The 72,089-nt window shown below is 34.8% G+C and overlaps 3 protein-coding genes across 3 annotated transcripts in view; 2 read left to right on the plus strand and 1 right to left on the minus strand.

Moving 5' to 3' along the window:
• LOC108781093 (protein artichoke) overlaps positions 1 to 4,077 on the plus strand; it is a 7,466-nt gene extending 3,389 nt beyond the window's left edge. The window contains exons 2-4 of the mRNA XM_018548974.1: positions 1 to 778; positions 2,157 to 2,494; positions 3,514 to 4,077. The exon at positions 1 to 778 is cut by the window's left edge and continues 2,315 nt beyond it. Of these exons, the coding sequence (XP_018404476.1) occupies positions 1 to 778; positions 2,157 to 2,494; positions 3,514 to 4,074 (1,677 nt within the window). The 3' untranslated portion in view covers positions 4,075 to 4,077. The remainder of the gene's footprint in view (positions 779 to 2,156; positions 2,495 to 3,513) is intronic.
• Positions 4,078 to 33,236: 29,159 nt separating this feature from the next.
• On the minus strand, positions 33,237 to 59,219 carry LOC108781059 (uncharacterized). Its single transcript, XM_018548929.1, has 6 exons — positions 59,076 to 59,219; positions 54,751 to 54,882; positions 39,177 to 39,279; positions 38,911 to 39,094; positions 34,837 to 34,918; positions 33,237 to 33,383 (listed from the first exon to the last, which is right to left on the minus strand). The coding sequence occupies exons 1-6, from the start codon at positions 59,217 to 59,219 to the stop codon at positions 33,237 to 33,239; spliced, it is 792 nt and encodes a 263-aa protein (XP_018404431.1).
• An 11,686-nt stretch (positions 59,220 to 70,905) lies between these two features.
• LOC108781109 (uncharacterized) overlaps positions 70,906 to 72,089 on the plus strand; it is a 2,026-nt gene continuing 842 nt past the window's right edge. The window contains exons 1-3 of the mRNA XM_018548995.1: positions 70,906 to 71,141; positions 71,559 to 71,747; positions 71,939 to 72,077. Coding sequence (XP_018404497.1) covers positions 71,018 to 71,141; positions 71,559 to 71,747; positions 71,939 to 72,077 — 452 coding nt within the window. The 5' untranslated portion in view covers positions 70,906 to 71,017. The remainder of the gene's footprint in view (positions 71,142 to 71,558; positions 71,748 to 71,938; positions 72,078 to 72,089) is intronic.

Below are 72,089 nucleotides of genomic sequence, written 5' to 3' on the forward strand. Positions count from 1 at the left end.
GGTTTCGCTTCCGTCAATTTCTCCCGCCTGATATCCGTGGATCTGAGTCACAATCACTTAATGGCTCTTCCGGCGAACTTCTTCGCTCGCTCGAATATGCTGCGGAAGATCGAGCTCGCAGGTAATAAGTTTCGGCAAATACCTGCCGTTGCACTCTCAGCGCAAAATATACCCGGTCTAACCTGGCTAAACGTCACAGCTAATCCCCTCCAGAGAATACACGAGATTAGCTCGGAGGCAAAGTATCCTGCTCTTCAGGAAATTCACATTTCCGGGACAAACTTAACAATAGTTACTAGCCAAGATTTCGAAGCGTTTCCGGCGTTGATGCATCTCTTCATGGGTAACAATATGATAGCCAGGGTATCACCTAGTGCATTTCGCAGCCTCTTAAATTTACTCACGTTGGATCTTAGTATCAACGAGTTGGAGTTATTACCGCAAGAAAGATTGAAGGGATTGGAACACCTCAGACTGCTGAATCTCACGCACAATCGTTTAAAAGAGCTCGAGGACTTCCCGCCTGACCTTAAAGCTTTGCAGGTGCTCGATCTCTCGTATAATCAGATAAGCGGAGTGGGAAAGGGCACGTTCCAACATTTGGAGAATTTAGCTGAACTACACCTCTACGGCAATTGGATATCGTCGATCTCCCCAGATGCGTTCAAGCCACTGAAGAAGCTCAGGATTTTAGATCTAAGTAGAAACTACTTAGCAAATTTACCACTGAATGCCTTTCGACCACTTGAAACGCAAATACGAAGTTTACGTGCCGAGGGTAAGTACGACTTTTTATTATATTCATATGTGTTTTGATTTCATTATACTGCGTTTATGTGAGAGTTTATCCGGTATACGATTTATATGAAATTACAAAGGTAATTATACAAAAAAAAACACGTGACATTTATATCTTTATTACAATCTATTAAAATTTTTGTAAGATAACTGTGCTTATCTTTCCAAGTCTTATTTATTTAAAAGACAGATTAAAATAAGAGATCAATTGAACGAACAAAATAAAGGTGAAAAAAATATAATTTATTAACGTAAAATCTTAAAATAGTAATATACGTACTAACAAAACACATGGAAATATTCCCCTTCGATTTTAATAAATTTTTAATATGTTGTCCAGGCCGAAATAAGGAGCGTATTTTTTTTATATGTGCCTATAGTATGTACTTTTAGAGGATGAAATACCTCTATAACGAGAATCGATTATTTTGGAGCGAATATCGACATTAAAAAATAAAAAAAATTTTTTTAAACAAAAATTTGAGTGATTTTGAGAATACTTTATTATAATAATAAAAAACTTTTCAATTTTTTTATTTTTTATAAATAAAAATATTTTTATTTAAAAGAATTTTTTCCATCTCTCTTATAGTTTTGTCAATTATTCGCTTTCAACAAAACTACTCGATTTAGTATTGTATTTCATTTTCTAAAAGTATAGGCACTTACAAAAAAATTTATATCTCTAAAAGCTCATCAAAATAAAAAGAGTACACTTCTCTGTGTTTTCTTAGAATCGCATCCTGTAGTAATTACCTGTATAAAGTATTTGTACGTTTTGAAAATTATTCAGTCATTTATTGCGAAAATTAACGCATGAAAAAAATTCTCTTACATTTGACGATATTACTTCCATGTATAATATAAGCACACGTGACGCCATTCACACGGATCGTATCGCGTTATGTTCGACAATAGCAATCTCAGCTGGTGAGATGATTGGTCGCATGCAAAACTCACTACCAGTATATCTTCGCATGCGAGCAAATTCGACTTACAGTCGAAAATAGCCCCGCCGGGTAGTTACACTCGGAACTCCTCGACGTCGAGTGAACGATATGAACACAGAACACACAATCGCGAGTAACGTTACAAAACATCATGTGCTATTCAACCGCGGGGAACGGCTATAGAGTCACGGTAATTCAGGTTGCCGTAAACGTTGTAGTGCTTACGGCAAATTCAAATACTCCGAGATTTCGTAATTCGCCAAGATCTTCGTGATGATCATAACGTCCTAGCGCGATAAAAGTTAAAACTTTTCAAAGACCGCACCGAAACGAAAGCCCGATAGACCTATAAAACGTCGAGATCAGACTCTTTTTATAAGATAATCACGGACATTAAAATCCGCGCAGAGAATCCACTGCACTGCGACTGCGAGTCCCAGGAGCTTTGGGAATGGCTCCGCGACCACCAGAAGCTGGTCGGCGGAGGAATGAGCCGGAACCGCGGGGGTGGACTAAGAATGAACGATGTGAACGCCGGTCTGTTGAGATGCGAACAACCGCCGGAGCTGCGCGGGCTAGTCTTCCTGGATCTGGATCCCCACGCTTTCTGCACTGCGCCCCTGATCCTGAAATTGGCTATCCAGGACATTCAGCCCTTCTCCGTTCTGGTATCATGGCAGAGCAGGAATCACTCCGGCCTACGCGGTTACCAGGTGGCCTATCACGCCCTGGATAATATCGACGAGGTACCGAAAAACAGGCACTCTCATTGTGTATAGCGCACATGGCGATGTCGTCGCTAAAAATCGAGCACGGGTACAACACGAAGCATAAATTGAACGGGTGGAGCGGATAAAATGTAAAGTGTAAACGGCGTTTGATTCAATCGATATAGCTGAGTACCTCGATGTCTATCCCCCTTCCCCCCTCTTTTCCCCTCTATCTCTCCCTCTCTCTCTCGACGAAGCTGTAGCTCATCCTTTGCAAAAACGTGCCGTCACATCCGACACTGTCCTCGCTGATCGATCGATGCGAGCGCGCAAAAAAGCGACGCGGCGTTTCGCCCGGATTAAGTATTTTCAGCACTCCGAAAAAAAATCGAATTTATCCATTTTTAGTAATTACAAGATAATAGCGGTATGCTCATCGCTATGTACTCATTATTTCGCAAGCGAGAATTTTGCGTCGCAATGTTCTAGCGAGGAAAAAAAAGATATTCTTTATAATATAAACAGTCTATATATGTGTGTGTGTATATATATATATAAATTTGCATCTTATTTGATTTGTATTTATATACTTATATATATGTACATATATATATGGTATATATACACACACAGACATACACATATAGATGTATATCTGTACAATAAAGAATGTCCATTTTAAATATAAAATATAAATTTAGAAATATATATATATATATATGTTTGTATACATATATTTCTTTACTTATTTGGTTTCACATAGTGGTCTATGTTTATTGAAAAGCATTAAAATTTCCTATAAAAAATATATTTTATAAAATATTATTGGACATCAAAGATTCAGCCTCTCGACCGGTTCTTCACTTATTTGATTTATTAATGCTTCTTTTCTTAGTTAATAAAAAAAAATAATAAGAAACTACAAAACATTTCAAATATATATTTATAAAAATTGAAGTTTTTATAGAAAAAAACACTATAATATGTCACTTTTTTTAAAATTTATTCAAAGTCCTCGAAAACGTGAACGTCACTTTTATCGCTCTAAATTCCAGGTACGTGCCAAAATACTCGAGCCAAACGCACGCTCGGTAAAACTGTCGAAACTGTCGCCGAATACCCGCTACTTGATCTGTGTATTCGGTCTTGGTAATTGGATGACGTCACGGATAGAGGATGGCCCGATGGAGCAGCTCAATTTCACACAGGTCGAGATTCTTGCGTCTACACCGAGCTCGCAGATGACGGATTCCTCGACCAGCCGTTGCACCGAGGTAAAGACATTGGACGCGCCAGACGCAATAATTAGCAGTGATGGCTCGGCCATGGGTGACGTTGGTAGTGTCAGCAACTTCTTAACGAGACGGTTAGGCCTGATAGTAGGCTGTTGCATGGGCTTCATCGTTTTCCTCCTACTGGTGTCTGTCTTGGGTTACCTCAAGGTGAAGAAGCAACGAGAGGCAGTCAAGAGGGAACAACAGCCGATACCGCCGGAGTACATATCGTATAGACACTTCAGTATACAGAGCGGCGAAGCCGGTCACACCACTACCAGGCAGATCAGCCAGGATGGTCAGCACACGAACTTCATCAACAACACCACGCTGAATGTATGAGAAAAGCCGCGGAACTCCCGACTCGTGGAGGTTTCGAACGTGTAAGCAAAGCTCGAGCAATCCGAGCATGTTAACCGGTTCGAAGGCCTCTCCGAACGCGGAAGTTTCGAGTTCACGCATCAGAGAGCCTCAAAAGGAACAATACTGAATTTTCGGCACAACCGCCGAACTGTCTTATAAACTGATAAATTGTCGCAATTAGCAGTGCCGTGCGCTCAAGTGATAAGCGCTGAAAGTGCTATAATTGACTCGACGAAGAGCGTCGAGAAGTATCAGATTCACTACCAAAGAACTGGCTATGCCAGATCTCTGCGTAAACGGCAACGAAGAGTTCAAGCGAGTGAGTATGCATATGCGTGAGTGAATGCACGAGCAAATAGAAATCTATTAAAGTAACAGAGCATTTTATAAGGGATTTTCTACGAGTCTGAATTCGGTTCCAAGTAGTTTTAATTACTTCACGTGGCATCGCGTATCGAAAGAGCGCAATCGAGCGGATGATACGTCTCGTAAGAGTTGTACAGAACAGGAAATTGATTTCGATAATGTACAAGCGATGTGACCTACACGTGCAGTTCTCGTATAGTATCTTAAAAAAATCTTATAAGTTTTGAACAAAATATAACGCCTCAATCTTTACAATAAAGAACATTTTTAAAAATGTACGTCAAATTTTCGACCAAACCGCTATCAGATTTTGCTTTAGGTCTTTTGAATTAAGATCTTTGAAGTGTTAAATGTGAAGCATTTTAAATCAACACGCGCGGTCTGACAGACAAAAATCGCGTCATATATGTATGTACATGCATACATAGAACATAAAATATATCGACATCAGGCAGATACATAAAGTTATCCTGAACATAATGAGTGACACATTTTATCCGTAAGAAATCGATTGAATTTGCGGACGGCGAATGGTGCTTTAGAGGAGAGGAGGAGGATACAGTTTTTTTTCTTTACAATACAAAGCTTAAAGCACGGTTCCAAAACACAAACAATAGAAACAGGGAATGACAGATTTCGATCTACCAAAAATTGTGTATACTAGAATGCACTATTTGTATCATTCCTTGTTCCTATTGCCTGTGCTTTTCAATTTGTCTCAGGCTTAACATTCAATCTTCTTCAAGAAATACATATTTGAAATTTTGAGGAGTGTATGAAGCACGATCTGGAAAGTCGCGTGTGCTTCCTGACGGCTATAAATGGACCTTTGTTTTCGTCTAACATACGACGCACATTTGCTGAACGATTTATGACTAAACACTGCGTTATTACGTACCGCCCCCCAGGGCCGCCACACGCGGGATGAGATCGGACGGGTGTGAAGTGGCTATTGTGTTTTCTTAATGGCTCGGCAAACCGCGTGGTTTAGAACGTCATACGCGCGCCGATCTCGCAAAATGGCGCGCCATTTTGCGGTGAACGCCCGCGGTACAACGGTACCATCAATTTCCGATTGGACCGCGCGCAGATCATCAGAGCGACGGGACGGAGGGGAAAAATTGCTCATCCCTGCGAACGATCGATTACGCGGATTCCAGATCCTTTGGCGATGAGAAGGTAACAATGATAAAAAAAAAAAAAAGGGTGTAAATTTAAAAGAAGCTATAGTCCAGATAGCAAGTCAAAGTCATTTTGACGATATTTTAACGTCATAAATGTTATGTAACGTCAAAAATGGCAACAATAACGTCTGGCTTGCTACTTGGCATCCTACGTCCGATTAGCGTTCCAGCGCGAGTTTGTAAGTATGTATAAGATGCGACAGCATTCGATAGTTGGATGCTTTCCGTTTAGTGACTGAAATTAACACAATCATTCTACCTTTCTTGTCATTTAGCGAGTAACAAGAAAGACAGAACGATACACTTGTATCACCAAATGGAAAGTATCAAATAAATTCCTTGCAGCGAACATCAAGATAATTACATGAGTAAATTTTTTTATTGTACCTATTTGCCGCACGCGAATAAATTCTTCCAACTCGAAAATAAACAATGTACTCTGTTTATTAGTCAAGAAATATGATATTCTGCTAACGTCTATAGAAGATTAATAAAGACGCGCAGATAGGTCAGATATTAAAATTATACACGAATCTGTTTTAAGTTTTCTATCCCTTCTAGGTCAAATATTTGTGTCAACTATCGGAGAATCGGCAATTAAGGTTCTGAGGATCGTGTTTAGAATCTATAAATATACGTGAAAAACGATTGTATATAGGTACACACGTATCGGGCAATTATGTATTCAGTGGCTAAGGATATCGATATCACCGAAGGTTATTATTATATTGTAAAAATTCTGATGATCTCTTAAATAGCGAAACAATAGTAGTTGAATTAGCATCCGTGCGTCGATCCTTCCCCGATTTTCAGAAGGCCAACGAGGCCGGATCCATCAGAACTGTTATCGCCGTATCGATACGCGATGGACCGATGTAACGCATTTTCCATTAGGAATGAATGACGCGCGCGCGGATGGTGCGTTTTTTCGGGATTCAATTTAGATCGACAGATTGACTCGCTCGATATCGCCAATAACCAGGATATAAACTGCGTCGAACATTAAAGCCGCAAATGCAACGAAATGTCGCGTTTAATGCACAGGAATTTTTAATATCGACGCGAGTCCCGCACATTTGCGTTTCGACGGGACGACGGAATGATTACCGAGGCGATATACGATATCCAGCGAGCTTGTTATGAAAAATCATTATAAAAATGCAGCGCTGCGAGAAACGTAGCTGCTCGACAGACGCGTTCGACGGTATAGTTCGTTATCACATTACCGGATCGTTTCGGGATCGACGGGAAGGGCTCCCGTTTCCCGGCCGTGGATCGATAAGGGGAGGAGAGGAGAGTCCGGGATGAGGAGAGCGAAATCTCGCGCGGATTGACGAAATCGGCGTAGCGCGAGGTCTACGATGGATGTATGCGCGTATTCTCGTTACACACTGTGTACTGTAACATATACGTACGTCACTGTAATAAAAATGCAAATTCTTTTGTAATCAGGTGTTTTTTATCTCCCGCGCGACTGCCGCTGCTGGCGCGAACACGAGCGAACGACGAGGGACGTGTTAATCCGTCCAGGGCCGATATCGCCGAGATTGAATCATAACTGGCCCAAGTTTTTCTTACCTCCCGTATATAGAGGAAGGATAAAGAGTCTATATAGAGCGCGTTCTAATTCCCGAGTGCTACCTTAGGTGTTATTTTATCCTTGTTGTTTATAAAATGTTAAATAAGGATAAAATGGAGGAACACTTGGGTGTTGAGGCCCTTTAATTGGCCATAAGAGCTATCTATTTTAAAATCTTGTGAGAGAGAAAGATAATACTATCTCGCTCTGATTAACATGAATTGTTGGAATATGTTGTACTAATCAAAAGTAGCCCTCTGACCAATTTGTAACCAGTTTACTTACTGAATAGAAATATTCGAAATATGAACGCGCTCTGGGAAAGAGGCGCCAGTTGATCATATAACTTTGAGTAGAAACTATTCCAGCCAATCATAGATCCTGTGCTCTTAAGCAAGAATTATTCCAGCCAATCACAGATAATGTCACACACACACACACACACACATGTACATTCTATTGACACCCATTTCCCTTTACGTTCTCTTTTAGGGGAGAAGAAATGATGCCGCGACACTAAAGACCCTCAAGTAAGAGATTAGACACCATACGTTTGGTCCGTCACATTTTTCAGAATTTGCTTACATAATACAATAGAATGAGAAAAATGCGTGCATCTATCTTAAGTAGATCTCCAAAAAAATATGACAGACCAAGCATATGATATTCTCAATCTCTAGTTTGAGGATCTCTAGTTGCAACCTGACAGTTCTCTATCCTGCCATCTTATCTCTCGCGAACTTTTACCACTCACTAGTCGAATCCTTCGATTTTGCAGGAGTATACTCTAAATGCACGATGAAGATTACGTTTCTATATCACGTTATGTGTTATATAGACTTCCAATAGTATGGCTTACATCGGAAACGGGATTGATTCATAGAATATATTAATTTCAATCAGCGATATCGGCCGATTTGAAGTTCCACCGGATTCGCAATCACACACAGACCCGCCAGTGTATCGGTGGATATAAATTGACAACTTTTCGGCAGACGGAATACGAATACGAGGCAATCTCTATCACCACCGGGCCTGTCGTCACAAAGAACAGGATGAAGATAATTTATTAACGGTAAGCTGCATGGAATTCTTTATTGCTGTTGTATCGATTTTTTTGATCGGTGCACCTTCAAAGGATAAGTCAGTGGTATGAAAATTTTACTGTATAATTCAAAAACATCTTTTAAAGGGAATTATTTGAACAAGAACGGATGAAATTGTATTGAAAATTAATTAAGAAAAAAAAATGAGATGTAAATATTATTTTTTTTTATTAATCAAACAATTCTTCTTCATTATCTTAATGCATTCTTTATCTTTTTTTCAAAATTTTTCTTTAATTAAACAAATTTCAACTCTGCAGTCTTGAATCAAATTGAAATTGATATAATGCCTTGCGATAAAAATAGACTATCGGATAATTTTTCATTCAAATATTTGTACGCGATTATATAAGTGGAAAATTATGTCTCCATAAATTTTTCCAAATGATATCTAAAAATTCCTCGATTTATATTAGACTAGATTAGACGAAATTGAGGGCGAGGTATTTATAATCTTTGCATTTGTAAAAAAAGATTGGACCAAAGAATTAGGTATACATTTTTCATTGATTGAATTCTGTGCTATTTTATATCTTATATAGATTACGAAAAAATTATTTTAATTTATCACACAGAATAATGTTGCTATTTTTAAAAATTATTTTCAGAGTCATTTATAAAATTGAAACAATTTTTTTGATTACATAAAATTTATTTTGTTTACATGAAATAGAAAATATAATTTTATCCGAAATAAAAAATATATATTTATAAATGTAATTCTTTTCGACTATACGTCAGCTAGCTGCAAAAAGTTCATAGATGAGCCGCAGGTTATACGTCGACAGACAAAGCTCGACGCTAAAAAAGAGCGTCAACATAAATGCCAATATTCGTACACAAAACAAATAGCGATTTAATGCCTATCGTCTGTATGTACGGCAATAAAACCAATTATCAACGTCAGCACACCACGGGATGAAATACCAAGACATTTCCAAGAATAACGGGGTTCACGGGAAGCCTTGTGGCTCCCGAGAGGTGCAATCGGAATTCGTAAAATGTGCGACCCGCTCTCGTTTATTTCGGCGTCCACGCCGCACCGACGGGAGACGGTTACCTCTTTAAACCGGTATCCTACGTCTCGTATAAATTTTCTAGCGTCTCAACGAAACGCTTCCCGTCTGCTTTATCGTATTTCCTTGCAATTAACCCCCTCTTCGCCATCGTCGCGCTTCGTGCGTCCGCCTACCAGCAGAGCGTCGACCGTGGATCGCGAAGTAGAAGGGTTCTGCATATTTCATTTGTTCCTAGGCGCACTCCGGGAAGCTGAGTGCGTCCCGATTTCGTTCTTCCGGACTTGCAAGGGCGGTGACCCGTGGCCAGGAAATTGAAACTCACCGTTAAGAACACGCGTTTACGACGCCGCGATGCCGGTCCCGGCTGGTCGAGCGTGAGGATGACGGGGGCTGCGCGAGGACCATTTACGTAGCAAACATTCCTGAACGATTGTACACTACTACGTCACCCGTAAAAAAAAGAGCAATTATTCTCCTATAACTGTAATTAATGTGAGCTAATTAATTAACTCGCCGGTAAAACGCGGAAATTCGCAATTAGTTTAGTTGAGTGCGAAAGAGGGGTGCCTGCGGGAGTTTCGGTCAAGCACCTCGGGTGTATTACCTCGGGATCGATCGGCTAAGAAAACAATCGCGTTTATATATATGTGTAAATGTCATTGATTTTTTATTGTCGTCGCAGCTATCCTTCCACCGTGTCAAGCGGACAAGGATATATTTTTTTTTTTTCGTAATTTAACCATTTCTTCGGTACCCGCGTCCTCCTGCTTGTCGCCGGACGTTATTTATCGCTGACAAGATACCGAAAAAGAAACATTAAAACTTAAGCAGGAGTGCAGGATGCTTAAAGATTAAGGACCGTGAGTTATCGCACGCTCTCGTGCCACTTGTCTGCAAATCGCCAACTGTATAGAAAAAAGGATGATATGGGCTAAAAAAGTTCCCGGGTCGCTATCAATTTTTCTGCGCTTCGTTTAATGAACATTTTGTCTAAGCAATTTCACAGACTGGTACAAAATTGTGAAATATGACACTCCCTATCTTAAGGAATCTTTTTAAATCATGCCATATTATATATACCATATATATGTATATAACTCAATCCTACAAAATATTTATAACAACGAAAAAGTTATGAAAAACGATTTTCAACAGAATTTGCCTGGGACAGAAATTTTGTGAGGTAATATATAAATGCGCGCGTTACAGTTTCATTTAAATGAATATTTCAAAATTGCTAAAAGTGCTTATTACATTTCAAGTTTAATGTGTGACATTATCATGCACGTACATTTAACTAAAATTTCATGCTTTTATTGCATTTTTCATGTTAGATGTTCACAATACTTGCGATCGCAGAATGAAAATACGTTATTTATTTATATATTGTTTATCATTTATTAATTATTATTTATTCGTTGTACATCCAGTAATACGCAATTATTTCGTAATTAAAATAATTCATTCGTGTTTACTTCAATCAGTTTAATGGAGCACAATAGAAAAGTTAATTATTTTGCATCTTTAAGAGCACATTCTGTGTCTGCCTTTCATTACGCAACGCTGACGTGGTTTATGGAGATACGTTGGAAGACAATCACATCACCTTGGCAATGGTTTCGTCAAGTAAAACGCATCACACATTGATGAGTTTTTAATTATTATCGTGTATGTAAGCGGTGCAAGAAATTACGTTGATTAAAGTTAGATATTCATGATATTCCATCTCTAAAATCTGTTCTATCCATTACTTTTTTTAGCACTTATCTATTGTATCGCGAGCGACTCAAGCGTATAATTGCATCGATCGATGCACCCGCCGCGCCGTCTCGCACATATACGCGCGCATGTATACACATGTATATGTGTATCTTCAGAAATATGAGATTCTTCCGGAGTACATCCGAAATGCGAAGAAAAGAGAGCGATATCCGAGTAATATTATATATATATATATATATATATCTCCTACCCGGTGCATAAGAAACATACTTAATCACTTGATTTTTGATTGATCTAGGAAAGAAAAAAATTTATTCGCAGAAAAGAAAGGAAAACAAATAAACTCCTTTCATTTCTGCAAATACAAAAAATTAAAATTTTGAGGCTTCTAGTCATTTACGATTAGTATAGATTGCGACGTCAGGAGTGAGAAAGCACGTAATAAAAATTTTGAATAATATCACTCATTGATTTCAAGTGACATGACTCAAATAGTTAAGTTTTAAAAGTATATTTTTTAATACAATTAATTGTCAAAGTAATTATGTGTCATTTTTACATTTTTATTATATTTTACGGCCCTTAAGAAATGACCTTTTCGAGTTGTGACGATTTTGATAATTTATAGCTTATTTTGTTTTCGACACAATTTATTTCGATATAATTTACAGTTACCTAATAACACTCGATTATCACGGTAATATCGAAATGACCTTTTTGGCTGAGATTTGATGAATAATGCAATTGGCATCGCTATAAATTACTGATTAACAAAATAAAAGGAGAATTTTTTAATATTTTTACAGGTCCTCTCGATTGGAAATGTTGTTTTATTTGAAATATTTCTATTTTAACCATCTTGCAACAAAATGTTTATTATGCATTTTTTTACGTCTGGCATCACAATTTGAAGTAACTGAATGAGTGGCTAGCCTTAGCTATTTTAAAGCAGATTGTTCTCGATATTGAGTTACATTAATGCAAACGTTTACCTCCTCTAGACAGGATATTTTAATCCAGACAGCACCACGTTCAAAATTGACACATATAATGAGACAACTTAAAGACATCTTTCAAAAAAAAAACGTCTTATGATATGATGAGATCTTAATGATGTCTAACGTCTTATATCTCGATTTTGAACATGGTGCTGCCTAGAAATATCATTATCTTTGATTATTCAACCACTATACAGAATAAAAGTCAATTTCTCTGCAGCGAAACGTTGATGTGTTACAATACGAGACTCCTCATTTTACTTCATAGTTTTTTTACATTTCTATACGAAGTATTTCGATAACTGACTTATCTATAATATAGTAAGAGATTTATCAAAGTTTTACGAGAAAAACAAGTTTTTATTCATTCATAACATTGGAAGTACAAAACTTGATGCTTTCCAAATTTGGAAAAGAAATCATCAGCTTTATTGAAACACGTGTTTTTCGACGAAATATGGAAAATTGTTAACCATGAGACATGTAAATTAAAGAGAATGTTCTCGTATGTACCCACGTAATCTATACCCACCCTACCTACCTACCCTTGTCGCAACAATACAGGTACAACGTGGATTTCGTCGTGCTCGCGTTATATTATGGGAATAAGTCAAACTGGACGTTTAGTAGCGGTAAAACGCGTTTATTATAAGCTCGAAAGTTCTACCGCTATAAATCGGTCACGCGTATAAACCTTTGCGCGCAAAAGTTTCCGGCGAAACTTTAGGAAAAAGTCAAGCGAGAAAGATCCGAAGGGACGTGCAAAAAATAAATGCTATGAAATTTTCGTAATAAGGTTAATACGGGATCTGTATCGCGAGAAGGACATTCGTATTTTCTATATCGCACGGAGCAGGTACGAAGTTGAACGCAAGCAAATACTGTACAACTGGGACAGTCGAGATGTTGACGCGACGTTTTTCTGCTTCTCTACGGAAAATCTCGTCGGGCTTATTTGATTACTAGGTCTGTGTGCCTAGAAAAACCTTGTTTGTTTTAGCAGAACTGAATCAAGCAGACGATAATGCCAAGTGTATTTCGACGCGAAATCTGGAAACACCATGCAAGGTGTTTTTCCTACAAAATTCACACTTCAGACTTTATGCGCGAATTATAAACGAAGCGTGAAGTAAAACGGGGTCTACAATAGAAGTACGGAATAAGCTTTAAACTATAAGAAATTGACCAATCACTTATATGTCGAATATAAGGAGAATAATAAAAGGACAATATAACTTATGATTGGTTAATTTTTTGCGGCATAAGTCTTACTGCTCTTATATATATTATAGATATTACTTACCCCTAGAATACTATTGCTATTAATATAGAATAGTATTGCTATTATTATAAATATTAATATAAATTTTATATATATTTAAAAATAGGCCACTTTTAAATTTTTTACAAATATAACACAAAACTATTTAAAAAATGAAATCACTTAAATTTTCTGTTATAATACTAATCGCAAAAATTACTAAGAAATCTAAATTGATGTATAAAACGAACAGAATTTTTATACGTAAAAGCTTGTTTTCCATTTATCTTAGCTTCTAGCATAGCTAGATTGAATCTCTTAATAACCACGAAAAATACAACATAGATCAATAATGTCACTTATACCTAAAATTTACACATCGACAGTTCTATGTATAGGGATTCATATATAAGGCTTAAGAATTAAAGTTATTTTTGGCTAACAATCAGCTAATGGAAATAGAGAGAATGCAGTTCACATTTTCACTGTATTTCATTCTGCAGCTTCCCTCTAACGTCAATGACCAATAAAAAATTAAATTATGCAATTGTCGGATATCCTTTCTCAGGACTCGTAATCTTTTTAAGGAACTTCATTCCCGATTTATGCCTCCCTCGGAGTTTCAATCTGGCTTGTTCGCGTTTAAATAATTTCACGCTGGCCGTTATTATACGGCCCTTTCTTCTTATACCGCCGAGGAGCAAAATGCCCTCCTTGCCTCCCGCGCTGTTCAATCGTCCGTTTCGCTTAATTTCACGCCGTACTATGAGGAAACTCTCGCAGGTCTTACTACAGCGGCAACGGCGACAACGCATGAACGAATCAATGTACTCCGTCTTTATGAAGTATGCATATCGCCCGACTCGCGGCCCGTGTACCGCGCGAGGAAGCTTTTGTTGAGTAACGCCGAGACTGCAATTCGTGGTAAGCGGTTTTGCGGTGTATACGGCAAAGCTCCCGGCAGAGGATAGTTGGTAAAGGAAACGCTCGCGCGCAAGAGAGACCCAAGAAAGAGAGAGAGAGAGAGAGAGAGAGAGAGAGAGGGAGGGAGAGAGAAGGAAGAAGAGAACAGGTTTTGTAACATCGATAATACATTTCGTACAGAAATCTAGAACAACGGGCCCCGCAAGGCGCTTAATTCCGAGCACACGGTGGAGAATCCCATGGAATCGCGCGAACTTGCGGCGGCAGAGATACCGCGATTGGGACTCAAGAAACAGACCGGAGCGGAGAAGTCGCAAAATATTTCCCGCTATAGCGCTGTCCGTATAGGCGTATCCGGAATTTCAGTCAGGACGGGGCCAGATCTTATCTTTACACAAAACTTACTAAGATACTTTATATTAAAGCCGTAGTTTTTTCGAAGACGCATCACTCTGGGTGAGCCGCACGCATTGGTCAACGAGCGTCTAACTTTTTGTTGTACAAATGATTTTAATAATTTATTTTTTTACGCAAATAATATCTTCAATCTACGCACTCCCCTCTCAAAAGATATTTTTCTTTAATATTTAACCAATTAATAATTAAAAATTACACTCCGGATCTTGCCATCCAGGACGTGCGAAGATCATTCATCGTTGATAACGACTCCAAAATGAATCAAAACGTTTTCGAACATTATTTTTAAGTATTTGTTTCACTTTGTAAAATTAATGATACTCTGTTAACTTCGTTTACCGCGTTGCGCTCTTAGTAGCTTTATTCTACTGTTGTTAACTATTTTCCTTTGCCAGGGGGAAAAAGAGGAATAAACGCCCTCTGCTAGCTCTTGATACTGCCTCTTGACGTGTTCTTTCTGAGCGAGAAAGCGAGGCGAAATCGCAACTTTACGTACGCCTGTTACGTGCCTGTCGTTACAGAGAGAGATCGAAACGCGACGGGAATTTCATTCTTTCAGCATGTCGACTTTGTGGCTCGTGACATGACATCCGCATTTCCGTTAACTCGATTCCGCCCGAATCGCGAAGTTCAGTCGCGGAAAGTTTACACCGGAGAGAGCCAGGCCGCGACATCAATCCCGCATTATCCACATCTAAAAATCTCGCTTGACGTTTTCTACGCTTTTTCCGGACTTCTTCTCCACTCCGGAGGTCCCTTTCGAAAAATCCGCGTCAAATCCGGAACAAATCACCGGACAAAGTGGAGTTGTTCGAACGATCTCTAAAAATTCCCCTCGTCGTGTTCACATTGTTCAAATAATAGGGTAAACTCGCGTAAAACGGCCATAGGCTTTTAGAATGACTATAAAACTGCTTCCATTTAGCTATTAATGAAGAAATTACAGCCTGTATCCATCTTTTCCGTATGGCCATAATTATATCCGAATTTACCTTAAGCATAATAATTTATTGCGTCATAAATTCGAGTGACGTCGAGTCATTGTACTTCGCAAAAATACCACACTATCGGAAACTGTAAGTAGTCAAAGATTCTAGAGATCAAAGAGCCGTGATGTCTGAGGCGTTGCCTCCTCGCGCGTGCGGTTGCTGCCTCTGCGTCTTTGACTTTTAGGAAAATAAGATTTACCGGTCCGTGAGAGGAAAGCTGGGAGAGAGAACGTTCGGCGTTGATTTCCTCCCGCACGACAAGGAAGTGAGTCACTGCTCAAAGCCCTTCCGAAAGAAATACGTGATGCTCATGGAATATAAAATGTCCTGGGAAAAAATGTAGCATGGCTCCCCAGGAAGATCTTCACAGAGATTATCCACATCAAGTGTCTTCACAGGTTAAAAAATTGGTCGCTTAATTTGTATCATGATATTTTTATAATAAACATAGTTACGTTTCTATAGATTTCTTTCAGTTAAAAATTCGCATTAATTAATTATTCCGCTGGAATACCATTGCAAAAATTTTGTCACTTTTTACCTTTGTTTTCAGTAAAGAGTTATTTTTATATTATTCATATTATTTAAATTAATTTGGATTATATTCACATATTTTTATTGCCAACTGCTGCCAATCAAAGGTAGGTGCGTCAAAATTTTCTTATTTAACATATTTATGATTTTCTTATATAGTAAACATGTTTGAATATATATTTTCGTATTTAGCGTGGTGTCCTCCGACTGCTCTTTCAAAATGTGCAATTAATATAACAGCGTAAATAAAAGAGGAATTTTATTGTGAAATTTAAAAGATTTTTAGTCACTGCTGTATCATGTACTAAATATATGAATAATAATAAATTAAAATTTAGTATTTTATATATATATACTTTACTTTTCACAAATATTTATTAATACTTTTGTATTAATTCTTACTAATTATATAATTAACATGTCAATTATGTTATTAATGTAATGAACAATTGTTTGTTTAAACGGCTATTTACTCACTTCAAACCGCGCACGTGTTATCGATTTCTTGTTTTATTTAGTCATTTAGCGATTTATATTGATTATATACATCTTTAGTTTTTCTTGTATGCGCGCGCTCTCTGTACCTTTTCTTCTTCTCTATTTTTTATGCTCCTATAACGATTATTAAAAAATTTCTTCCTGTTCTATTTAGAGAGACGCTGTTGTATATACTTAAGATAATAATAATAATAAATTAAGGATCCTCTTATTTTAAACTTTATTAAATTTTTTTAATTTGTAATTTAAATCTTTCATTATAAAATATTATTCTTATTAAAATTATACATATTATTAGTATTTATTAATATTGTATCAATTTCATTAAAAAATATTAGATACTGAATATTATTTCTATACTTTTTGAAATTTTTTCTTTTAATTTTTTTGTCTTAATTTTTTTATTGGGTGACATTGTTATTAGTTTTAATATTTTGATGTATTAAATATATATGTATATACATATATTTAACACAAAAAAATTTTAATGATTAATAGAGATAAAACAACACCATCAGCTATTCTATCATTATAAATATTATGTGTGCGACATGTCTGGAATGGTGCTCGCGTCCTGAATATGTGAAATATTCAGCACACCGAAAGTTAAAATTATTTAAATAACATATTCTCTTCATGTCACAATAACGTACTTTAATACATCGAATGACAGCGACGAGAAACACATTAATGTCAATCTATTCAACCTCCACTCGACTTTCTGACGGGTAGGTTCACGTTTTCTTATTAATATTCAACATAATCTCGCGACCACGCCCGTCGAATCGGATGTATCGTTCCGCATAAAATTACATAGGAAATACCCTCTAAGTCCGACCGATTCACCCCCGGGGAAATTCGACATGCGCGTCCATTGTTCGCGAAAGAATCGAGAGAAAGACGGAGGCACTGAATAGGTAGGCGGGAGCTCATCTTTCCCGCGGCCTTCACCAACAAAAATCCCGTGATATCCCGATGCAGCGGAACTCGTATAGTTCGCTGGCCGGACTGGAATCTAAATGGGATCGATCTGGCGTTATAACGCCGCACGATAGTGTACGGCAAATGCTCAGGTATTAATGACGCGCCAGAGTGAGTTACGTGAACGATCGTACGGATGCTTCATAATACAGGCGTCTAACAGGCGCGCCGGTGATAGAAGGAAAATTACGGGAAATTGCCACATGCCGAGAATTGTCTTGACTCTCAGGCGCAAATAGTGATGACGACGATTCTCTTTGATGCTCCGCGATAATCCGTCTTAATTCTCACGATTCTCGGAAACAAGATAATTTCGAATACCCTGCGACTCGCTGATTGTCTCTTAAAGGCGATAGTCACTTGGCTCTGAAATACATTTACATTTTAATATCGTATAATATATTATGTTGCGGGCAATAAATAACTTTTTACAAGACCGTATCTGTGTATAATAAAAAAAAGAACTTGTCCTGAGGTAAATAAATCTTGCACATCTCTGTCCATCTTTCATGACGTGATCGTATATGTTGGCGGATGTAAATTCGCCCTGGGGGATGTCGCGAGCTATGAAACTACGAACTATGAACATTTACTGAAAATGGAGCGGGATCATCTACATTGGCTCCAGAACAGCGTAATGTAGTCGGCTCGGTTTTACCTCCGCGCTTTAAAGTTTGTAAATAATTCAGCGTCGTCTGCGCACAACAGGCCCCCGTCGCCATCGTCGCCATCGTCGCCGTCGCCACGCCGTGTCGATGTCGACGACAACTACATAGGTATGGGGATGAGGGAGAGAGGGGGGAGAAAAAAAAGGAGAACGTAAATAAGGCGGGAGAAAAACGCCGAACGAAATACGATAAGAGTACTCACCCCCGCTTGGTTTCCGGCCAATTCCAGGGAGGCTGGTACAGCGATCAGGAGGTGCAACGATCACGTGCAGACCTTATTGCGAGAGGATCGTGAGATTTCCTATTTCCATGCATTTCGAAGCGCGCGATTCTAGCCTAACGCCCGGGGACACCCCGGACGCCCAGAGATTATTACAGCCGAGATTATCGAGGAAACGCGACTCCCACATCCGCAACGTCGGTATAACAAACTGTAAATAATTTATTTTCCCTCCTTTCAGCAGCGTAATCGTGGAACTCTTCGAATTACGTACGAGAAAGAGAAGAGAGGAACTTTCGAGAGAATATTAAAGAACTACTTTAACGAAAGATAAATATATTTCTGTCTCGAGATATATCAAATAGTATACGTTATTAAGATCGTAATTTAATATTAGAAGTATACCGAGACCGAGCAATCACTATTGACATTCTTATTTTTTAAATTGATATGTTAAAAACACAACCAATGGGAAACAAAGTCTAACGATCTAACTGAATCTCAATATATTAGATGTATAATAGGTGCAAGATATTCTGAATAGTAATGTATCGACAGATATTCTTCGGTCGTGTATAATACATATATTGTCAATTTATGTATTAAATTATTAAAACACTATCCAATATATATTCACATTTAATATTATGGAAAATATTCTACGAAAGAAGTTTATATAAAACGTTGTGTGTATGCGTGCGTGCGTGCGTGCGTGCGTGCGTGCGTGCGTGCGTGCCTGTGAAAAACAGACTATAAACTAAGTTAATATCACATACATACGAGCAGATATGAGACAGCAAAGAGGATAATTCGGCAGTCTGTGATACTCTAAAATAATTTCGGAAATATGAAAAAAGTTTCTGCCAGGCTTACAAGAATCCGAATCATATCTCTTCAGCGTTCGCGCGTGTAAAAAGTTTGCGCGAGGAAATTCATTTCGTTGCATAATTCTGTCTGCGTCTCGTTAAGTGTTCCCGTAAAAAGGAGACAAAAAAGATTAAAAATTCTACAATGCAATTGCGACAGCAGCGCCGTGAACGAAGGAACAACGCGTGATAGCGCTAAGGGTGATGCAATGAAATCGCTAATGATAACGATGCAATGTCTGTCCTCGTGCAGATAATTAATTAGAGAGGAGCAAATTACGAAATAATGAGGCTGCGATCGTAATATATTCGATAATCGATTCGAATACTACTGCTGCACGCAGAGTCCACGCGGTATTACCCGCATAATTTTCGGTCTTTCTCGACAGCTATAAACGGCCAGTCAGTTGAGCGACGCGTTGAACGTTAATGCGCAAAAATAATAGCATCTCGTACATTTTTGCACCGTACCCTTGGGGAAGGACTAATCTCTCTCGACGTAATTCCCGCGGAGGCTGTTGAAAATATCCGACGATTCCTGGATCACCGGGACTGCAAGCGGATCAACGTTTATATATCGCGTATCCACGCGCTCACGTGCGCGCGCGCGCGCGCGCCCCTCGATAATGTAACCGAAGGATAGCTTATCAAGTATTCACGCGACGATTTTCCAAAATCGCGCGGACGACCGAGCAAATTTGCGTCGAATCCCAGAAACGCCATTACCGACGCAATTAGCAGATGTAGCGTTAAAGCGCCGCGATATACGAGAGACCGATTAAAAGTGGTATTTCGAGCAGACCCGCGGAGCGGCGCGGGGTGGGGTATGAGAGACTGCGTTCGTTGATTACAGGGAAAGGGCCGAGCGCGCGATCGGGATACAATAAAAAAATATCCCGTTCTCGCAGCACATGCAGCTAATTGCCGAATATTTAATCATTTAAACGGTCAAATCGTCGACACTCCCGGAAAAGTCAGGGAGGTAATCGTCCATCGGATTCGGTAATAATCGCTATTTTTCCTGAGATTCAAATTGGCATGGAAATATATATTATCGCTCTCGAATTAAAGAGATTTTATTTATTAAACCTTTTTTACGTTGCGAAACTTCATTAAATTACCAATACGTGTGGAACACACGCATATAACGTTCAATAAATTGTCCCAAATGATACAGAATAGCATTTACAACTCGCTTTTTACGAAAAATTACGTATTTTATCGTCCATTTGTATCCTTTATATTTATATAAAATATGAGGTCGATACCAAATAAACGATTTTGATATAATTTAATTCTTTCGATATACAATTCTATTGTGAAATCTGGGAACAAAATGCTGTAAAAATATCTATCGAATTTGCTCATAAATATGCTCTTATTAATTTATTGCTGTCAAAGTATAACGGATATAATTTTATTAAGTTTCACACGTATCTTGTAAATTATTCTTCATTATTCTGATTTGTATGAATTATCTTAAAAATAAATAATCTCTAAAAGCGCGAATATCGCAATTCTTTAACAAAAAGAAATAATTTTTATTTTTAACACATATTTTTTAGTGACACATATATATATTGATTCCCTTTTTCTCTTTTCTCCTTCTCTTTCTTTCTGTATCTTTTCTTCCCAATTTATGGCAATACGATTTGAAGTTGGTCTTTAGTTTTGCCGAACGTAATGTTAAATAAATACATCCTCGTCGTTTGCTCGACTTTGAAATACCAGATTTCACTTGCAAAAGAGTCTAGCTCTTGAAGAAAGCGCATGTATTACCCTCTCGTATACATCGTGACGGAACGAGGAACAAATATTATTTCTCTCTGCCGACGAGGACGCTCCCACGTCCGGTGCATCGTGCTATCAGCAGACATCTCTCTCCTCTCTCATCCGATTGTTCGCGCACGACCTGCAATGTTCGTATCTACTCCCCAACTTAAGTTGAAACGAGATTTATTTCCTGTCGCGAAGTGCACCCGATTCAAGGATTCGGTCGGTTACATATTTTAATGCGATCTGGAAACACGGTGTTTCAGCGCTATAAACCAAGCGCAGCGACACTGCTGTGTCCTACACGAACCGGTGAGATTATGGCAGATTGAGATAATTAGATCTCAATAAGGGCTTTTTTTATGTATGCTTATTCGATAACTTACATTCTGAGTATATTTATATGAGTGTATTATACTTGTATTTTTTTTTCTACATACCCTAGAAACGGAAACATTGCGAAGCAAAGTCCGAATCTGTCACTTTTCAAATTCAGATACATCGTTATTGTCATCATTATTGTCGACCAGCTCAAAATATACGTTTTGTTTTTTCGATAATAGAATAGCTTTTAATTATTATCTGGAGATACAGTAGTGTCTCGGTCTAATCTGTCTAATGTCTAACCAGCAGACTAGCGTTGCATGCATATGATGGCTGCAATGCGGCAAAAATTATTCAAAATAAAATATCGGGATCGGCGTTGAGGAACCGAGCGTCCTGATATTTGCCGTAGAGGAATTAAATATCTAGATGTTATCTGTATAATATAAAAAAGGTAAAAAAGCGTGTTCTCATCGAAAAAAAACTATTTGTATGATAAAACCTAAATGATATGTATTGAAAAAAAGTGCTCTGCACCAAATTAAGAAGTACAATCCAAGTGGTACTATCTTTACTAAGTGTATATACTCTCATTATTAAAAATCTTTCTATTTGAACTTCCTAAAAAATACAAATGGTACTATCTTTATTTACTTATTGTAATTATAATGACTTGTATCATTTGTACAAAAAATTTTATATCAACAATAGGGGGGAGCGCCAAGTTAAATTCTACTAAATTAAAAAGTAAAACCCAAACTATCTTTATTTTTATATACAATGAAACCTAAGTATATACTTCGTATTCCTATTATGAAGGATATTCTTATTTCAATCCAAGTGATTTAATTTTTATTATTATATTATAATATTATAATTTTATTATTATATTATAATCTATTCAGACATTTTTTCTTTCAATCAAAGTAGTAGTAATCAGTTATATCATTTTCCTTCAAAATATTACCTATATCGCTAAGTTGCATTACCTTACTCATTACAAATGTTACCATAAAATTTAAATAGAAAAATTGTTTATGTAAAGACTGCTATTATTAGCTATTATCCTTGCTACTAATATTGCAGCACATTCCACGATGCATATGCATGTCGTTTACAGTGATGTTTGTTTTTACAATATGTGACACAAGCTGTGTTCCGTTATGCACCGCGAGTACTGAAGATCTATAGTTCACACATTACGTATATACCACAGATTTTCAATATTCCAGTGAATAACGAAATGCAGCAGTCGGAGCTATTTGATTTCGATACCAAGTTTGTATGACACATCTCGTAGTAATAATGTAATATATTGTCGCGACACGTGTCGATACTGACATACATAATTATATTCGTAGTATACGAGTATATGATTACATTGCAATATCTGTCTATTGGCGCAATGGAATTGAGAGACATACAATAATTCTATGTATCTTTTTTTAATACTAAATATATTCTTTAGAAGTTTTAATTACATTAATATAATAAATATTAATATACTAATTATAGTAATAATACAGAGGAAAACTGCAGATGCTATATTTCAACTGAAAATTTATGTATATAAACACAAATATAAATGTAAATAAATATTTTATACACATAGATATTATTTCAATATAATATAATACATATATATATATATATAGTATACATATAGTATATTATATGTACAATGATATATAATTATATATAATACATATTACATTTATAACAATATTAAATATAATATAAATTTGAGAAGGAAAAGAATAATGTGTATGTGTAAGATATTCTAAATTTAAAATATAATCTAAACTTTTAAAAAATTTTTAATCGATTTTTTTTAATGAAAATTTTTACAATGCATGAGATCTAATTACAGTAATCTTTTTTATATCAAGATTGAAAAAGTTTTTTTAAAAATTAAACATCGCGCGATAGTACGAATACGCAATGCTATATTTAAATAAAATTTATAAGTTTAGAAAAAATGACACTTATATAACAAGTATTTTAAATAATTAATAAATATATGTACAATGCATGCAGATACGTGTGTTTACCACAATAAACAATAAAATAGTGTTCTCTTTAAACACATCGAAAAGATTATGAATGACGAAGTTGTAAAATAAATTATCGACTTCAGCAGAATTTCTGACTAAGCAAACTCATCTTAAAAAATGTTGACAGAAAAGTGGATAATCACATACAGATACGGTTAATTTATTTTTATCATACATCTCGCACAATACACACAATATGAAGGAACTCGAGAATACATTATTAAATTAATTAGGTGTGCCACATACGATGTTACAGTCTTGCATCTTGCATAATTCATTACGGTATAATAATACAATGATGTCAATCATTGTTAAAGGTTCTATAAATTTGTTAATATTACTCAATATACACCACATATGAGAACACAATCTAATAAATCTATGTCTCTAACAGAAATATATTATCCTATTATGAATTTCTGCCGCGAGTTTATGATGTACATGTGGGTAATTATTATTTAATACGTTGAAAGCTCCCTTAGCAAAATTAAATACAACAATTCTAATATGAAAACATTGAAAATTAAAAAACTTTTAAATGGGGAACTACTAAAACTTATTGAAACCAACGAAATTGAAAATACACAAACTTCTAATTGTAATGAGTAATTTTGGAGAAAATGTATATAATTTTATGAATATTTTGTATTTAATGAAATAATAAAATTTAATCAAAACACTTAAGTGTTATACATATTGTATTGAGTTAAACGTAGATTCTGATATGTAGATAGTAATAATTATTTGTATACTATTCTCACAATAGAAAATAATGGATCGCCATGTAATCTTAGAAAATTTATTAATATTTTTACCTTAAATTAATTTCTTCTTAAATTTTTTGCAAAACCAGTATAAGATCATAGCTTTAAAAAAAAACACCATTAAAATAATTTCAATTTTTCTCAATAATGTGTTTCTAAGATAAAAATTTTTAATGCTTTATTTGGAACACCTAGTATATATTAGTTTTTAAACTTCTCATAATTAAAGTAATCAGTCCGACTCACTGAAATTCCATGACCCTATTCTTCTCTATAAGTAATAAAGATTGTAACATTGAATCGTTTTCAGAATAGTAAAAGTATAATATTAAACTGACGGTTCTTAGGCTAATTCTACAATGTGCTTTTTGTTTTCTGTTTCTTACTGTTTTCTCTTGCCTTCTTGATCAAAAAGGCAAGAGACAAATAGAGACAAACAGCAAGAAACTAAGAACGGAATGTAGTGTGTCATATATTTTGTTGAAAAATCTCTTTCACGTACACACATATAAAATAAATAATATATTTGTACACGATAAAAAATCTATTTAATGAAAATTTACACTTGAAACTCGATGAACTCGTTGAGATAAACTATCGCGGTATCCTAGTTTGCTTCAATTGCTTCAATGAATAAAATCGTGATGCTTCGCACGATACGTGCACAATTCATTTCATGATTTGTAGTTTCAACCATAAAAACAGCGTCGGCTGGTAGGGGCCACTTTATAGAATATGGAGTAAAGTCACTATAGCAGCTTTTATAGAAATTACTTGCTGAATCGCAGCGAAGGGTGCTTCGACATAAGTAAAATGTACACAATGGATTCATTCGCGGTGCAGCCAAAATAAAATAAAAAAAACGCCGCTTCATTGAATTCATCTTAGTCTACGAGCTTTTAGCGTGATCGCAAAAATCATGAAAAATAATTCTTATTTATTTTGTTTAGGACCAAATCTGTCAAAATACGTCAAATCCAGCTCCCGGGCTAATACAAACGAAAAAGATTTTCATATTCTCATTTTTGAACATCATTGACTATATTTACACTCCATCATTAATCGGATTTAGTAATATCCATAGTTATAATATTATGATATATTACTATGAAAAGTAACTGATATATTATTAATATTATGAGAGACACTGGAGTGTCTCGGCGCTAAGACAAGCGCAACGACACTATCGTCCCGCCGTTACGCGAAACCGCGAATTGTAGAGGATTGAGATTATTGGATCTCAATAACGACTAAACCGATCAAGTTTTACGCTCAATCGATAGCTTCTACTCGAATTGTGTAATAAAAGTGCTTTTATTTTTTGTCCACGTGCCCTACGAGCGAATGTATTGCGAAACAATGCATGAATCTGTCACTTTTTAAGATACGTCGTCGTTATTGTCATTATTATTGATCTCCATTTGCTTATAATTTAGTTTTTTTTATAGACAAATAACGAATATAACCGATAATTATAATCGGACAAAACGAAATTATACATTGATATTTATTAATTATTGTATTATATAGGAAAACGTTCACCACTACAAAAAACGTGATATTAGTATAAACCTTTTTAGTGACACGTTAAAGTGGGTATCCACTAAACAAGCACTTTGTTACAAACATTTGCAAATGTTTGCGAATATTTTGTATGTAGTGTTTTCTGTTTTTTTTTCTAATGTGTGTATGGTGTGTGTGTGTGTGTGTTTTCTCTTTTAATTGTATGTGTTTGAAGGCTTCGCTGAATTTATTCAGTTTGAAAATGCTTGCAAACGTTCGCAAACGTTTTGCGCAGCTGGTGGGTGTTCACCTTTACGTACCTTTTTATTATTGCAACCTAAATAATAAATAGTAATTTTAATTCTTCTTCGCAGATATTCTTATTGAAGGTCTTCTTATTTCAATCCAAGAGAAGTAGCTTTAATTCTCTGTCAAAAATTATTACTCCTTAAAAAGATTATTATACCAAATTAAATTAAAAATTGAAACTCATATGCTACAAGTCTTATATATATAACTAACCAAGTTTAATTTAATCAAATTAAAAAGTTAAACTATCTTTGTGGTATTATCTTTATTATTTACTTAACTCTATTAATATTATTTATTTATTCTAAGTAAATGTTCAGTTAGTAAATACTATTCAAATAAATAATTGTTAAAATTTAGTACACTTTTTCTCATATTGTCAGTATATTCCTTGTAGCATAATGCAATTCTTAGATGCGAAAAAGCGTGAGATGATCCTTTAACGAAACCGGCGATTAAAATTAAGCAAAAGAAGCCATCAAAAGGAATTAGTTCGTAAAAGTACGGAATAGTATATGCATAGATCGCATGAAAGGGTGCGGCACGATGGCGAGGAGACAACCTCATATCCCGCACGTTTGCCGAATAAATTACGCGATTTCTAATTAAGTACGACTAAAGTACCTATTAGAGTTGGCCCGTAATCATTCCTCTATGTTGAACGACGTTTTTCCCAAGGATTCACATTCATACAATTGTTCAAAGCGCTGCCTATGCAAATCTCATTTTTACAAGCACTATTCTATTTTAATGAGAGACAGATTTCCTGTCTCCGTTGCTTTTTCATATAATGCACATTAATATTATACGATTTATCATAATTAACTCTGCGTAAGTATAAAGGACAGACAATTATATCAATGATAATACGTATTTTACAAAGTTAAAATGTCTGTTGAATAAGATCGATTCTTTAAGAGAAACTGAATCTATTAGGATTATCAAATAAATTTATTAAATTTAGTAACGAGATAATAAGAAGAGAGCCAAAACAATTTAGTTTAATACAACAATAGACTATTTACATACAAACGTTTCGACACCGATCGGGTCGGAATTACCAATGTGTTAAATAAAAGTTTTAATTCATTCTGATTAATTTGATTCAGATTTATAATACTAGAATGCGCTTTGTAGGATTGACTAACGTAAAATTGCAGTAACTTCCCAGCTCTACACTAATAATGCTCGTCAATATGACCAGGGATCTAATAGCATCAGCGATGCAACATCTTAATAGAAGATTGCGCAAGGTTTTGTACATACATATACTCTTGAGATTTACCGGCTTTTTTAAATTTTTATTTAACACACGACATTGATAATGACACCGATCGGTGTCGTTTGTATGTAAATAGTATGTTTATTATTATATTTTGTTATAAAATTTTTTTTTGTTCTTTCCATATTGTTTTATTAAACTAAATTGTTTTGGCTCGTAGCTCCTCTTATTGTCATTACTAAATTTTATTATTGTTCAGTCATAATATTATTTTTGTTTATTAAATTTTATTCTTTGACAATAAATAGCGTTTAATAACAATATGTGCATGTATGCAGCGGAGCTTTAACATCGCAAACAAAGCCCAACACATTTTGGTCATAATAAATAGTTTATGAACATTATCCGATCGACCACAATCCATTCAGTCTACTCTATTGTAATAATTGTAATATTGTGTGGCAATCGCAACTGATCGGACGATTATAACCTATTACGAAGAACAATTATACACTATTTCTATTTTACAAAGAAATGTGAACATATCGATACAATCTTTCAGCCATTTTATTTAAAGACATTTTTACCTATTAAGAAGTATTCTGTTGCTGTTTCTGGATCGCTGTCTATCGGCAAAAGTGATGTGAAGAATACGTTTGCTTAACAAGTCAGACTCTTAAATTATTACAGTTCCGACTTGTCATTTGTCAATTCTGTATTCCAACGAAGAGAAGAGAGAGCAACAGCTTCAACCAAAATTACCGCCCGACCCCTCCGTAGAATTACTATTCTCGCCATTTCTTCGTAGCTCGTCCGACCTTCTTTCGCAACGGGAAAGACGAGACGAGCTAGCTGCACGACCAATTTTCATAGCGCGCGACACCGGGACGAGTCGCGTATCTCATTGCAGTAAGCGGATGACCCAATTTCATAACAATGCAACCCCCGCCAGCGAAAGAACGACCCTGTGCAAACGAGACGCAGGCAGGATAGAGAAAATGGAGATGGGAGAGGCGGGCCATTTTGCCGCTACCTGCAGACTGCGACAAGGCGAGCACAAGGGGTTCCGCAATTTAGAAGGACACCGGTTTATGACCGCCGTGACAATGGATACTTACACTTACACGTTAAACATAAGGGAGCTTGCCTGTGTAGTAGTATTTCGTTCACGTCGAATGATGCCCGTTTTACAATCGCGTTCGCGATTTGTCCGTTAGAATTCGTTAGATTCCGGTATAATTTCTAATTACCGCACGAAAAAGGTCGACCGACTTTCATGGAAGCCACGAAAATTACGAGCTCGTGAGATGATAACAAAGTATTAAAAGACACAATTTTAATTTGCAGAATTACTCTTGCGGGGGAATATGCTTGCCGAAATAAAGCACCGCTCCCAAGCGAAATAACGTCTCCGAGAAGTGCATATATACATACATATACATTTATATGTTTGTCTGGAGAAAGGTCCACGGAAGGCTTAATTTGCGCCCGACAACAGAACGAAGAGAGAGAGAGAGAGAGAGAGAGAGAGAAAGAGGTTTTACGCGCTCGCGTGAGTCGAAATTCATGCGGCGCAGGAACTGATATTTCCCAGAAAATGAATCACCCTTATACAAACGAACCGACACACCGCGGTAACAGCGGCACAATAGTCAGACAATAGCAAAAGCGCGGGTGGTAGCTAGCGAAAGGGACTGGATGACGGGGCATAGGTGGCGAAAGGGGAGCGGTGGGACGCAAGTGTTCGGGGAGATGCGCATAGAGCGAAAGTGGGAGATTTCGTGGGTCGCCTCTCCCTCTGCGTGTATATGGAGCGCGTATACAGGTAGAGGAGAACGAAGACAACGAGGGGATGGACGAGGATGGATGAAGGGATGAAACTGCGCTCTCCAGACGGAAGCGGAATGAAGGCGCCTTTCCGCGTACAAACCGCGCTGAGCCGCACCGCTAAACATCATCCCCATTCCACCCCGCGCAAATTAAATAACCCACATCCATTAAAGGCATTACTGTTACTCTTCCAGGTTCGTACTTGGTTACCGAGCACTTAATGTCTAATTAACGTATTACGCAAATCGCCTGATAAGAACGAGTAAGTACGCGAGTAAACGTCGCACAGATAGATAATTTATGATTCGCCTGCACTCGAAACCCTCCCCCTTCTCTTTTCTATTGTCGCGGCGCTATTGGCGCTGAAGTTGAAAACCGCAGATCTTTTCTATAATAGTAAAAGAGAGGATTAATCACTTTTGCCGATAACGAATCAAATTTACTCTGACGAATTTTATAATAGATAAATCTTGTCCGTCGCAGAGATAATTTCCGCCATCGATTTTGACGAAGGTATTTTCGGCGACTGACAGAATACCGTTGTCTTTCAAGACATAAATCGCATCTTCATTCCAAGAATAATTATAACACATTTATGACTCTGGTTCTCTGGTAGAAATTTTTCTTAGAATTCTTCATATAATTGTAATGAAAAAATTCCAAAATTTCTGTATAATTGTATTACTTTATAAAAAAAAACTCCTCATATTATTTATACGATTAGCAATACTTCTAGTAATGAAAAAGTCTACATGTTTTCTATCTAGAATTCTTTATATATGAATTCAAAAATATTTTAAGATATCTCATTTCATAATTTCTGAAGAAAACTTACAAAATTTCTAAAAGATATGTTTTCATAAAATATATTATAATATAAGACATTTTTTAAATATTATTATGAGAGATATAAGAATTTTTTTCACCAGAGTAAGATCAAAGAAAATCTTATTAACTTAAATATACAATCTTTTCAAGATACTCTTAATTGTAATATTTAAGTTACTTATTTTGAAGCCACGTGGAGCTTAAGCATAATCTCAGAAAGCATATAAAAATAAATTAGGTCAAATTTTGCATTTGTATTCCGTTGAATTGTTTAAAATATGATTACATTACTTTTATAATAGATAAGTCACTTAAAAACACTAAGTAATTAAATTAACAAATATAATTTATTAATTTATTTTAATTAATTCATTTTAATACGTAACATATTAACCTTTTCTTTAAGGTTCACATATTTTCAAATAGATTAGACGTACGAACCGTTGCCGAAACTGCTTTCAACATGTTTTTACACGCCATCAAGTCATGTCATTAAAAATTCATCTCATCGCAAACAACAACGCTGCTTATCCGAAATTACACTGCCTTAAAACGTTCAACAAGCGTTAATTAATTACACTACAATTAGTTATGAACAATGCGCATTAAAAATTATAAGTTATCGAGGATCATCATAAAGTGATTTTTTTATACACAAAATCAAAATCAACAAAAAGTTATACTTCTCTACTTCATAATAAAATTGTTGTTAATATTGCTTGCGTTCTATTATGTATTTTTAATAGCGTAAAATATATAACAACCAGAAGAAAAAGCTTCTATTATTTAATCACTACATGTCTAAATTTTCAATAAACAGCTAACATACACGTTTTAACAAGACATTCTATAATAAACTTTAATTTCATGATATTTCATAGTTTTTAAGCTATTATTTTATAAGCGTTCTAACAAGTCAAGAGATCTAAATTACGTGAGTTCTTTTGATAAAAATAAAGAAAACTAACTGTAACAAGATTTTAGCGATACGATGACTGATGATGAGAAACGTTTCTTTCGTGAGCGCCACACGTTATCGCGGGCGCCTATACACATATATGTATATTCAAATGACCGTTCCTTTGTGTTCATGAAATTTAAAACCTATCGACCCGCATACAGCAACTAGATTCTCACGAGATTGCTCCTTTGAGGTCTGGTCAATCGCGGCGGTACTCATCGTCCTGGTTTATCAAGCTGCCCTTCACTCTCTTGCAAGGCTTTCATGAAATTTAATAGGATGTCTGATATATTCTTCGTTTTTTCATGTCAAGTCGGTTCGTAAGAAACAAAGAACGCCAACGCTAACATACTATTTTTTTTAATATCCTTCACTACTTCTCGTATAATCTTTTGCTATTAGATCTACAACTTAATTCTTGGCCTCTTTTACCAAGTTTCAATGTAAAATTATAAAAGAATGACTATTAATTAATGAATATTAACCTAATATTCAAAGTAATCCCATTCACTTTTCACACATTTTTGCTATTTTTCCGGCAACTATCGTGTTCCATTTCGAAAAAAAAAAAAAAAAGATTGTTTTGAGTCGATGAATTCTATGGTGTTTTTTTTATGATTCCTTCAAGAGACTTGAATTGAGAATTAACCAGATGATGCTGGAGGACCCGGAAAAATTGTAATCCGTAGGTGTTAGATCCGGAGAATACGCTATGTGAGGGAAAATTTTCCAACCGAGAGATATGTAATTTCTATCGTTGATTTTACCATATACGGTCACACATTGTCTTGCAGCAAAATCACTTTCCTTTTTCCAACGCCAGTAAACAATCTTCTTACTTCAAGGGCGTCACTTACTCGAATCAGTTGCTGTTGGTAACGCTCAGTAGTGACCGTATTCCCAGATTGGAACAGTTCATAGTAAACAACGTCCTTCTGATCCCACCAAATACACAGCAACTATTTGCTGTACCTTCTTGCTATAAATGTTTGGTTTTGTAATACTGGTTGGTGGTTGACCTGGATAAATCCAAGATTTTCGTCTCTTCGGATTATAGAATCCATTTTCATCACAAATCAATATTTTGTGTAGAAAGTCTTTTTTTCTGGACTACAGACAGATAACCGTGTCGTGGCGTCTTTCCTTGTTTCAAGCGTTAGCACATGTGGAACTCAACGACCCTCTTTATGAATCCGACCAAGTTTCCAAACATTTTGAAATGATTTGTTGGCTTACGTCAAGCTCTGTGTTTGATAAGGATTTTCGTCCAAAAGCTATTACAATTCCTCATCTTCCACTTTCTTCGGTTGGCCTGGGCGTTATTCATCCTCTAAATTGGAATCGCTATTACGAAATCTTTGGAACTACTTCCTACATGTACTGCACGATACAGAATTTTCGCCTAAAGCCGAGCAAATCATTTCTTGAGCTTTCGCGTCTCTTTTCTTCAATTGGAATGCGAAAAAGAGGCAGTGCAACCTAAAATGTTGCTTTTCGAACGACAGTTTTCACTATTATTTTTCAAGGTTAGATTAACATCGACACTTATTATATGTTATTTTAAAGCTTAAGCTTCAAAACGACTGTATGGCGAGAAAAAGATTCAAATTTGAATAAGTGCTGTAGTCGATTGAATATAGAGAATTAAATTGTAGACCTAATACTTTTTTTCACGTTTAGATTTTTTTCTCGCACGTTTGATTTTAATTACGCAGCGTATTACACATTGAATATTATCGTTGAAAAAGATTTTCAATGAAATACAAACTATCTATAATACCTTTTCTTCCAATACATTTTTACAACGCATTACCGTGTGAACGGCTTATTTAGAAAATAATATAAATCATTTTCTTTAAAATTCTTATTAAAACCGACTAATCAAACACGATATCCAATTAAATTTTTTATGTACGTTACAAAATTTGATTGAGTTTGAAAATAAATAATAAATGGTTTACATAAGAGAGAGAGATTTTAATCTACATTTAATTGAGGGATTATATTATGCACTATCGTCTTCGCGCACTATCATCCTGCTCAAAGAACCAGGAGTTATTTATGTATTATGCCCATCTACTATCCCCTGTGGAAACGATACTACCTATCTTCCGTTAGTTCGCTGATATCTAATAGCCTCCTCCTTATTCGTTTCGTATAATAAAAGGCGGCATTTTGCAGAAAGACGGAGTCACCTCCGCTTTTACGCTCGCTCGAAGGCGAACCGCTTTACGGGAAAATTCAATAGATAGCCGGTCGATGGAGGATGTTGTAGAGATTGTTCCGCTGCGTGTGATCTATGGGGGCACCATGGCCCGGTCTACCCCATAGCCTTTTCCAAGTATCGAAGTGCCTGCGACAACTCTCGTGTTCGATCCGCCGTTCTTCCTAAAACGAGATCCAAGTACAGAATGATTTGTAACCTTAGACAAAAACAGAGACTGAAAGAAAGAAAGATATTCCATATAATATAAACCTTAGTCACATATAGTAGTTGCAAAATACAATATTAACATATCTCATTTTGGAAACTAGTAAAAAAAAACGGATATATACGTTTCAGATATAAGATAGATGTTTTAAGTACAGTGCATTACAGAATTGATAAACTGCTAAAAAAGATGTATAATAGAATTTTAAAAACATCATTTTTTATTAAAACATTTTTTATATTTTATCTTCTGGATTTCTATGGAAATTATATTAATTTCATGATATTAGAAGTGGGATTCAGTCGTGAAGGTTTTTTTTCTCAAAAACTGATTTATTTAAACAAGATAATATATAAATAATGAATACCTTATTCAAAATATTTTCATCTCTTTTGCGAAACCCTCAAAATTAAATTACACTTCTAATATATAAATTAAATTAGACCACGATGTGAATAATATGAATATGTAAAAAGCGTCAAATATGGTCAAGGCTCGATCTTTGCACTTAATAATATTTCTATGCAAATCTTAAATAAAATTTTCCTTTAAATAAACTGCATCGATTACTCGAATTTGAAATACAATCAGTAAACTGAAGTTGTAATAATATCACAAATTAAATTAAATAATGATATTAAGCATCTTAAAATACTACAAAGAATTTATTGCGAAAAACGTCATCTCAATTAAGATATATTAGTATTGTTCGTTTTGTCTCTCGGGAGCTGCTCAGAGTCGCTCTGAACGAACCTAGCGTACTTGGATGTGGTCTATTTAATGCTGTAAATACCTCGAAACGTTCTTTGAATGATCAATTCGAAAATTGTTTTCTTTTGATTGATCAACGAAGCATTTGCAGAATTAAATGGATCACATCCAAGTACGCTGGGTTTATTCAGAACAACTCCGAGCAACTCCCGAGAGACAAAACGAACAATACTATTAATTTTTCATATCAATGTAATAATATAATATTTAGTATTAATACAAATGTAATCTTTATTGCAGTATTTACATGGAAATTGGTCACAGTTTATATTATCAAATGCTTTTTAAATAACGAAAATCTTTTTTTCATTTATATAATAGAATAATATAAAATAATAGCGGGATAATCAATAAGATAAAATTCAGATCGGATATTAAAGCGAAATATTTTTAAATCAATTTAAATCTAGTTATATTTTCGGTTTGTGTGTGTGTGTGTGTGTGTGTTTCCAGACTTAACGAGTTTCCTTATAGACCGCTTTATTGATTTCATCATCCGCAACATCGGTACGTGAGTGCGCATCAATATGATTCAATATAACAGACGGCAACGAGATTGGCGAGAGATCAGTACAATTAATTCTGATTCAAATTACCGTTCAACGTCGCGCAATCGTCATCGATCATATGGCACTTACCAACGCTCTGTCCCGCTTACGTCGTATTTGCTCAGCGAGATCCGCAACGTACTCACGATTACCGACGCCAAGCGCGCGAAGCCTGTAAAAGAAAGGGAGAGACGTCTGTCACACTCAGCTTTCATATCCTTTCTTTGATAAGTACGGCACCCCTGCGGAAATGATGGGAGCATATGCGCCGAGACGCGGATTATGGGAAATAAAGGTTTGAGAGGAATAGCATTATCTAGGGCGAGTCACACACATTGAGCTTCCTTGAGTAAAATATTTAATATCGCGTCCAGAACGTGAAAATGGAATACGAACGAGATTCACGGAAAAATTCGGGTACGAATGTGTGGAATGTGTGTGAAAATTAAGTATTCGATTTACTTAAGAATAGGAAATACTGTTGTAGCAAACAGGGCGAAGAAAAGTAACATTTAGCAAATTTAACAAAAAGAGAATAGGTGGTAACACACACACACATAGAGAAAGAACACAGAAAACTGCTCTCATCACACCAAAAAGGTCTAATCAGAATGATATTTTGGCCAAATACAATTTTTAATTACGTTAACTGTACCAACAGGTTGTTTCACTGCATGTTAGATATCAAAAGAGCAATGGTAACCCAATCCAATTAGGTTAAAAAAGCATATTTTGATATTCAACTCCCATCTATGTCATAATATAAATCAATCCACTTCTGTGATTAATTTCAAAGTAAACATTATCTATATTAATGTATGCACTTAGTAAATAATAAATTAGTTTTGAGTCAAGTTTAATAATTAATCCTTAAGTTAAATCGTTTTAATCAAATTAACGACACATTAGATAGGAGCAGTAGCAACATATATATATTGAAAATAACTCAATTTAGATATAATTTTTGACATTTATATGAATTTAACAGTATACATACATATAATATATATATACATATATTCGAAACCGTAGATCTTATATACTATATATATATATATCTGCATAAGGAAACTATAAAAAGACGCTACCACAGATAGACATATATATATGTACAAAATCGGTCACAATACTTTTAAATAAAAGCTACAATTGTTAAATATTAACTTCAAAAATATCATACAAACTCTATTATAATCAATTTATTTATGTAAACTTTTTACTTTCTTAAAAAAGAATTTTTCTGCTTCTGCATTCTTTCCTAAGATAATTTAAAAATAGCGTAAATGGTTATAAATGGTGTCACCTGTATCATCATGAACTATAAATATTGCTGACGATGCAACCTATACGATCTATCTTTCATTTATTTTGGAATCATACGTTAAATTAAACCGACTGGTGCGAAAAAAGCTTTCCGTTTGAACGGTTCCAGTCATCGATATTTTCTCGATGCTTTGAATAGTCTTTAACGACTTCGCGCTCATAACTCGCGCGAATACCTCGCATAGCGATATTCGGGAACGCGTGCGAACAAATCGAACGCGATATCGATCCCCGTGCAGTGTGTGTCACCAAATTAAATACTTGTGCCCGCAGTACCGAGGTGCCCTCTCGTGATTCTACCGTCAAAAACAGGTGAATAAATAAAAATACGATAAAATGCCTTTTTAAAGTGAGTAACGCCCCGAGCTTATGCCGCTGCACTCTTTTTTTCTCCGGATTATCGCCGCACGGTGACAGATAATCGAGGGTGATTAATTACTACAGGCGTGCCGCAGCGTTTGAATGTCGGCTCACTGTGTTATAAACAACATTGCACACCTCCGGTAACGTAACTTTCTCTCATATGCTATTTCATTAAACGTTATCAAAGTGTCCCGTTACATGTCAGGTCGGTGCTGCTTCTGTTCTCGTCTGGTGCTACGACCGTTTACACGCAGATTTATCGAACGATAAATCAGTATTATCGGATGCAATGCCAGAGAAGAGTTACATTAATTACTCAATCAACTGAATACAGAACTGTAAACGTTAAATATATTTATGATGGAACTATTACATACACAGTCGTGTTAATCACTCTTTTTTTTCTTTTTCTTCAGTATATGTATAATACATTTAAATTTAATATATAATATACTTCAGTATATCATATATTCAATTTAAAGTATCGTAATTGCACTATAATGTAAAAAATATATCAATTTATATACAAGGTGAAGCATCTAAAACAAGTCATCTGAATAACTCGCTTGTTTTTAACAATAAAAGGAAAAGTGCCAAACAAAAATTGCTTGGTTTCGAGAGACACATAATGTAATGTCAATAATTTTTTTGTAGGTAGAAGCGTAAAGAGAGAGCATAGATCAAATCTGATTTTTTTAAATGGAATGGTATATTTTATTATTTACATTCTGAGAAAACATTTTAAGACGAATACAGTGACCTATAATTGAATTCAAGATTACGCAGACACATTCAGATATAATTTCATTGTATACTTATATCTCTAATTCAGATTTTTTTAGTATATACGTACATAATATAATTCCGTAAGGAACAAAAAATACACGTTCCGAATTTTTCTCGAAAAATTTTAAAACAAGACTACATTTGTGTGCATGAAATGTTTCAATATAATGATATATTTATGCAGAAAGCTTACATAAAGTCTTTCAATTGAGTACTTCCAAAGAGAATCGACTCTTCCCCTAAGAAGTAAATTCTTCGTAGAAAAATATTCTATTACGATAGGGATGGAAAATTATGCTGATGAATATTTGGAGTGCACGGGGAGGAAAATGAGGGTGAGATTGAGCAGGAACAGGTGAAATGGTCGAGGTCGAGTGCATCCGGGTCAATTGGTTGATTACCCGTAATGTATTTACATCCCTCGAGTGCCGTATCGCCGCTAACCAATTCTCCGATTACCGTCGTGTCTTGTCGTATTTGTCATACTTATGAAGCACCGAATGAAAAATTCATTGTAAATGAACGTGGCATTATATATACGATATGACCGAGATATTGACATTTACTATGCGACAAAATGCTTATAAACGCGCACGTTGTTCTACTTTTCTCGTTTTTCATTTCACGCTTTACATGAAGGCGTCTCGGACTTCCACGTCAGATTGATAAATTATCATAAAAAAAGAGATAACACATCAAGAATTAAAAAAAAAAGAAGACTAAAAAAACGGAGGAAATATTCGGGAGAACGTTATGTAGATATAAATTGATGTTATGTTTCGAAATATAAAGTAGAAAACTAAAATCGATATGTCGCTCCTTTACTTCAAAAGTGACACAATTTAAAAAAGGTGATTAATCATGAATGAATTAAATTGCCTTATTAATCATTAAAAGTGTACTAACTTAATTTTAAAAAAGTCATTGAGATCATCACAACTTAAGATGGGTAGTTTTACAAAAAAAAGTCGTCAAAATTGTTATAAGAGGGTGATTTTTAAGAATTGTAACGAAACAAAAATAGCATTTGATCTCGTTAAAAATATATTCTTTTTATATACCAATATTATTTAATTCTTCAATAATTATCTATTAAATAAAGAATTTTTATCCTCTTTTGAAAAAAGTAATGTTTTGAATTGTGTCACTTTGGAAATATAGAAACGATATATATAATGATAGGATGTGTGTGTTTGATTTATTATAGATTTATTTAGAGAATCTTTTTTCTTTTTCAACAATATGTTCTGGCATTCATTATCTTTCCGTCGAAGGGATTCGAAATATCAAATGCATCTTTTTTGATTGAATGAGTGATCAATAAAATTTTCATTAAGTAAATTGCGGGACAACAATAAGGACTTTTAATACCAATTACGTTAATGACCAAACGTGATTACAGCCAGTTACGTGTTTATATCAGGCATGCTGTTTATTGATTAGTCTACCATCTCTGCATCTGTCGCCTTCAATTAATATAAAGAATTATATTTAAACAATTACATAAAACAGAATCATATTTCAACAATTTGTGTAAAATAGAATTGACTATGAGATATGGAATTTGTCGTTTTGTTTAGAAACTCGGAGCCAAAGCAACGAACTATTTTGTATTCATAGAGCGACGAATTGATCATTTTGGAGACAAACAAACCAATTTCGAATACAGTCACCAGTCTATAGCCTACTTACGATTCTATCGTGTATCCCGGACGAGTGGCATCCGTGGCGAGATATCGGCTGGACTGCGGATACGACTGATGGCGCCTGCTGGTTAATAAAGGTACCAATTCGACACCACCCGTAAGTTCATACACCTGAACCTCTTCCTTGTAGAGATTCCTCGGGTCTTGCATTTGTGTTTCCAAAGCGATACCTATTGGAGCAAAAGACCGACACGGAGACGAGATTCAAGCTCCGGTAGCAGCGAGAAGCATGCGGCAACCTCTGCTATTTACCTGGTGTCGCCCTGTCATCGTAGAATTTATTCACGTCCACAACAGCCGGAGGGTCCGTGTTCCTCTTGTATAGTCTGTCGATCGTCGAGTTGCTCGTCCAACCCTGAAGCAAGTTGAAGCTTTTAACCAGTTAACGGTCTTCTCTTCTCTTTACAGTTACGTTTAATTTCATTCACCAATTCGCTACTTTATACTTTACACAAACAAAATTTATTTCAGCGAGCATTTAAATACATTTTTGCTATTCTTATTTTATATTTTGCTATTTTACAAAAATCTCGTGATGTACACATATATACACTCATCTTACAGAAAAAAATATATATAGAAAAATATATTATTAATTTTGTTTCAAATTTTTTGTTTAAAAAAAATTATATGTTCTTCCGTTTTTTCAAAAATTTCTATATACCTAATAATTTGTTTAAAACATCGAGCTAGTTACCGAAATATGATTAACGCCGACGCAGCATACATCAGGATACATAAGCCACAGCGGAAACATAAAATTGAAGTGCGGAAAGATCAACGCCTCGAACAAATCCGCAGCTTCGTAATCAGTAGCATACTCGCGGTTTGACACGACCTGAGTCAAGTCGCGCGTTCATTCATCAATGTCGGTCTCGTTAGCCGGTTGGTTACAACAAAGCCCGTCAGCTTATTATAAGGGGAAAAAGCCATGCTATAAATCCGCTCACCATAAATCCATATTCGCAGACAAGTACACGGCGACGAGACAGAAAGGGGAAGTCGCGCGCACGCGCGCGCACGTCTCTAAAGATATACATCTGATCGGTATAAGCATAATATGAAGGAGACTGCGAGTAATAAGAGCGTTACTTAGTTCCGAAGTGTGGAATGCGCTAATAAATTTCCTTCTAAACTTTCCAGTCGCGCTTAGGAGGGCGCCCGGAGGACCGTTCAATTAGCTCGGTAACGCGCGGCAGAGTTATGCGCGTTGCGCACGTTCGAGAGACGGCGGCGGAGCGGTTAATTAAAAATTAAGAGCCGCATGTTTCTCTCCTAGGAGACATTCGCGGAAACTGAGAAAACTCTGGCGAAAATAAAATTCGGCGCGTAAATTGAATGTAAGAGAGTGACAGACGCGAAGCTAGGAAGTGCAAATTGGGACAGTGCAACGTAAAAGAAGTATTTTAAGAGGTAGAGATGCCGCTTTTATTTTTCGTTCTCCCAATTTACGTCACCCAGAAGCTATGTTTATGCTTCCGTCATTCTTCCCTTACATTCGACTTATACTCCGATTTTTATTTTCGTCAGAAAAGAGTCCGCGGAAGAATTCGGCCCAATGTTATCACGAGAGCGACTATAATCTGTGACGTCCTCTCTTTTTTCGGTGCATACCGCGCGTGCTCTCTCTCTCTCTCTCTCTCTCTCTCTCTTTCTCTCTCAGAGAGACGAATTTATATTTGCGAAACGAATGAATTACCGTACGGCCGATTGCGTTTAATTGATAACGCCACGCTTTCGTATCAAATGACGCACGATTGTTACGCTCTGCGGAATAAATTCACCGGTCGCGAAAGTCGTTGCAACTATCGATCGCTTCTCGCTCACACGATTTACACAAATCGCGCGACCCCGTCCAGTGTTATTAACAAAAGTAGAAACTTATAACATTTACTGCAAATGCTACTTCGCTCCGCGAAATTCTACTAGACCAAATAACTTTAGATTTATGCGCGTATATTATGCGCAATTGAAAATTCAACGTTCTTGGAGCCCCGAACGCATTATAAAAATTTTCACGTAAAATTATAATAGATATTTTTAAGACCCACTATCAAATGTATAATAATATTTTATTATGTACGTAGAGTTACAAATAAAATTACTCTTCTTTGTAATTAAATAATTTGCAAAGATAAATTTACAATTAAATTGATAGTATTTATGTAATAATTCGCTGAGGAATTACGTACAGTTTTTCTCTTAACTCTAATTAGATATTCGCTTCTAAATTTCCTTAATTGGTATTCGCAGATCCAGTATATACTTTAAATTATTGTACCTTTGCTTAAAATAAACATAAAAAAATTAATTAAAAATTTTAATTAGACATAGATTTGAAAATAATTTTGTTGGTTCATCAAAATAATTATATAGGAAACTCAGGTGCATGATGAGCAGTATTGTAAAAGAAGTTTAGATATTCTAGCAATCAGCTTGAGCGTCTTACAAAATTATTTTGAATGACTCAAATAAAATTATTTTCAGATCTATATCTCAATATTTATGATATATAATTCAGCAAAACGATTCTTCCTGTAAATTAATTTTTATAAAAATGTCCAGTTTTAAATATATTCCTACTGTAAATTATGTGATTTTTATATATTTTATAACAATGCGGCAGCCCTCACGAAGAGACAAAATTACACGTGCGTATCAGTTTCGGGTGTCACGCGCACTTTACTCCCCCGTCTTGAACTAACTCGTTCAATCTTGCATACGGACGTAATACGCGACTCTCATTTCCGTTTCGCGCGCCAAGATAGTTAATTGAGCGGGCACACGTAAGCCGTAAATTTACCGGTAACATCACAAACAGCATTAGTCACTCTGTTTTCGATGAAAACGGAATTATTGGAAATTACCCGCGCGAAATTGAACGCCAATCTCCTTAACAAACTTATACACGAATAACTAAAAGTGTCAGTACCCAAAACTGCCGTATATACGAAATTCCGAAATCGTCCATCCGCAATGCTGTTTATTACTAAATTACACGCGGGAAAATCGGAATCGTCGCTGCATTAGGGATTAGAATTACTATTGAAATTACGTTTCTGTCCGATTACGCGCGGGCATTCGCTCGTATAATTGAAAGATAGGTCGTGACGTTTCCACGATTTCCTCCATCGGAAAAACGCAGCACGATAAAGTGATTTCCCCGAGAATTTCACCCGCGAAAAACCCGGCCGTGTGTTCCGCAGTTAGATTAGCAGCATTCGTCATGCGGTATACAAATAAATACGTGACTTCTCTTCCCGCCAGCCAGTTTATTGCATTTACTGGCCGCGCGCACGCCCACGTAAAAAAAAAAAAAAAAAGAACGAGGAACGAAAGAGGAGAGATTTCATGAACCACGGATTCGGCGCACCTCCGTGCGAAATACGAGCGCAATTTAATTTCTTAGTAAAAACACGCCTCTCCCCCCCCCCTCCCCTCACCCCTTTATTTTATGTATCTCTTTCCGCAGTATCTCTTTACGCGGTAAATTACAGCACGCGTAAAAAAAAAAAGCCAACCGCGATTTACTCGCGCTCCAACCTTGGGATTAATTGCGCAGCAGCTTACCGTGTGAGGGAGTAGATAACTTCCCTGTTTTTAACGAGAGCACGTATCGAACAACAGATATCACGCCTCGCTCTCTCTCTCTCACATGAATTTGTATCGCGCAATCGTTCATGTCCCTGTATTTCGCCTTTCTCTCCTCTGTCGCTCGCTTCATCCGTTGAAGAGCGTGCACTCCTGCTTTTTTCGCAATTGATACTTTCATTCTTGATGATGTAAAAGAATCAATAATCTTCCTGCCGAGTGAAATAATTTACAAGTGCGTACGTGATCCAATGATGGAAACAGATCACGGCCGAGCGAGGGTAATAATTGAAAAGTTTCGTGCAACACCGCGCTAAATTCTTGATTTACAACAGCAAATCTTTCCCTCGTAAGCATAGAAGTAAATATGTACATAAGTACAGAAAGAACTTTTGCTAAAGTACTCTATCCAAATAAACTAAATATAAATCTGAAAACAAATTTTGTTAGACCATCAAAATATAATAATTATATAAAATGCTCGAGCTTTGTTGCTAAAATGTCTAAACTTTTTACAGAATTGTTCATTACGTTTTGAGTATCTTACCTAACAATTTTGATAGACTAACAAAATTATTTTCGAATTCAAATCTCATATATAGCTAAATTTTTAGATACTTCAACAAAATTGTTCTTTTCGTGATAATTATAAAAGTTTCAAAATGAATGTATTTAAAATAAATGTACTCGTATAGCGCGAGAGAATTAAAATAATTTTATTAAAAAGATTATAATATTAGATGGAGAGAGAGAGATAGTATAATTTTAGAACTATAAAAACGATTAAGAGAACAAAAGTTTAAACAAATTGAATTATAAATTTTCGTAAAATAAATCGCTAAAATATCATCAACCATTTAATTTTAAGTGAATTTTTACATAGAGAAATTTTTTAATTTTATAAATATTTACGAAATTTCTCAATGTTATAATATTTTCATTTCTCAAGAGTACCGTCTTTGTATTTATTATCTTTATTACCGCGAACAAACAAATACAAAAAAAAATTGCAAAAATTAATATGTTATATATTATATTAAAAATTGTAATAAGCAATTTCGATTCACCGGTGCGTAATGTTTAGTGCAAGAAGATTTCCAGACTCTTTTTATATCGTCTTGGTAAAAAAAATGTATCAAAACGGACTTATCTCTCTCCCGCAGTGAACCCTTCAATTACCGCGACGTCTATAGTTTGCGACCCCTCGGGGCCAATGTTCGTCAATCTAACAGGGTTACTCTTGCGCAGCGGTAGAAAGTTTTGATGCAAAGTTGCCAGTACAGGCTGACGCGGGATACTCCCATTTGCCGTGACAATGTAATTTTGTTATCGTTTCAATTGGTTTCTCAGCAGGAGATTGTTGTTTAAACGTGCAATTACGTAGGACTAGAAATCGGTTCTCGAAAGTACTGCGAGGCCGCGCTTATCCTTCCTTTTGTTTCTCGCTTCGAAAATTTTATCGATGGACGATTGACAAAAAATAGTTTTAGACTATCGCTAAACTATGTAATTACTAATATCTTATTTCTGCAATATTTATTTTTACAAGAAAAGAATGATTTTTTGCTAAAGCATCTAAAAGTTTAGCTGGCTAAAGATCTAGAAATAATTTTGTTAAACTATTAAAATAATTATCCAAACAAACCAAAAAATCATAATGATGTCCAAATGACGTTAAATAGCCAAAATTATTACTATAAGTAATTTTTCGGTCACAGTCTTGATTTTTATTTATTTTAATAATATTTTGTGATGTTATCACAACCTGTTATTCTACTTAAGTATATGGAACGCTCAAGCTGATTGCAAATTATCAAAATATTTTTGCAGTATTGCTCTTTTTCTCATCATGTTTGAGTTTTCTATAACATAATTATTATAACAAAATATTATTTTTAGAACCAACATGGCCAGATGACAAAATATTATTTCCATATCCAGCTCAATTTTTACATATGTCAAAACATTCTTTTCATACAAATACTATGTCTGTGCATAAAAATTTTTTTCTCTTTTGTATCGAATATTGCATTAGGTATATAATGTTGTTAGTATTAACTTAATAAAATATATACGAATATATCTTTCACAATTACAATAATTTGTTTTCGGAAATAAAATAGTTTTAACGAAATATTTTAAGGCGAGTAATAATTAAGCTAATTTAAGTTAATAATTTTCGAGACTCAGTCTCGGCATCACGAGCATATTCGGCACGTCGCGTAGCGGTCGCGACAGCACGCTAACTTGCATTATACACCGCTAACTGCGTTGTAATATATTACGCACTGTCAACACTACGTATCCTTGTCACAGCATACTATGGTGTGTATCCGAGATGAGATTCTCGTGTCTCATTTATCTGCCAATTAGGAAATACAGGAAGATATCTTACGCAACAGTAAAAAGCTTGCGTAATGACGCTATGCATTTAACCCTCCGAAGCTTAATGTGCATCTATTGGGGACCCTACACTTATATATTCCTTCAGACCTTACGGTTGACCTATTAGATTTTTTTCAATTATATTTTTCGTGTTACATCTACAAAGGATCTAGTCCACTTCTTTTAGAGCGTAGATAAAAAAGTACTATTTCTTATTAGAGCTTTCGATCCAAATATAATATGTAAACCGTTGCTATACTTTTTCATTACTTTTAAATGCGATTTAGAATAATCTACAATTTTTTCATAATTGTTTTATTATTTTAAAAATATGTGTAATATACATTCTTAATACATCATAACTTAAAAATGATCTATTACTGAGCTTTATTTATACCTGTGACATCTTCTGTTCACCATATTGAAAGTTACATTATATGTCAAAACTAAAATTAATTCATTTCACCGGAACCCAATTTTTATATAAATAATGCAGTGTCCTTTTTAATTGCTGTTACAAGTATTAAAATAAATTTATTGTTAGTATTCCTTCTTTTTTATATAAGTTGAGTCATTTTGTGATTCCGGAATCTAATTGATATGCTTTTTTAGTCAACATGAAATCAAATGGGTCTCACAGACAGCATCAATAACTGCGTTATTATAAATTTTGATATTAGCTCCGTAGAGTTATTTCTATCATAGTATACAAAATATGAGATACTCTCTCATTTTAACGCGACAGCTTCTTGTTCTTTTCGTACTGAAAATGTCTTGTTTTAGAAAAGGAAGAAGATATAATTTCGCGCTCCCCAGAAAATACATCTATTACGTGCTTATTTCCGCGCTCGAATTAACGTTTCGCACCGTTGACGGTGTATAATCGAGGCAACGCATACTCAACGACACTCGGAGCAACGTTCTTGAAGTATCGCGCGCACAAAGAACCCTACCAGGACTTTGAGAGTGCAAAGCGATGTCGATGATTAAGGATTCCCTTTCAGTAATTAGCGGATGCCGGATGCGCAACAAGACACACCGGTATCCGGGGTGTCCTCGTGTGCGATTAACGCGGCGATATAGATATGCGTACCATGGATTCGAGGAAGCGTACACCCAGCGACTTGGGATCCCTCCAAGGAACTCCGCCAGGACCAGGTCGTCCCCACGGCGAAGGATGCACCAGCTAAACACACGGCGCCGTCGCATATTAAGCAGTTTCCAAGGCTTGCTTCCTCTACCTACCTATACGCGTATACAGGATCGTCGTCGCGTGATACTAGAACACGTGCTCGGCGTCTATTCGCGTCCACGCTTATCCCTGTATAGGTACTATACTCGCGCCGTCATCGCGCTTGGCGTTCCAGTGCGAGGCGGGTGTGGGATCTATAAGCGCACCTCGCGTTAGAACCTCATCTGCATCCGATTAGCGGGCGTTGCCTAATTTCTACAACCGGCACGTAATCCCGAAAATTACATCGCGCAACAAGGAACGACGATCATACGATATTTGCACATGTTCGTGCGTGCCAGCAACTACCACGCCAATCTCGTGAATCCTTTCGTCCCCTCGTCGCGTCGGTACGTGGAACGACTTCAAGATCGATTGTTTTCGCGAAACAGTATATATATATATATATAGGTACACCTGTCTTCTCGAACTTCAATTAGGTTTAAACATAGAACAGGTCGATTTACTATTTAATCTACTTATAGATGTCCGTAAACCGATTTAACATAACTATCTAACGTTGGCTGCGTTCAGCAGAGAAAGCAACTTTGCACCTGTTGTAAAACTCTTTAATATAATTGGCTCGTAGAAATAATCTTGCTGGTTGCCTCATCTTTTGCTCTCGCGCTAAATTAGAATATACATTTAGATCCATCGAAGAATTAAAAGCGAAATCAATCATATTAAAAAAATTTGCAACATTTACAGAGCTGCTTTCTCTGCCGACGCAGCCATTGTGTTGATTTTTGTTGCAAATACATCGTGAAACGCGCATTATGAAAATTGAAGTAATAAAATAACACATTTACGTAATTCTTGTGAATTTTACAACACGTCTGCGCTTTGGAAAAATGTACACTGAAATTCTATCACGTTGCGGGGTGGAAAAAGAAATAAAAGCAAAAAGAGGAGGGAAACACTTAAAGCATTTAAAGCTATCCTATTTCATAGCCCGGAAAAAAATTCGACATGCGTCCTGGTTTTTCGTTTAAATAGAAAAACCATTTTTACACGTCGCTGGACGGTGTCGTTAAAACGTTTCCTTTTCGCAATTCTATATATGGTGCGTCAACAATTTTGCGGAGGGCCCGTAGGCAGCTGAGAACCGACTTTGTGGAAGTAGCGTTTCTAGTTCTACGTGATCGGAGAAATCGACTATACGTCTCGAGTTCAAGCAGATACGACGTGTTCAGCCCCGGCGGCACAGCCAGCTCTCTCGAAATTATTGCCACGAGAAAAATGCCTCGTGTCCAACATACAAGGAAAGTCCATTACGAGATTTCTCGTATTTGCTAGCATGACGAGTCGATACCATGTCCGACAATAAAGCTCAACTCATTTGGATATATGTATCTGCGATTCTCACAAGTAAAAGAATCAGCAACATCCTTTTTCGGATTATCGTCCGTCCCGAACATTTCGCAACTACTGCCGTCTTTTTCGACAGTTAATAAAGAAAATCAATAAAATTACGATGTGTATAAAAATATTTAATATCATTAATCGAAAACTAAGAATATATTTAAACTTAAAAAAATTATCAGTGTTTGATTAAAAAATCATCTAGGCAATATTTAGTAATAATAATATAAAATACATGAAAAATGAAAAATATAGACAAAAATATAATAGCTTTACATCTTTTGTTTTGTGGATGTTAGTAGAGTTTTAAAAAATCAGGTACATCCGATATTAATTTTTAATCAATTTTTATATAACTATGTAGCATAACAACACAATTATCCAATTTTATTACAAATCTTTGTATTTTTATAAAAGCAGATTTATTGTAAAATATTGGGTTGGGGAAAAAGTTTTCTACATAAATGTAAAAGGACATTTATTTTACAGTAAACTTCGTTAAAAAAATAAACAAAATTTAAATTTGAAAATGGGTTAAAGCTTGAAATCTCTATTTTCGAAAGGTTATTATATTTTTTTAAGTTTCTATGTGAGTTAGGTAATTTTTACATATAAAAAACTACGAGCTGAAAAAGATGAAAAATTTTTCTTTTCACTTTGTGAATCTTTCACATACCACTAAAATGCGAAAATTTTCAACTACCTATCGTGAAAACTTGAAACTTTCCCTACAAAATTATTTTTAAAAAGTGTCTTACAATCTTTTGCTTCTGAGTTATTCATGAGTTAAATAAAGGAGCATTCTGATTTTAATTGCTCATAAAATTGCTCTGTTAAAAATCATTATACCGCAATTAAAAAAGAAAACAGGTTCTTAAAGCTGAAACTGCTCTATCGAATGATATAATTGCAACTAGTAAAAGCTAATAATAATTGATATCAATACAAATGTCAAGTGCAAAAATATATTTGAACCAATTTCATTTTCGCGTCATTTTCATTATCATTATATAATAAAAAACATAGGTTAAGTGGTACACATTCGACACTCTCCCATATAATTAGTTACATTATTTTAAAAAATGTCTATTCTTCTACTACTTATATTATATAAAAAATGTCCGTCATTAAAATGAAATATTTATTCTTCATTTAATGGAAAAAAAACTATAAAATTAATTGAATATTAGTATGCAAAAATCAATTCTAATTAATGTCATGTTTTATTTAATCTAATTAAAATGACGTATTTAAAATTTCTCTACTTTTCTTATCGTCTCCAATCTCAAATAATATCAGTCCACAAAAAAGCTCTTACGTTAATAAATTTAAAATTACACCGAATCAGGATAATGACCTTTGACCCATCTCTGCTATGGCAATTTTCAGTTTTCTATATAAAGCTCAAAACTCACTAAACTTCACACGTCATCGCGTGTTCCACATTCACATGATGACATTGCAATACAAACTTCGTGTCTACGGTATCGGCAAGATATCGTGTGTATGGGGTCAAATGAGATATTAATGGAAACTTACGCTGACGAGGCAACGGATGGCGATGTCGTTGCTTTTGATCGACTCACGTGCAGAGACGATTAAATTGTAGGATGAGTGTTGTGCTGATTATCTGCATGCAGTGGCGCATAGTTAGTTTAAATATATTTATCTTAAACACACAAAGTTTTAGACTCCAGCAATCAAAATTAAATACAGTGATCGTGCCAATAGAGAACTGACAATTATACGTGTGTATATTAATTTATTTAAAAATTTATATACATATAAACAATGATATAAGTAATGAGTTAAAAAAAACGTTTTAACCTTTCTTTTTAGATTATCTTCAGTACAATCTTAAAATTTATTAATATCCTAATTAATGTCTCAGTTATACATTTGACTTGATTTCTTTACAGAAAGTTCGATTGCTTTTTCTTATTCATATTATGTAGTACTTATATACGAAATAAATTAAGTACAATGAATGCGATGCGTCATGTGTCGGGCAGATTTCTACGAGCAGATTATTAAAAACTAAAATGGAGGAACATAGAAAATACGTAAATGGGAACAATGCACAACACTCGATAATAACGGAATACTGAATCAATACAGAAAGATAGGTTGCCTTTTCTTGCTCACGCTAACGTAGTATACAAAATAAATTGCAATGAATGCGATACGTCATATGTCTGACAGGCGAGCAGATTATTAAAAACTAGAATCGAGGAACATAGAAAACACATAGGAACAATACACAACACTCGGTAATAACGCAACACCGAATCGATCACATGATTTTAATTGGAACAATATGTTTTAATATTAGACGAGGAAAAATTTGTTAAAAAGATTGACATTAGAAATAATGCACATACTCAAACAAAAACAAGATTTAAATGTACAAAGTGATATAGCTTCTTGACTTTTTATATGTATACAAATTTGTTGACGAAGCCTTAAAATAAGGCTACATATATTGACAACTTATCAATTTCTGTCAAATAATACTGCGTATTTAACAACATTTAACTAGATTTTGTCAAAGATTATTTACATCAAATATGTAACTTATAATAGTTAGGATATTAATTTCAAGATTATACTGAAAAAAAAATCTAAAAATAAATATCGAACTTTCTTAAGTCGTTTACTTACCATCACTGTTAATATATCAAAATTTTCAAATAAATTTATATGCATATGTACAACCGGAAGAAAACTCTGTATTAGTATTATCACTGTATTTGATAGTTATTTTAATCTTGATTTATTTGCAATTTTCCAGAAAACCTACAAACAGGGCACCGCTAAACATTTTTGTACAAAAGGAATTTCGCTGCCATTCTTATTTATATTTTTATTTACCAATTTTTTAACCTTAGAATGCTATCGATACGTAAATTTTACGTATAAGTGAAGTCACTAAACGCTAAGCTATATCTCCAGTGGTCATTAGGAAATCCAATTTGCCATGCTAAAAGCTAGGCTATGCGGAGACAAGCTTTTAAAAATTCTGTCCGTTTTATATATACATATATATATCAGTTTAGATTCCCTAGTCAGTATTATAACAGAACACGATAAAATAATTTTAATTTTTATGCAATTTGGTATTATTATTTTGTGTTTTATATATTTTATTTAAGTATTATGAAGGGATACATACACACAATTAGATTGTAATAATTTCATATCATTTTAAAATTGAATTTTATATGCTTAATTTTTTAAGTTAATAATTAGATTATTTGTATATGTATATATATTGTACATATACATATATAAGTCTAAATTATAAATATTTATTATTAAAAATATGAAATATATAAAAAAATGCTTATTACATTAATTAAAAATAACTTTTCTTATACGTACATATCGAAAGCAAAACTGTGTCAATCATTTAATAGAAATAGCTTCTATAAGGTTAAATAAGATATTTTTTTAATGTCTTTAGAAAAAAGATATAATTATTTGTTTTTTTGTTTTAAAGTATAACCACGTTATTATTCTCTAGATCGAAAATGTGAAAAGTGAGAATTTTTACACTAAAGTTAGTATAGACAAAATTTTTACTTTTCGCATTTCCTAGAGAAAATATTATACGATCGATATCCTAGTGCTAGAACAGCTTGATATGTGCTGAAAGATTTTAGTAACGACGAGAATTAAACAATTATTCGATCCAATTAACGGAAGAAATTAAATCTGACTGAAACGAGCACACGCAATTGGTGCTAGGATTGGAGAATTGATTTTCAAAACTTAATTTGATGTCTTTTCTTATTAACTACTGCGCCTTTGTGCAGTGCAAAATTTGTATCTACATGCAGCGGCCTTGCTCATGAGAAACACGCGAATGTCTTTATAAATCGATTATTGATTATATATAAATAATTGTTTCATTTGTCAGTAATATGCACTGCATTTTTTTATCACAAACTTTTGAAACAGCTTCCTTAACTTGACATTGATAATAATTATTCATTCGATTCAAGATAGAGGAGTTCAAATCAATTAAGAAGGATTTACATTTAACGTCTCGTTTCTTTTTTAAATTATCACGCTTCGTTTATATACGAAGAAAGAAAATTTATTTAATTCAAGCTAAAACTAATTTTCCGAGAGTTAAATCGTGTCAGTGTAACCGACCCTTAACGTTGATTACGACTGGAAAGAATCAACATCGGGGCGTGTTCTACACCCCTTTATCCCATTTCACCAGCGTAGAAATCGGAATCCCCTTACGTGCTGCCTTTGCAATATTCTGTGCAGTAATACAGGCGATTTCCGGAGCTATTATACTATTTCAAGCGCAACGTCTGTCAGACGTTCGTGTCGTCGAGAATCAGGAGTAGTCGTGTGTCGTAATTTGCCCTGGTATGAAGATTGTATGGGAAAGCGGAGAAAGATGCCGTTTGAAGGGATGAATTTGCGTACTGACGTTATATTGCGAAATTATAACGACCATAAGCAGTACAAAGATGCAAATCTAATTGGCAACGCACACGCAAGCAAGCGATAAAAGCTTTCTCCGAATGTGCGAAGAAAAATATACGTTTAAAGTGAACTTTTTAAAAGCGACTGCAATTATAACTGACCAGCTAGAATGGAGTACTGCCGTTTTTTTTTCTATTTCCAGTTACATAGAAATCAGAATAGGACAAATTTCCTTAATCTTATCGGACAAAGTGCTTTGAATACATGCATATAGGTACTATGTTCTCAAAAGCATTGCCGTATTTGAACATATTCGCATACAACAATGGAAAAAATAGTTACTTTGATAAAAATCCTATAATTTGTGATTGTGTTCGTGCCCTAATTTTGCATCCGCCAAACATTATGACTATTTCTGAAGTTTACTGCAGACAAAAAAGTGGCTAGCGCCAAATATATGCGACAAGTGCACATGCAAATTGTATCATCGCCATTTTTTCGATTTCCTAACATAAAAAGATATTAAAATACATGAAGTATTTTTAAAATATTCACGGAAATAAAAAATAATACTTTATGCACTTATTCTATATATGTGCTCATTTCTTTTTCTTAGCGTATGCTTAAGAAATCAGAAAAATGTGTACGAAATTCTTTCTCTCCCTTTTGATGAATTATGCTAGCAAAAAATTACGTACGGACATACATTTATGTCGCGGTAAAGAAAACGTATGGAAATTTGCATAGAAATACGAAACTCGTTTAATCAAAACAACAAGGGAGATGAATTCCATGGACATTTTTACTTCGTTCTGCCCGAGATTAATTCTATCTATATCTATATTGCCCATCTATATATATATATATGAAATACATACAACGTATCATGTAAAGGAGCATCAATTTTCAAGATATTGATTTAAAAAGTCATAAAGTATAATCTCATAAACAAAACTAAAATTCTTTATAAGTTACTAATTTTTTTTATAAAAAGTCAAATTTTATGGAGTTTTATAAAATCGTATCTTCTACATAAAAACAAATAAAATTATAAGACCAGATTAAATTTAAAAATTAATTAAAACTTAACTCTTAACTAAAAATTAAAAGTTTATCTATTAATTGAAATTTTATTTTCAATTGAAAATATTTAATTAAGAGTAAATCCTTAATTAAATATTTAATTAAGAGTTTAAAAAATAAAATGCTTGTAAATTTATAGAAACAACAAAATGTTATTATACAATTACGTGTTAAAAATTCATTTCAAGAGAAGTCGTGCTCGGGATTTATAATCTTATATAAATCATATAAAATAAATCTTGATATAACTTCATATATAATCCGTAATAGTATAAGATATATGAAGAAGATTGATAAAGATTTACAATATTACATAAGTTAATACATGTAAATTTTAATTCTGTCATATGTATCATCATCTGTCTTTGGCTGACAGAAAATAAATAAATAAATTTAATTACATAATCCGCAAATTTATCATTTAATATATTAAGAATAATTATTCTATGTATGACTGCATAAAAAGCTCTATTCAGATGATGAATTCAGACATCGAAAACATCAAGCAGGAGAAAATCTCACCGCATTTTCTGAGAATTATCATTACTTATCTCTTAATTTGGATCAGATAATAACGCAATTGTTTTAGAGAAAACGCTCCGTAATTCCTAAGAGAAGGGGATTTTCTAGATTTATTAAATAAACTATAAACCCCCCATAGTCACACATACCTTATTTACGGATTCACCACCCAATATAATTTCAACAAATTCAGTTTAATTACTATATCTATTTTGTTATCGATGAACATTTTTAGAAAAAATTTGTATTATTTTATAGAGATTCTAGTAAGAGAGAGAGTTAAAAAACAATATCTACACTTAACTATTAAATCCAGTTGTTACTGAAATAATGATAATAATAGATAACGATAATATAAAATTGTATAATGATAATAAAAAATTGCATATTAATATTCGCGTTAAATCTGATTAATTTTCACAAAAAAGTAAAAATTACGAGACTAATGATATTTCTGGCGAAGTTAAGTCGTTGAAGTGAACTGAAGCGTCGACTAATTTTTAAATATCAGACAGAATTAATATTCTAATCACTAATGTATAATAACACAATGTTGTAAGCGGCGCTGCAAACTTATTTGCACACAGCGTGATATTGTTTCGTGGCTTTTGTGTTTTATACATGGTCGCACATGTTTGTACGAGTATACCACGTAAGGATTTAATAACTCGATTTGTATGTAACTCTCTGCTGCTCGGTAATCAAAATTAAACGTGCATGATTTTCGTAGTTGCACACTATAATTCCCTTACACAGCAAAAAGTAGCAGGCTTCTCTCTTCACAATTTTTCGAATATATTTAACTGATTTAAACGTTGCGAAGCAAAGCGAGAGCTGTTTTCTCTTTTTGCAATTTTATTTCCTACATCCCAAAAATCACACGCTGAAAAAGCCATACGTTTCATTTGAGTTCACTTCAACTTCAAGCTCTCTCATGTGCTATTCAACTCGCATTTGCCCCCTGCAGAAAATTATCGACTCGGGAACACCGATGCTCGGAAGCATTAAAAAACGCGACGACACATCTTAGTGGCGTGAGTAACGACGCTTTCGCTCGCATCAGTGTGGCAACGTGCGTAAACGAGCCCGAAAGTTTCCGAGACGAGTGCATACGATCACCAGGTCGGATTTACGAGGATAAAGTTTCGCGACAAGAGTGCAGGCGGAAAGAAAAATGACGGCTACGTTTTACTCTCTCAATTTTACCTGACCGAAACTGCGACATCTCGGCGATTCGATCGGCTCCAGAAGCACGTTTCTCTTCCTCAGGGTGGCCGCGCAGGGTGCGCCGCCACCTGGCTTACCCCACGGCGAATAATTGGCCAGAATTTCTTGCAGCTGTAAGAAAAAAAAAGGGGAAATTAGAAACATAAAACTGTTGTAGCTGAACTACGCTAACGTCAGCCGACGCGACGCGACTGCAGTTACATTTCGCGCGAAAAACACACGTTTAAAGTGTGCGCCGAATTTTTTTCATTGCGCAAGTAAAGGCTGCGATGAAACGAAAAATTTCGTTACATTAAATTTTTACCATTTTTCAAGAACGTCGTATAAACGTGCGACAGGACATCTCGCGTGTCTGGTATGTTAGAAATATAATTACGCCTGGCTCGTAAGAGATCGAAATACGGCGTCTAGCATACAACGCAACGCGACACGACGCTGCAAATTGAAGATGGCTTTTTGCTCTTAGAAAGGAAGTCGAGTATCATCTTCTCTTTGTTTAACTTGAAGGCATTTAATGTCGATGCAATGGAGAACCCTGCGGACAAATAGGATTAACCCTGAGCGTACCAACCTTTCCCGGTAACATTGCTAACGCACTTGCATTCGACCGCGTGCACTTGCACCAGACCGCGATTGCACCAGATTCCCGAGTAATAAGAGGGATGGGACCACGAGGTAATCCCTCGGCCTGTCTTTATTAGCATACCGGTTACACGATAAATTCCGACCTCCCCCCCAGTACGCAGTGAATACAATTTAATACAGTCGACGTGTTGCATTAACGATACGAAATAATCACTGAAGCAATAATTACCGGGATTTTCACCGGCATAATTTCGACATGTATTTTGAATTTGATTGAAATGGCGAAACAAAGTATTACGCGACAGATATTACGGTGGACTGGATATCGGGCGTGTGTATGTACGCGCGTGTATGCCCGTGCATTTTTACAATATATTCCGTATGGATTGTTATTTTCACAGAGGATAGTAATGAATATAACGAGTGTATGTTCTGCAAATATTTAGAATCGCCCCGATGATGATTGCGCATCATCGTTATGCCGCGTCAATACCAAAATAAAATAGAGGAAGAACGAAAAGGTAGCGAGATTTTAAACGCCGAATATAATTGATGTAAAAAAAAAATATATATATCCTATACACTCGTTAATAAATTCAGGAACATTTACAATTTTCTCTCATTTCACGAAAAGTAAAAGTATTTGGATCGAAACAAATCATAAAGAAAATGCATTTTTCAAACATTTATTTTAAAGAGAGGAGAATATAAATTTTTTATATTCAATATAAATTTTTTATATTTAATAAAATTCTTGTTTTGTTTTCAATATTTTTGTTTTATTTTATCATAAAATGTTGCACTTAACGAAACATTGAAAATTGTTAATAAAGTTTAAACTTTCTGAGCTTTAAAATGGTTTTTAAAAAATTGATGCTTTTTCGCAATGATAGCAATACTGTTAAATATTAAAGGAATAATCTCACAATCTCCAATTACTTGAGTTAAATAACATTTTATTATTTTTAACTTCCATGTGTGTCAAAATGTAAATTAATTTATTTTTTGGTACATTTCAAAGTAAACAACGATCATATTAATATATGCACTTACTAAATGATAAATGAAATTCGAATCAAATTTAATTAATTTTCTTGGGTTAATTGTTTAACTCCATTGTTTTAGTTATTTAGTTGAATCAATAACGTATTAGTAACAGCAGGGGTGCTAAAAATGATTAAAAATAACTCCAATTGAGTATGATTTGACATTATAAATTTAACAGTAAACTTTTTTGTGTAAAAATTCATTTTGACAAAAGCTTTTTTAATTTCAAAAGTTTCCTAATCTCAAAAGAGTTTACAGAAAAATGAAAGAAGAGAAAAAATTTTGTTATAATGTTCTCGAATTTTTTTTATCGAAAACCGATACTTACATGAATAATTTGGCGCGTAACTTAAGTTATTTCGAAAATTTGATTGCTTGTAGAACTTCTGAGAGTTTATGCTTTTTTGAACATCCGATGTAGACATCGATTTTATTTCTAATTACGATTCCCATACCCATGGTCACTTCGTAGATTACCATTAACATGACCTCGGCGCCTAATAAGCTATACATTTGTTCCAAGTTCGTAATGAACACGCGGAACGAGACACAATTTATGTAAAGCGCGCGAGGAGAGACCGTGATAGATTATTGGGTTATCTTTCGCAGCTTGTTTCTTAAGACAGTTAGAGATGGAGATTATGTAAATCCACTTTAATGGGATAGTTTTATTACCGTTCGCTCGCACGTAATTTCCCGCTCCGAATTCAACGACACGTTCCGCGAAATACGTAAAACATAGAAATACGTAAAAGCAACTAAATCAGACTAAAAGAGCAACGTTTTCGAAACACGTCTGTAATAAGAATGAGCAAAAAATCACCTGATATTTAATATTCTATCACAATTCGATATTCGGTAATTTCCATTTTGAAAAAATAATGTATTTTCAAATATCTATCAAGTAATATTAATTACGTTTTCATTAGCTACTGATTCTTTCATTCAGTCTGGATCGCTTAATTACTAGTATACACAGATTGAATGTAAACGAATATTATTATATCTACGACATAACGTCAGATGGTTTATGTTGTAAATATATAGATAAAATAATGCGAACAACTGAGAAATATATTATTTGTTTTATTAGTAAAAAGTTGGCCTATATTTTTCTTTTTAATACAGTTTTCTATCCTTGTTAGAATAAAGTCATCTTATAGTTAGAAAGAATTTCTGAGATAAATAAGACAAAAATATTCTTGACGTATTCAATTTTATCACAATACTTATACAGTATGAAGATAAAATAGTAGACTTAGATCAATAATAGATCAATAATTTTCTTATCCTACTCTCTTAAATAAAATAAGATTGATTTATTGATTTAAGAAAAAAGATTAATATATAAATGTAAAATATTCATATATTTTTACATTTAGAATAAATCTTTATCGGATGTTATATAACGCACTCTCTAAATTTCCAAAAATAGAATCACACTTTAAAAAGTAAAGATTGAACCAGTCTTGAAAAAGAATGGTTCAATGTGCAATTTTTACGAATGAGATTTCTACAGAGTGAGAGTCGCACAAAAGTTTTGAACAGCACGATCTTGGCATCACAGTATATATTTAAGGCAAAATCGATGTGTTGCAGAATCATTTTATTTTAGATTTAAGAATTGTGTTCATTTAAGAGTAAAATACTTTTCTTTCAATAATATAACTATCTTTATATCGATTCTTGACTTTTACGTTAGATCTAAAAGTAATGAGTGCTTTAATATTTGATGACACAAGTCTGCACAAGTTTATGTAAGTGTCACCTTATCTTTGTTACTCTCTAAATGTCAAGAAAGATAGAACGATGTTTGTGTCGACTTGTGTCACTAAATAGAAAGCACCAGCCAGTATTAAATTCGGAAATCTTCTCTTTAAGAATTTTAGGGTAAATCTTATTAGTCTGACATATAAACTGGCTCAATCTTCACTCTTTAGAGTTTTTTATAGGTGCATACTTGTTTGAGTAATTGCTATACAATAAAATATTATAGCAAAATATCTTCTAATTGTTTAAAAGATATATTGGAGAAACAAATCTGTTTTCACTATATTCTTCAAAACTACAAATGATATTCGATATGTTATTTAAGTGATGGCATTGGCCAAGATAGGTATTGATATTTTCAGAGAATAATAGATAATTTTAGAAAATAGAAAGGGAAGCGAATTTTCTCCTCAAATATTTTTTATATAATCAATTGAAAGATGTTCTACTAAAAGATTAATGCAACATTCCATTGATAATTATTCAAGCATGTATTCTATTCCAACAAAGATAACAAATAATGGACCAATTATTATTAATAAAATAAGTAATCAAATAAACAGTGTATTTTCTAGATTTCATGTTTCGTCTATCCTCTGTATATTATTTCAAATTTAACAATCATTTCCAAAATCAAACACGGCATTGTTGGACTTTAATGTCTCGACCGCTTGCAATACCACGAAGGATTAATTTCCAAAGTCCGCTCGTCTTCGCCTTAATGACGTTCCGGTTTACCGAACATATCCCGAGGCCGTATCTCTCGCAGTAGACCCTTATCCGATCGGTAACAATAGCGAGGCGAGACAATGACATTAAGGGGCTGATCGGGGCTGTAGGGCAAGAGGTATAAACGGCAGCAACGTGGCCAAACCAGAAACGCCCATTTGTGTGACACATACTTCACGTTGCTCGCGGTGCTTTTGACGTTGCAGCTCCTCCTTCCGTCGTCTCCATAACGCCGTGTCTTCCTGAACAACTCGATGCTCACGCTTTCTCCTCGCATCTTCTACGACTTCCGGCTCGTATGTTGGTTCCTGCGCCATTTACGTATCGTATCCCGGCCTAGCCGGATCGAAGTAAAAAGGAAAACGAAAGATCGCACTGCTGTGCACGATCACGACGCGATGTGATATGTTACTCCTCAGGCATGCCAGTTTCGAATATCAAATGCCAAAATAGGGCCAGGAGCGACTTGGTACAAGTCGCATGCCACAGCACGTGGTTTTGTCATCATTCGTTATCGATTTAACAGGATATCGCTCTTCCCTCAGAAGATACGACGCCGCGCCGTTGTAGCCGAACGGCGTAATAGAAGTGCCGATGCCAGGACACCGCACTGTAATCGAGACGTCCAATTGTATATGTGTATCGTTTCCCGATATAAAAAAAACAAGTCATGAAAAGCACATCCCTCTGCTCCACAAAGTCCGGGAGCTTTGTTCATTCATTCGATGGTTGAGCTACAATTTAATTCCACGTGTCTCGACACCGTAAACCGGCGCGGACATGCACGAAACAATTGCGTAATTGAATTAGAATTCCGACATTTAAATTACGAGCGTGCTATATTTCATGTTTCTAGCAGCACTTTTCAACGGTATGCTTACATTTTGAGGTGCTTTTTTGTTATTTACAAAAGAAAAGAAAAATGTAGGAAAATGTGTAGAACATGCAAATTGAAAAGCGCAGGCTTATTGAATTCGACCGCTATAAATAATGGTGTCGCCGACTTTATATTCCGATCACGTTTAATAAATCATTTTTATCTGTCACGTGAAAACAACTGTTGTATAACTTCTATTGTATATTTTATTGCTTCGTCGTGCATCAGATTGGTATGTACAACCAAATATTTTGTATTTCCCGCTTGCTCCTATATATATTTTTTAAATAAGACATTATTGCTCAAAAAAATTCCATCTGGTCATCAGAATTGATTAAGAATTTATTAAGAAATAATAAGTTTAAAACAGTAATTATAAACCTACAAAATATTTTTAAATACTGAAACTCTTATAGTTCAATATCCATCCACGTGCAATATACTATATGTGCTTGATTGTTAATTCATTTAATTATAATATTATTTTGAGTTTTAATAAATATAAATTAGATTAGCTGCCATCAAACTGTAACCGTACGTTTAATAATTAATAATTTAAAAGAGCTATTTTTAATTTAAAAAAAATAACATATTTAAAGAATATATATGATATATAAATATTTTATATTATATATATTATAATTTTTTGAAGAAAGCTCAACTGTAGTGACTATTGTATTAGAGAAATAAAATATCGATATTACCAGAACCATATTGATCATGATTACTCAGTTTTTAAGCATTTAAAACACAATGAGAAGCAAAAATGAATTCCTTTTCCGATATAGCTAATAGGTGTAATGTTCCTATAATAGGCTTTCTATAGTAAGCCATTACCTAAGTTTTAAGTTTTAAACCATAAAAAAATTGACCAATCATGGTCGATTATTCTTCTTACATTCGATTGTAATACCGGTCAAATTCTTACGGCTTAAAACTTAAAGCTTTTAGGTAATGGCTTAATGTGGAAAGTCTACACTACTATTGGATAGTAGACGCGATGACGATGTCATGGATGGCGCATTTATATCTACTAGCACATTCTTTGCGCGCGCTACGCGTGCGATGGTCCATTGTGCTCTTTTTAAATATTATGAATTATGCTTCTTTGAAACTTGTTTTGATCAACAACTCCTCTAATTCCTACTAATACAAAATTTCCCTGAAATTTGAAAATCTTTAAAATTTTATTATTGTTTTCGATCGCCACATTAATTCTACCATTTTGATAAACAATATTTAGCTCTTTTTTTTATTCAACGTTTATGTCGAAAAATTCGACCCACAGTGTAGTTGTGCTGGTTCGCGTACAAGAGTAAAGTACATTAAAGCAATCAATTACCGGGATTATTTTGGTCTCAAAATGTTTCTAGAATTATTTGCTCTAAGAATATCCAGAATCCGATATTTTGCTCATCGTTTACGTCGAAAAATTCGACCCACAATGTGGCTGTGCTGGATCGCGTACAAGAGTAAAGTACATTAAAGCAATCAATTGCCGGGATCATTTTGGTCACAAAATGTTTCTAGAATTATTTGCTCTAAGAATATCCAGAACCCGATATTTTGCTCATCGTTTACGTCGAAAAATTCGACCCACAGTGTGGCTGTGCTGGGTCGCGTACAAGAGTAAAGTACATTAAAGCAATCAATTGCCGGGATCATTTTGGTCTCAAAATGTTTCTAGAATTATTTGCTCTAAGAATATCCAGAATCCAATTTTTTTGCTCATCGTTTACGTCGAAGGATTCGATCCACAGTGTGGCTGTGCTGACTTAAGACAGAGCTGCTTTGTGAAGTTGGCATCTTAAATGCGAATATTGGTAAAATCATTGTTGCATTCGTTTGTCCACTGTTTGTCCACGTTTGTCCACCCATTATTTTCGTTCGTCCACCCTATGTTTATTATATTTTTCGTAATAGTGTAAAATAACCACTTGGGGGTGTTACAATTTTTTTTTGTGTATAACTTTTTTTTGAAGGGTGGACAAATGAAAATAACGGGTGGACAAACGTGGACAAACAGTGGACAAACGAATGTAATAATGATATTACCACTATTCGCATTTAGAGATCCAACTTCACAGAGCTGCTTTGTGAAGTTGGCATCTTAAATGCGAATATTGGTAAAATCATTATTGCATTCGTTTGTCCACCCGTACGAAATACGAAATCACATCAAAATCAGAGAATTCCAACAACCTCAACGAAAAGAGGCTTCAAAAAAGCGTGACACGCCAATTTTAAGATATGATTATACATCTAGCTACATCAAAAAAAGATTAATTAAAACTAATTTTTGCTCCTTATTATACGGTTCATAAAGAAATTAAGTATGAAGTAATGATCATCAGAATTATTACATTGTTCAACAAAAAACGATGATGTTGAAGTAACTAAAATCTTACGAGAAACGATTACCTTTGTGTGTTGTGCATTTATTAAACGAAGAAACAAATCTATAAATCATCTATTTGTAGGCGGTGGCAATGTATAAAATTCAATTTAGATTAATATTTAATAATCTACAGCTACGAGTACTTATGTGTACATAGGATAACGGAATAGATGTGCTTTATTTTGTGATCTCTATTCAGATACGGATTTACCTATGAACAGACGCGCACAAACTACACACTTCCCACGGCACATAAACAAATCGCAAATGCACTCAACGATACAATTGACCATAAAACCGACTCCCAGATACGAACCTCCGAGCTGTTGATTGCATCAAAGGGGCCGAAATACGAAAAAATAGGATACGCAAAAATGAGGAAAAAACCAGGGCAGTTGTTCCTCTTCAAATAACAGTATACTTATACCGACACGACACATTATCTATATACTGTACCGATTAAAACTGTCCTGGTCCCTGTCGTGAAGCGATTTTACAGCTTTTGTACACTTTGCTCTTATCGGCCTTCTATTAGTAAGAAGTATTTCCGTCCTATAATGCGATATAATGTCGCTATTTTCTCTGAATGTGATGAAAAAAGACAACTGAGTTTTACGAAATTAAGATCAACAGTAAAATAAAAGTTAAAAGTTTCTACTTTTATCTCTTCTCGCTTGTACGTGTAAAAGCGTGATGACACGTAATGGAATTAAACATGCAAAGTGCCAAAAAAAAATGTCGCTAAAATGATATGCTGCACTGAGAGAAGTATTTGTGACTATAATTGCACGATAAAATAATTATACAATAGTTAAAGGTTCTATTTCTACAGTTTATTTACTGCTATAATATTAATAAAATAATTATTAAATATATTTATAATTTTATATAAAAAATTATATAGTTGGCAAAAATAAATGTTATAGATAGTCGTCCTTTTTTTCTATAAAATAGTCATTTTCAGTGTAGACCTATAAATATAATAATTATTAACAATATTAACATTATAGCAATAACAACTATAAAACAAGAACTCCTAACCGTAACTATTTCACCATACAATCATGGTAACAAATACTTTTCTCTCAATGTACTATGGCTCGTACCATCAAGCCGCGTGCATTACCGGCATCAGAGGATATCCGCTTTCGTTCCCTCCAAACTGATCTCTACTATTAGAGTCCGATATAAGCTCAGCAAGCTGTGCAGTAATACTATTCAATCGAACACAAGCGAAGAGAGATATAGGTGGATTCGTCACCAAGTCACGTAGCGATCAAATATAAATTTTATATCAGCTTGCAGGAGATGGTGGCGAAATCGAGAGACAGACAGGCTCGCGTAGACTATCGATTCTGATGCCAAATTCGCTGCCGAGCACCGATTTCGTACCACGTTGCACGTCACTCAAGGGAACAAACCGATCAATACCTCGTCTTACGATCAATAACGACTGAAGCTGACAACACGATCGTATTGTGTAAATACGACCCAGGATGCGCGTAAACGTGGGATCGATTCCAGGCTTACGTACGGCAGTACCGTCTCGTCTTCACGACGACGCTTTTTCCTCTTTCGAGGGTGTGAGACGTACTTTTTTTCGCGCGCGAATCAAAAGGAAAGCAATCAGGAGGAAGAGCGACGTGCTCGCGACTATGATTATTACGATTTCTCGCGTGCCACCACGGTGGTGGGACGATGATCCACGGAACGTGCGAGCAACGGCGGAATTCTCGCTGAACCGATTACATTCTTACGTACGACGCTTCAACGCAGTCGGCCACCCCCTCATGACTACGGGTACACGCGACTACAGACCCTCGTGCGATCCAAGGAGGGTTGCGGTAGTCGCCGACGTCTCGACGTTTCGCCGGCATACCGGCGCACACGATTTTCGTTACGGACATACACGCGTTGGGTTGCTGTGTGTTGCCATCGTTATCTATACCGCTATACCTATTACCTACCTTTCAACCTTCCGACCCCCTTAATCAGGAGCGTAGCGACCGACGACCCGCCAGCGAATAATCGCTGCGCGAAGTACTCCGGAAATGCCGGAAGTGCTCTTCGATATCGCGAAGGGAGGTAAGGTTGAGAGGTACTACCAATTATTAAAAACTAATTTGTAATTTAAATTACTTTGTTAACACTCCAAGTTAAAAATTATGTGTTTATCGATACATTCGCTTCTCAAATTTTAAATGCAATATATTACAGAAGAATTTAAAAAATATATGTATGTATAATACATAATTTATATATACATATACCATATATGTATATATAAGGGCTGAATCAAGAAAAATTAAAGCAACTTCTCAAGAATTTTGAATAGATATTAAATAATTCTAATCTCTTAAAACTTTATTTTGTGTTTTTAATTTAAATAAGTATTTTTCTCCAATCTTCAAGACTGCCTCGGTAGGTTTAACCAGTCTAAAGGCTTAGAACGCTCGCGCTGAATACAAGAGATCCGGGTACGGCTTCCGGCCGAAGTGATATTTTTCGCAACGAAAATTAATTAATTACAGCTTTTAATATATCATTCAACATTATTAAAATCGATCTAAGATGCACAAAGAGCATCAAAAATTGTTAAATTATTAGTCAATTTAACTTGTGATATTGCTGCGGTAGTTTAGAGCTTGCGTTTCAAGTCTGGAAAAAATTCGACCCGCAATCAAAAGTCTACATACGTAAGTAGTATATAAATTCACACGTAATTATATAGAAACACTCAAGCTCCAGTTTGACCGTTACGGCCTGTTCTCATCGGTTCTTCATTGGTTTACCTTACATGAATTTTCTGTATCTCACTCTTAACATAACGTTGTACTATGATCGTTGATAATTTATCGAGAGTAATATATTCCGAGCGACTTTACATAATTTAAAGCGTAATAATAACTTGAGATAATTGTACCAATAAATTCTTACGTTATCGATTATCACCCCAATTGCATACTCCTAACAAGTCGTATTTCTGACAAGAAACTTTTTTTTTTATATTGCAAGCGATTCGTGTCGACAGTATTACGCGCAGTTGCTATACATATTTACGCATACACGCATAAAGTAAAACGAGCAAAAATGTTTGGAAAAAGTATGAAAGCAACGTGGTACAAAAGTTTCATTGATAACGGACTATCTGATTTTGCATTTATCATACACCCAGCGATACATATATATGTATATTTAGAAAAATCAATAAAATGAGAAATATAAATTCTTTCGTGTCGTTTATACTATAAAATTTTTTTTTCTCACAACTCATATAAGCGTAATCGTATATTTATATTTAAAGAATGATTCAAGCAATTACGCGTGTTTTTAAAAATTTCACAAACTGGAACTTTATCAAAAGAATAAAAGGTTTATACCGTTTTTAATAAGACAATTATTTAAAACAGTCAGATCTGAAGTGCTCGGGATTATCAAGTGATTGTGACAAGTCTGAATGGGCCAACTAAAGAGCATATACATTATCGATTGTTCGACGTATAAATTCATATAATATATAATCTCCATAATGCATAATTCATAATACATTTAATTCATGATCTATTATTATACAGATGTGTTTCATAAATAAGAATAAATCCATTTAATAGTATTATTATTATGTACAGAATAGATCTAAATTCCTTTTTTAGAAATTCTTTATATATCATAATGGATAACCAAATTCAGACGTAATCTCCTAACGGACTCTCCAGATTCAAAACATGAATTCCAGTAATTGAGGACGCATGAGAGTGCAGCGTTGTTATTGATACGCAAATTAATAAGAAGTGGATTTGTGTCACATAAATCCTTTATTCCAATTCAAATAAATTTTACACTCAAGTCTTAAATTGACAATTCAAACACCTTGTCTAATTCCATCATAACTAGATCCGTTCCCTCTTTTGTAAAATATAAAAATTATGTAAAATTATATATGAATAAAAGAATGTTTCACATGATTAGATTTTTTTCACATAATTTTGTAATTTTGTAATTTTTAGAGGTAGTTCTTTAGTAAAGTACCGAAAATTTGGGCTGCCTCATTCAGAACTCATCTAAAGTTAGAAATATCTATGCATAATTTGAATAAAATATTTAAACTACGTGTATATTAATAAAATAACATAAAAGATATACAGTTTATTATATACACATTTCATATCTTAAAATTGGCGTGTCACGCTTTTTTGAAGCCTCTTTTCGTTGAGGCCGTTGGAATTCCCTGATTTTGATGTGATTACGTATTTGAGGATTTTCGGGGTCAATTATTTCGAATCTGAACTCAAAAATTGAAAATTCGAAATAGTGGATCTAATATGGCGAACGTAAAATTAACGTAAATCCTAAAGATTGTTCGATTTTGGTGAAATTAGGTATATTAGTGATTTAGGGGGTGTTCGTTACGAATCCGTTCTCAAAAATTGAAAGTTCGAAATAGTTGATCCAATATGGCGGACGGAAATGTTACTGAAATCCTTAAGATTCTTCGACTTTGTTGAAATTTGGTTACAGGTGGTTTTTGGGGACGTTCGTTACGAATCCGTATATAAAAATTGAAAGTTCAAAATGGCGTTTTGATTCAGTCTTCTAAAATCTGTTTTCGTTAATCTGGCGGATGGAATATAAGGGGGATTTTGATTTTAGTGTTATTGAAGTAGAATTTAAATTAGCAAAAAAAAGCCCTTCAAGAATATGTAATTGATTTTTCACTTGCTGCTATTTTTCTTTGAAAAATGGATGGACGTGCCGAAAACTATAAGAAACGCTACTCAGAACTATTCGGTACTCTCAAAAAATTTTTTGGAAGTACCGAGTAGTTCTGATCGCAGTTCTGGACAGTCCTCGGCGAGTTCTGTCGAAAAGTATTAGGACTCAAAGCGATTGGACCAACGGTTTCCGAGATATACTCTACACATTCGCTCTACCTCGCAAACCGTTGGTCCAATCGCTTTTTCACATTATAGTTTTCGATAGATCTCGTCGAAAAATATAAGAAACGCTACTCAGAACTATTCGGTACTCTCAAAAAATTTTTTGGAAGTCCCGAGTAGTTCTGATCGCAGTTCTGGACAGTTCTCGGCGAGTTCTGTCGAAAAGTATCAGGGGTCAAAACGATTGGACCAACGGTTTCCGAGATATACTCTACACATTCGCTCTATCTCGCAAACCGTCGGTCCAATCGCTTTTTCACCTTATAGTTTTCGATAGATCTCGTCGAAAAATATAAGAAACGCTTCTCAGAACTATTCGGTACTCTCAAAAAATTTTCCGACGTGGATCCTCGAAAAAATTTAAAGTCAAAATTTTTTGGGAGTACCGAGTAGTTCTGATCAGAGTTCTGGACAGGTCTCGGCGAGTTCTGTCGAAAAGTATTAGGGCTCAAAGCGATTGGACCAACGGTTTCCGAGATATACTCACTTTAAAGATAATTGATCTGACAAATATCGCTGTATCTTGCAAACCGTTGGTCCAATCGCTTTTCCACCTTACAGTTTTCGATAGAACTCGTTGAGTACTATAAGAAACGCAACTCAGAACTACTCGGTACTCTCAAAAATATATTTTCAAAAATTTCTACTTTTTTTTTAAAACTTTATTATTCTTCAAAAATGTTTTTTATGTATCAAGAACTCTAGGTATCCACAAAATACTTCTGTTAAGCTGATCAGAACTATGCGACCTTGAATTTCGTTAAAAAGTTAGCACCCCATTCTTAAAAAATTATTAAAAAATGATTATTAAGCGCATATGTCATTAAAAATCATAGAGAACTCTTCGTATCGTCAAAAGAAGTAGGAATTATCATCAGAACTATTGTATCTAAAAATTAATTTTTCCAAAATTTTTATTTTTTTTTTAATATTCGAAAATTTTTTTTACGTATCAGGAACTCTAGGCAATCGCAAATTGATGCTATTAAGCCGCTCAGAACTATTCCACCTCGAAATTCGATAAAAAGTTAGCACCCCATTTTTAAAAATGTAAAAAAAATGTTTATTGAGCGGAACTCTTGTTATTAACTATAGGGAACTCTTCGTCTCGTCAAAAGGAAGTGGGAACTCTAATCAGAACTCCTGAGTACTATAGTTGGGGTGCTAACTTAACATATTCGATGTGTGGTGCCAGCGCGCGGATCGAAAAATTGTTTAAATATATTAAAAAGGTGGGTAGTGTCACTAAAACCTATCAGGAACTGTAGTACTCTTCGAGTACTGTGAGATTCCGTCATAAAAATCGGCTTTTTCAAATCTGACGGTGCCACGCGAAGTTAGCACCACATATTTTTATTTTTTAAAATTTTTGGCCTAATTCAACAGTACTATTGATGAAATCTATCAGGAACTCTAGAACTATTGCGGGTGCCCGCATTACTGTTATTAAAATTTCCGATTTTTAAAGTCGAGATGTTAACTTCACAGAGACGTGCCATCTTTAGTCTTAAGTCAGCACAGCTACACCGTGGATCGAATCCTTCGACGTAAACGATGAGCAAAATATCGGGTTCTGGATATTCTTAGAGCAAATAATTCTAGAAACATTTTGAGACCAAAATGATCCCGGCAATTGATTGCTTTAATGTACTTTACTCTTGTACGCGACCCAGCACAGCCACACTGTGAATCGAATTTTTAGACGTAAACGATGAGTAAAATATCGGATTCTTGATATTCTTAGAGCAAATAATTCTAGAAACATTTTGAGATCAAAATGATCCCGTCAATTAATTGCTTTAATGTACTTTACTCTTGTACGCGAACCAGCACAACTACACTGTGGGTCGAATTTTTCGACATAAACGTTGAATAAAAAAATAAGCTAAATATTATTTATTAAAATGGTAGAATTAATGTGCATGGCGATCGAAAACAATAATGAAATTCTAAAGGTTTTCAAATTTTAGGGAAATTTTGTGTTAGCAGGAATTAGAGGAGTTATTGATTTCAAAACAAGTTTCAAAGAAACATTATTCATAATATTTAAATAGAGCGTAATGGACCATCGCGCGCGTAGCGCGCGCAAGGAATGTGCTAGTATTATATAATTTAGACCAAAGTTAGTACTTGAGACTACTCAAAAGTTGCTAAATTCAATCGTTTATTGACAGATCCGATAATCTTGAGTGCTCGCAACTCATCTGTTCGCGTAAAGAACGCGGTGCGGTCTCGCTTTGCGTTCACTTGGCGCGAGACATATGTATACCGTTTCTCTTGTGATTCTCAAGTTAATGTATTACATAACAATCAATTTTCTATCCAATTTCCGTCAAAATATTAACAGTTACAGAAACTTTCATAAAACTTTCGGGTCGGTAGTCATAGTCCGTTCTAATATTTAAGAAACTGTCCTAAATAGTACAGTTTTAAAATATTATAAATAAATCACAAAGAATCATGTATTAACGTCCGAGCATGTATTGCTTAATTAAGACCGTCTGGCGAAATAAGAATAGACTATGAATACTGATCTCGGTGCTATTGTGAACATTTTTTTACATTTTTACATCCTCTGCGCTTTCTCTTTCTCTCTCTCAGCGGATGACCCACAAAATCCTGCCCGAACAAGATGGTTATCAAAATCTATCGACTACATATCATTGGCTCAGCGCCCTTTCTTTCTCCCCATGCCAAAAGTTCAGCGGACTATTGATTCATCAGCATACAAAACGTTATACACACCGCTCGCAGTGCTCGCACCCAGCGTATACGTATCTATATATTTCCAATTTTATTAATCTCTTCAATCTGCCGCTACAATTTTTTTTCTGCTAAACCGTATATATATATATACCGCCATCGATTTGATACGACTCTACTACAATACGCACATGAAAATAATTCTGTCATTATAATCGTGATGATTTTATCTTTTATACGTTAACTACAGAATATGATCCGTATATATTTATATAATATAATGCATACACTCTCTTAAAAATTAATTTATTTGTGAGAAATATATTTTACAAAAATATATTTCGTAATTATAATAATAAGCGCGAATAATAAGAATTAATAAGAATGAATAGCCTACAGTTGAAGCTGGATCTTTGTTTCTTAAGTAATTCAATGTATAAATTTTAGGTTATATATATATATATATATACATAGTGTGTATACATGTATATATATATTGTATACATATACCATATTTGTAACTTTATCGAATTACGCGCGGAAATTTTTCCCCGACTTACAATAAACGTAACTACATGAAATAATGTCACAATTAAATTTGGATGCTCAATAGACATCTATTAGAGAGATTTTAATATAATAGAAATCTGTAAATAAATTTATTTATTACAAAATATATTACCCCGACCAGAAGTCGAACCCTGATCTTTTACATTCCATGCGAGCGTCCTAAATCTATTTCGAGACACTTCCCGCATTATCAAAAAGATTAAGGTTTGTTTTTTATTGTTGCACTGGAATGTACTATAACTTTCCTTCTCGTATCAAATATCAAACATATATGTATTATCTACTTCATTTTAAATACACAAAGTGTACAATACCCCCCTAATTCAATTAATAATCAATAAAATACAGACCTATTTTCTATCCGAGACCGATTTCGATTTCCAATCAAATCCACAATCATGTCCGCAACATGGCTTCCTCGGACATCACGTGACCAACGAATGGCGCCCCCTCTCTACATCTCCCTCGTGTATATTCTTATTAATGTAAAATTGTAAACACCGGCCAACTGCCAAGTTGTTTGATTTGATGCGTTCGCGTTGCTTGACGTGCACAAGTTGCTGGCGTGGCGACGTCAACGTGTTTGTTGCATTACATTGTTTATCATAGTACTCCTCGCACGAATTAACAATGTTATTGCTCCTAATTGCGATATGCATTCTTTCCAGCGTGCACGCTACGAAACTCGAGCAGGTGCATGACAACAAACTGCTGAATCTCATAAAAGTCGAAAAATATGTGATCGTTCTATTTAGTAAGTTCGTTTTTTCTTTTTTCTTTTTTCCTTTGTTTTTCCTAATCCTAAATTTTTCGGGAAAAAAGAAACTATTGCTTACAAAGACTATTTGTATATGTTATCTATACTTTATTTACGTATTCCTGATTACATATTATTTTTATAATGCAAATCAGAGTCAATACAAGGCTTGTGTCCTTACGAATGTTATAGCTTTCAATTTTCTACATAAATTTGCTTCAAGCAATAATCTTAAAAGTACACACACATTCCACTATAATTAATCTCTCGTGATGATCTAAACAATTATGTCTGTAATTTTTTATATTACAAAAGCTATAATTTTTCTAACTACAAATATATATAAATAATAATCTCAATTGTCTCCTCAATATTATAATTTAGAATTACTAATGATAATAATCTCATTTGCAGCAAGTAGCACAAACTGTCCAGACTGTGATAATTATGAAAAGAGGTTGGTTCACTTGCGTGAGGATCTTGTTGATGTCATGTCTGCGTGGGTTGTTAAGGCTATTGATAGTCAATTACTTCAATTATATAGTAATGATAGAGAACCTATTCTAATATTTTTCCGACATGGGCTTCCTCTATTGTACGATGGTATGGATTTAAAAAGAAATAGAGATACTTTTATTTAGATCTTTTATTTATTTAATTGCTCTATAATAATGCATTGTGCTTTATTATCCCGTATACATTGTGATATGTCTATGTATATTTTTATTTCTGAGCGTGTTCATAATTCTGCGATTGTACTATATAGATTTTTCATGATGCATCTTCTTCCACAGGACCTTTGGAGGACGAAGACATTTTAATTACATTTACGGAAAATAAAGCACCCACAGTAAAGGAACTTACAGACAATACGTTTGAGCATTTAACTCAAGCAAGCACTGGTGCTACAACTGGCGATTGGTTCGTAATGTTGTAAGTCTCAAT

This window comes from Cyphomyrmex costatus, unplaced genomic scaffold (assembly GCF_001594065.2).
Source record: "Cyphomyrmex costatus isolate MS0001 unplaced genomic scaffold, Ccosl1.0 scaffold76, whole genome shotgun sequence".
Lineage (NCBI taxonomy): Eukaryota > Metazoa > Arthropoda > Insecta > Hymenoptera > Formicidae > Cyphomyrmex > Cyphomyrmex costatus.

Coding starts and splice junctions, on each gene's coding strand:
- LOC108781059 (XM_018548929.1), bottom strand. CDS start 59,219: ATGGCGCAGGAACCAACATACGAGCCGGAAGTCGTAGAAGATGCGAGG. Junction 54,883..59,075: donor AGCACCGCGAGCAACGTGAA/GTATGTGTCACA, acceptor TTTTTCTTACAG/CTGCAAGAAATTCTGGCCAA. Junction 34,919..38,910: donor CCGGGATACACGATAGAATC/GTAAGTAGGCTA, acceptor TTTCTTTTACAG/GCTTCGCGCGCTTGGCGTCG.